Source organism: Rhipicephalus microplus, chromosome 8, assembly GCF_043290135.1.
Source record: "Rhipicephalus microplus isolate Deutch F79 chromosome 8, USDA_Rmic, whole genome shotgun sequence".
Taxonomy (NCBI): Eukaryota; Metazoa; Arthropoda; class Arachnida; order Ixodida; family Ixodidae; genus Rhipicephalus; species Rhipicephalus microplus.
Window position 1 is genome coordinate 126,333,220 of NC_134707.1, and position 67,026 is coordinate 126,400,245.

General features: G+C 53.0%; 10 non-coding genes across 10 annotated transcripts; all 10 read left to right on the forward strand.

The window, feature by feature from the left end:
- The first annotated feature begins 6,398 nt into the window (after window positions 1–6,398).
- Window positions 6,399–6,472, forward strand: TRNAN-GUU (transfer RNA asparagine (anticodon GUU)). Its single transcript has one exon. It is a non-coding gene; the product is annotated as a tRNA-Asn (tRNA).
- An 11,315-nt stretch (window positions 6,473–17,787) lies between these two features.
- Window positions 17,788–17,861, forward strand: TRNAN-GUU (transfer RNA asparagine (anticodon GUU)). Its single transcript has one exon. It is a non-coding gene; the product is annotated as a tRNA-Asn (tRNA).
- Window positions 17,862–28,220: 10,359 nt separating this feature from the next.
- On the forward strand, window positions 28,221–28,294 carry TRNAN-GUU (transfer RNA asparagine (anticodon GUU)). The gene has a single exon. It is a non-coding gene; the product is annotated as a tRNA-Asn (tRNA).
- Window positions 28,295–28,372: 78 nt separating this feature from the next.
- TRNAN-GUU (transfer RNA asparagine (anticodon GUU)) lies at window positions 28,373–28,446 on the forward strand. The gene has a single exon. It is a non-coding gene; the product is annotated as a tRNA-Asn (tRNA).
- A 7,301-nt stretch (window positions 28,447–35,747) lies between these two features.
- TRNAN-GUU (transfer RNA asparagine (anticodon GUU)) lies at window positions 35,748–35,821 on the forward strand. The gene has a single exon. It is a non-coding gene; the product is annotated as a tRNA-Asn (tRNA).
- Window positions 35,822–36,338: 517 nt separating this feature from the next.
- TRNAN-GUU (transfer RNA asparagine (anticodon GUU)) lies at window positions 36,339–36,412 on the forward strand. Its single transcript has one exon. It is a non-coding gene; the product is annotated as a tRNA-Asn (tRNA).
- Window positions 36,413–43,401: 6,989 nt separating this feature from the next.
- TRNAN-GUU (transfer RNA asparagine (anticodon GUU)) lies at window positions 43,402–43,478 on the forward strand. Its single transcript has one exon. It is a non-coding gene; the product is annotated as a tRNA-Asn (tRNA).
- Window positions 43,479–44,882: 1,404 nt separating this feature from the next.
- TRNAN-GUU (transfer RNA asparagine (anticodon GUU)) lies at window positions 44,883–44,956 on the forward strand. Its single transcript has one exon. It is a non-coding gene; the product is annotated as a tRNA-Asn (tRNA).
- An 11,046-nt stretch (window positions 44,957–56,002) lies between these two features.
- TRNAY-GUA (transfer RNA tyrosine (anticodon GUA)) lies at window positions 56,003–56,076 on the forward strand. The gene has a single exon. It is a non-coding gene; the product is annotated as a tRNA-Tyr (tRNA).
- Window positions 56,077–65,008: 8,932 nt separating this feature from the next.
- TRNAN-GUU (transfer RNA asparagine (anticodon GUU)) lies at window positions 65,009–65,082 on the forward strand. Its single transcript has one exon. It is a non-coding gene; the product is annotated as a tRNA-Asn (tRNA).
- The last annotated feature ends 1,944 nt before the right edge of the window (window positions 65,083–67,026 follow it).

Here is a 67,026-nt window from a genome sequence, read left to right on the forward strand (position 1 = left end):
TGTTCTGATGAAGGTGAGAGTGGAGCACGGCTGTCTCCGTGGCGCAATGGGCTAGTGCGTTCGGCTGTTAACCGCATATTTGGAGGTTTGAGCCCACCCAGGGGCGGTCTGTCGCTTTTTTTGCGCTGATAGCTTTGGAGAAATGTTCTGACGTTGGTGAGAGTGCTGCACTACTGTGTCCGTGGCGAAACTGACTAGCGCGTTCGGCTGTTAACCGAAAGGTTGGAGGTTTGAGGCCACGCGGGGGCGGTGTGTCGCTTTTTTTTTGCGCTGATAGCTATGGAGAAATGTTCTGACGGTGGTGATAGTGGAGCACGACTGTCGCCGTGGCGCAATGGGCTAGCCCGTTCGGCTGTTAACCGAGAGTTTGGAGGTTTGAGCCCACCCGGGGGCGGTGTGTCGCTTTTTTGCACTGATAGCTTTGGAGAAATGTTCTGACGGTGGTGAGAGTGGAGCACGACTGTCTCCGTGGCGCATTGGGCTAGTGCGGTTGGCTGTTAACCACACGTTTGGAGGTTTGAGCTCACCCGGGGGCAGTGTGTCGCTTTTTTTTTGCGCTGATAGCTTTGGAGAAATGTTCTGACGAAGGTGAGAGTGGAGCACGACTGTCGCCGTGGCGCAATGGGCTAGCGCGTTCGGCTGTTAACCACAAGTTTGGAGGTTTGAGCCCACCCGGGAATGGTGTGTCGCTTTTTTTTGCGCTGTAACTTTGGAGAAATGTTCTGACGGTGGTGAGAGTGCTGCACTACTGTCTCCGTGGGGCAACTGAGAAGCGCGTTCGGCTGTTAACCGAAATTTTGGAGGTTCGAGCCCTCGCGGGAGCAGTGTGTCGCATTTTGTTTCTTTGCACTGATAGCTTTGGGGAAATGTTCTGACGGAGGTGAGAGTGGAGCACGGCTGTCTCCGTGGCGCCATCGGCTTGCGCGTTCGGCCGTTAACCAAAAGGATGAGGGTTTTAACCCTCCTGGGAGCGGTATGTCGCCTTTTTTTTCTTTGCGCTGATAGCCTTGGAGAAATATCCTGACGGTGGTTAGAGTGCCTCACAACTTTCTCCGTGGCGCAATTGGCTAGCGCGATCGGCTGTTAACCGAAAGGTTGGAGGTTCGAGCCCTCCCGGGAGTGTTGTGTCGCTTTTTTTCTTTGCGCTGATAGCCTTGGAGAAATAATCAGACGGTGGTGAGAGTGCCTCACAACTTTCTCCGTGGCGCAATTGGCTAGCGCGATCGGCTGTTAACCGAAAGGTTGGAGGTACGAGCCCTCCCTGGAGTGGTGTGTCGCTTTTTTTCTTTGCGCTGATACCTTTTGAGAATTGATCTGACGGAGGTGAGAGTGGAGCACGGCTGTCTCCGTGGCGAAATTAGCTAGCGCGTTCGGCCGTTAACCAAAAAGATGGAGGTTCGAGCCCTCTCGGGAGCGGTGTGTCCCTTTTTTTTTCTTCGCGCCGATAGCTTTGGAGAAATGTTCTGACGGAGGTGAGAGTGCTGCACTACTGTCTGCATGGCGTAATCAGCTAGCGCATTCGGCTTTTAACCGAAAGGTTGGAGGCTCCAGCCCACCCAGGGGCGGTGTGTCGCTTTTTTTTTCTTTGTGCTGATAGCTTTGCAGAAATGTTCTGACGGTGGTGAGAGTGGAGCACGACTGTCGCCGTGGCGCAATGGGCTAGCGCGTTCGGCTGTTAACCGAAAGGTTGGAGGTTTGAGCCCACACGAAGGTGGTGTGTCGCTTTTTTTGCGCTGATAGCTTTGGAGAAATGTTTTGATGGTGGTGAGAGAGTGCTCTACTGTCTCCGTGGCGCAACTGACTTGCGCGTTCGCCCGTTAACCGGAAGGTTGGAGGTTGGAGCCCTACAGAAGCGGGGTGTCGCTTTTTTCTTCGTTGCGCTGATAGGTTTGCAGAAATGTTCTGACGGTGGTAGGAGTGGAGCACGACTGTCTCCGTGGCCCAACGGGCTAGTGCGTTCGGCTGTTAACCGCAAGTTTGGAGGTTTGAGCCCACCCGGGGGTGGTCTGCCGCTTTTTTAGCGCTGATTGCTTTGGAGAAAAGTTCTGACGTTGGTGAGAGTGCTGTACTACTGTCTCCGTGGCGCAACTGACTAGTGCGTTCGGCTGTTGGCCGAAAGGTTGGAGGTTTGAGCCCACCCAGGGGCGGTGTGTCGCTTTTTTTGCGCTGATAGCTTTGGAGAAATGTTCTGACGAAGGTGAGAGTGGTGCACTACTCTCTCCGTGGCGCAAATGACTAGCGCATTCAGCTGTTAACCGAAACGTTGGAGGTTTGAGGCCAAGTGGGGGCGCTGTGTCGCTTTTTTTCTTTGCGCTGATAGCTATGGAGAAATGTTCTGACGCTGGTGAGAGGGGAGCACGACTGTCGCCGTGGCGCAATGGACTAGCCCATTCGGCTCTTAACCGAGAGTTTGGAGGTTTGAGCCCACCCGGGGGCGGTGTGTCGCTTTTTTTGCGCTGATAGCTTTAGAGAAATGTTTGGACGGTGGTGAGAGTGGACAACGGCTGTGTCCGTGGCGCAATTGGCTAGCGCCATCGGCTTTTACCCGAAAGATTGGAGGTTCGAGCTCTCCCGGCAGCAGTTTGTCGCTTTTTTTCTTCTTTGCACTGATAGCTTTTGAGAATTGTTCTGACGAAGGTGAGAGTGGAGCACAGCTGTCTCCGTGGCGCAATTGGCTAGCGCGATCGGCTGTTAACCGAAAGGTGGGAGGTTCGAGCCCTTCCAGGAGTGGTGTGTCACTTTTTTTTTCGCGCCGATAGCTTTCGAGAAATGTTCTGACGGTGGTGAGAGTGCAGCACGACTGTCCAGTGGCGCAATAGCCTAGCGCGTTTGGCTGTTAACCGAAAAGTTGGAGGTTTGAGCCGTCCCGGGAGCGGTGTGTCGCTTTTTTTCTTTTCGCTGATAGCATTGGGAAAATGTTCTGATGGTGGTGAGATTGGAGCACGACTGTCTCCGTGGCGCAATTGGCTAGAGCATTTGGCGGTTAACCGCAAGTTTGGAGGTTTGAGCCCATCCGGGGATGGTGTTTCGCTTTTTTTTGCGCTGATAGCCTTGGAAAAATGTTCTGACGGTGGTGAGAGTGCTGCACTACAGTCTCCGTGGCGCAACTGACTAGCGCGTTCGGCTGTTACCCGAAAGGTTGGATGTTCGAGCCCTCCCGGGAGCAGTGTGTCGTTTTTTTCTTCCTTTTTGCCCTGATAGGTTTGGAGAAATGTTCTGACGGTGGTGAGAGTGCTGCACTACTGTCTCTGTGGCGCAACTGACTAGCGCGTTCGGCTGTTAACCGAAAGGTTGGAGGTTCGAGCCCTCCCGGGAGCGGTGTATTGCTTTTTTCTTTTTTGCGCTGATAGGTTTGGAGAAATGTTCTCACAGTGGTGAGAGTGCTGCACAACTGTCTCCGTGGCGCAATTGGCTAGCGCAATCAGCTGTTAAGCGCAAGTTTGAAGGTTTGAGCCCACCCGGGGGCGGTGTGTCGCTTTTTTTGCGCTGATAGCTTTGGAGAAATGTTCTGACGGTGGTGAGAGTGCTGCACTACTGTGTCCGTGGAGAAACTGACTAGCGCGTTCGGCTGTTAACCGAAAGGTTGGAGGTTCGAGCCCACCCGGGGGCGGTGTGTCGCTTTTTTTTCTTTGTGCTGATAGATTTGGAGAAATGTTCTGAAGGTGGTGAGAGTGGAGCAGTACTGTCTTCGTGGCAAAATTGACTAGCGCGTTCGGCTGTTACCCGAAAGGTTGGAGGTTGGAGCCCTCCCGGGAGCGGGGTGTCGCTTTTTTCTTCTTTGCGCTGATAGGTTTGGAGAAATGTTCTGACGGTGGTGAGAGTGGAGCACGACTGTCTCCGTGGCGCAATGGGCTAGTGCGTTCGGCTGTTAACCACAAGTTTGGAAGTTTGAGCCCACCCGGGGGTGGTGTGTCGCTTTTTTTGCGCTGATAGCTTTGGAGAAATGTTCTGACGGTGGTCAGAGTGCTGCACTGCTGTCTCTGTGGCGCAACTGACTAGCGCGTTTGGCTGTTAACCGAAAGGTTGGAGGTTTTAGCCCACGTGGGGGCGGTGTGTCGCTTTTTTTCTGTGCGCTGATAGCTATGGAGGAATGTTCTGGCGGTGATGAGAGTGGAGCACGACTGTCTCCGTGGCGCAATGGGCTAGCGCGTTCGGCTGTTAACCGCATGTTTGGAGGTTTGAGCCCACCCGGGGGTGGTGTGTGGCTTTTTTGCGCTCATAGCTTTGGAGAAATGTTCTGACGGTGGTGAGAGTGTTGCACTACTGTCTCCATGGCGCAACTCACCAGCGCGTTCGGCTGTTAACCGAAAGCTTTGAGGTTCGAGCGCCTTACGACTTTCTCCGTGGCGCAATTGGCTAGCGCGATCGGCTGTTAACGGAAAGGTTGGAGGTTCGAGCCCTCTCGGGAGCAGTGTGTCACTTTTTTTTTCTTCGCGCCGATAGCTTTGTAGAAATGTTCTGACGGTGGTGAGAGTGCAGCACGACTGTCTCCGTGGCGCAATTAGCTAGTTCAATCGGCTGTTAACCGAAAGGTTGGAAGTTGGAGCCCTCCCGGGGGCGGTGTGTCGCTTTTTTTTTCTTTGAGCTGATAGCTTTGGAGAAATGTTCTGAAGGTGGTGAGAGTGGAGCAGTACTGTCTTAGTTGCAAAATTGACTAGCGCGTTCGGCTGTTACCCGAAAGGTTGGAGGTTGGAGCCCTCTAGGGAGCGGGGTGTCGCTTTTTTCTTCTTTGCGCTGATAGGTTTGGAGAATTGTTCTGATGGTTGTGAGAGTGGAGCACGACTGTCTCCGTGGCGCAATGGGCTAGTGCGTTCGGCTGTTAACCGCAACTTTGGAAGTTTGAGCCCACCAGGGAAGGGTGTGTCGCTTTTTTGCGCTGATAGCTTTGGAGAATAGTTCTGACGGTGGTGAGAGTGCGGCACTACTGTGTCCGTGGCGCAACTGACTAGCGCGTTCGGCTGTTAACCGAAAGATTGGAGGTTTGAGCCCACCCGGAGGCGGCGTGTCGCTTTTTTTTGCGCTGATAGCTATGGAGGAATGTTCTGACGGTGATGAGAGTGGAGCACGACTGTCTCCGTGGCGCACAGGGCTAGCGCGTTCGGCTGTTAACCGCAAGTTTGGAGGTTTGAGCCCACCCGGGAACGGTGTGTGGCTTTTTTTGCGCTGATAGCTTTGGAGAAATGTTCTGACAGAGGGGAGAGTGCTGCACTACTGTCTCCGTGGCGCAATTGCCTAGCCCGTTCGGCTGTTAACCAATAGGCTGGAGGTTTGAGCCCAGCCGGGGGCGATCTGTTGCTTTTTTTTTTGCGCTGATAGCTTTGGAGAGATGTTCTTATGGTGGTGAGAGTGCTGCGCTACTGTCTCCGTGGTGCAACTGACTAGCGCGTTCGGCTGTTAACCGAAAGGTTTGAGGTTCGAGCCCTCCCGGGAGCGGTGTGTCGCTTTTTTCTTCTTTGCGCTGATAGCTTTGAAGAAATTTTCTGCAGGTGTTCAGAGTGCAGCACGACTGTCTCCGTGGCGCAATTGGCTAGCGTGATCGGCTGTTAACCGAAAGGCAGGAGGTTAGAGCCCTCCCTGGAGTGGTGTGTCGCTTTTTTTCTTTGCGCTGATAGCTTTTGAGAATTGTTCTGACGGTGGTGAGAGTGGAGCACGACTGTCTCCGTGGCGCAATTGGCTAGCGCGTTCGGCTGTTCACCGAAATTTTGGAGGTTCGCGCCCTCGCGGGAGCAGTGTGTCGCATTTTCTTGCTTTGGGCTGATAGCTTTGGAAAATTGTTCAGACGGAGGTGAGAGTGGAGCACGGCTGTCTCCGTGGCGCAATTGGCTAGCGCGTTCGGCCGCTAACCAAAAAGATGGAGGTTCGAGCCCTCCCGGGAGCGGTTTGCCGCTTTTTTGTTCTTTGAGCTGATAGCTTTGGAGAAACGTTCTGATGGTGGTGAGAGTGCAACACGACTGTCTCCGTTGCGCAGTTAGCTAGTGCGATCGGCTCTTAACCGAAAGGTTGTAGGTTCGAGCCCTCCCGGAAGTGGTGTGTCGCTTTTTTTCTTTGCGCTGATAGCTTTTGAGAATTGTTCTGACGGTGGTGAGAGTGAAGCACGACAATCTCCGTGGCACAAATGGCTAGCGCGTTCGGCCCTTAAACAAAAGGTTGGAGGTTCGAGCCCTCCCGGGAGCGTTGTGTCGTCTTTTTTTTCTTTGCGCTGATAGCCTTGGAGAAATAATCTGACGGTCGTGAGAGTGCCTCACGACTTTCTCCGTGGCGCAATTGGCTAGCGTGATCGGCTGTTAACCTAAAGGCTGGAGGTTCGAGCCCTCCCGGGAGCGGTGTGTCACTTTTTTTTTCTTCGTGCCGATAGTTTTGGAGAAATGTTCTGACGGAGGTGAGAGTGCTGCACTACTGTCTCCGTGGCGCAATTGGGTAGCGCGTTCGGCTGTTAACCGATAGGCTGGAGGTTCGAGCCCTCCCGGGAGCGGTTTGTCGCTTTTTTCTTTTTTGAGCTGATAGCTTTGGAGAAATGTTCTGACGGTGGTGAGAGTGCCGCACGATTGTCTCCGTGGTGCAATTAGCTAGTGCAATCGGCTGTTAACCAAAAAGTTGGAGGTTGGAGCCCTCCCGGGAGCGGGGTGTCGCTTTTTTCTTCTTTGCGCTGATATGTTTGGAGAAATGTTCTGACGGTGGTGAGGGTGGAGCACGACTGTCTCCGTGGCGCAATGGGCTAGTGCGTTTGGCTGTTAACCGAAAGGTTGGAGGTTTGAGCCCACCCGGGGCGGTGTGTCGGTTTTTTATTTTGCGCTGATAGCTATGGAGAAATGTTCTGACGGAGGTGAGAGTGGAGCACGTGCCACCTTGGAGCAATGGGCTAGCGCGTTCGGCTTTTAACTGCAAGTTTGGAGGTTTGAGCTGACCCGGGGTGGTTTGTCGCTTTTTTTCGCGCTGTTAGCTTTGGAGAAGTGTTCTGACAGTGGTGAGAGTGCTGCACTACTGTCTCCGTGGCGTAACTGACTAGCGCGTTCGGATGTTAACAGAAAGGTTTGAGGTTCGAGCCCTCCCGGGAGCGGTGTGTCGCTTTTTTCTTCTTTGCGCTGATAGCTTTGAAAAAATGTTCTGATGGTGGTGAGAGTGCAGCACGACTGTCTCCGTGGCGCAATTGGCTAGCGCGTTCGGCTGTTATTTGAAGTTTTGGAGGTTCGAGCCCTCGTGAGAGTGGTGTGTCGTATTTTGTTTCTTTGCGCTGATAACTTTGGAGAAATGTTCTGACGGAGGTGAGAGTGGAGTGAGACAATCTCCGTGGCGCAATTGGCTAGCGCGTTCAGCCCTTAACCAAAAGGATGGAGGTTCGAGCCCTCCCGGGAGTGGTGTGCCGCCTTTTTTTTTCTTTGCGCTGATAGCCTTTGAGAAATATTCTGACGGTGGTGAGAGTGGAGCAGTACTGTCTTAGTGGCAAAATTGACTAGCGCGTTCGGCTGTTAACCGCAACTTTGGAAGTTTGAGCCCACCAGGGAAGGGTGTGTCGCTTTTTCGCGCTGATAGCTTTGGAGAATAGTTCTGACGGTGGTGAGAGTGCGGCACTACTGTGTCCTTGGCGCAACTGACTAGCGCGTTCGGCTGTTAACCGAAAGATTGGAGGTTTGAGCCCACCCGGGGGCGGCGTGTCGCTTTTTTTGCGCTGATAGCTATGGAGGAATGTTCTGACGGTGATGAGAGTGGAGCACGACTGTCTCCGTGGCGCAATGGGCTAGCGTGATCGGCTGTTAACCGAAAGGCTGGAGGTTCGAGCCCTCCCTGGAGTGGTGTGTCGCTTTTTTTCTTTGCGCAGATAGCCTTGGAGAAATAATCTGACGTTGGTGAGAGTGCCTCACGACTTTCTCCGTGGCGCAATGGGCTAGTGCGTTCGGCTGTTAACCGAAAGGTTGGAGGTTTGAGCCCACCCGGGGCGGTGTGTCGCTTTTTTTTGCGCTGATAGCTATGGAGAAATGTTCTGACGGAGGTGAGAGTGCTGCACTACTGTCTCCGTGGCGCAATTGGCTAGCGTGTTCGGCTGTTTACCGATAGGCTGGAGGTTCGAGCACTCCCGAAGTGGTTTGTCGCTTTTTTCTTCGTTGAGCTGATAGCTTTGGAGAAATGTTCTGACGGTGGTGAGAGTGCAGCACGACTGTCTCCGTGGCGCAATTAGCTAGTTCAATCGGCTGTTAACCGAAAGGTTGGAGGTTGGAGCTCTCCCGGGAGCGGGGTGTCGCTTTTTTTCTTCTTTGCGCTGATAGGTTTGGAGAAATGTTCTGACGGTGGTGAGAGTGGAGCACGACTGTCTTCGTGGCGCAAAGGGCTAGTGCGTTCGGCTGTTAACCGAAAGGTTGAAGGTTTGAGCCCACCCGGGGCGGTGTGTCGCTTTTTTTCTTAGCGCTGATAGCTATGGAGAAATGTTCTGACGTAGGTGAGAGTGGAGCACGTGTCATCGTGGCGCAATGGGCTAGCGCGTTCGGCTGTTAATTGAAATTTTGGAGGTTCGAGCCCTCGCGGGAGTGGTGTGTCGTATTTTGTTTCTTTGCGCTGATAACTTTGGAGAAATGTTCTGACGGAGGTGAGCGTGCAGCACGACTGTCTCCGTGGCGCAATTAGCTAGTTCACTCGGCTGTTAACCGAAAGGTTCGAGGTTGGAGCCCTCCCGGGGGCGGTGTGTCGCTTTTTTTTTCTTTGTGCTGATAGCTTTGAAGAAATGTTCTGGAGGTGGTGAGAGTGGAGCAGTTCTGTCTTCGTGGCAAAATTGACTAGCGCGTTCGGCTGTTACCCGAAAGGTTGGAGGTTGAAGCCCTCCCGGTAGCGGGGTGTCGCTTTTTCCTTCTTTGTGCTGATAGGTTTGCAGAAATGTTCTGACGGTGGTGAGAGTGGAGCATGACTGTCTCCGTGGCGCAATGGGCTAGTGCGTTCGGCTGTTAACCGCAAGTTTGGAAGTTTGAGCTCACACGGGGGCGGTGTGTCGCTTTTTTTTCGCTGACAGCTTTGTAGAAACGTACTGATGGAGGTGAGAGTGCTGCACTACTGTCTCCGTGGCGCAATCGGCTAGCGCGTTTGGCTGTTAACCGATAGGCTGGAGGTTCGAGCCCTCCCAGGAGCGGTTTGTCGCTTTTTTTTCTTTGAGCTGATAGCTTTGGAGAAATGTTCTGACAGTGGTGAGAGTGCAGCACGACTGGCTCCGTGGCACAATTAGCTAGTGCAATCCGCTGTTAACCGAAATGTTGGAGGTTGGAGCCCTCCCGGGAGCGGGGTATCGCTTTTTTCCTTCTTTGCGCTGATGAGTTTGGAGAAATGTTCTGACGGTGGTGAGAGTGGAGCACGACTGTCCCCGTGGCGCAATGGGCTTGTGCGTTCGGCTGTTAACAGAAAGGTTGGAGGTTTGAGCCCACCCGGGGGCGGTGTGTCGCTTTTTTTCTTTGCGCTGATAGCTATGGAGAAATGTTCTGACGGAGGTGAGAGTGGAGCACGACTGTCACCGTGGCGCAATGGGCTAGCGCGTTCGGCTGTTAAGCGCAAGTTTGGAGGTTTGAGCCCACCCGGGGCGGTGTGTCGCTTTTTTTTGCGCTGATAGCTTTGGAGAAATGTTGTGACGGTGGTGAGAGTTCTGCACTACTGTCTCCGTGGCGCAACTGAATAGCGCGTTCAGCTGTTAACCGAAAGGTTTGAGGTTCGAGCCCTCCCGGGAGCGGTGTGTCGCTTTTTTCTTCTTTGCGCTGATAGCTTTGGAGAAATGTTCTGACGGTGGTGAGAGTGCAGCAAGACTGTCTCCGTGGCACAATTGGCTAGCGCGTTCGGCTGTTAATCGATATTTTGGAGGTTTGAGCCCTCGCGGGAGCAGTGTGTCGTATTTTGTTTCTTTGCGCTGATATCTTTGGAGAAATGTTCTGACGGAGATGAGAGTGGAGCACGGCTGTCTCCGTGGCGAAATTGGCTAGCGCGTTCGGCCGTTAACCAAAAGGATGGAGGTTCGAGCCCTCCCAGGAGCGGTATGTCGTCTTTTTTTTCTTTGCGCTGATAGCCTTGGAGAAATAATCTGACGGTGGTTAGAGTGCCTCACGACTTTCTCCGTGGCGCAATAGGCTAGCGTGATCGGCTGTTAACCGAAAGGTTGGAGGTTCGAGCACTCCCGGGAGTGGTGTGTCGCTTTTTTTCTTTGCGCTGATAGCTTTCGAGAATCGTTCTGACGGTGGTGAGAGAGCAGCACGACAATCTCCGTGGCGCAATTGGCTAGCGCGTTCGGCCCTTAACCAAAAGGATGGAGGTTCGAGCCCTCCCGGGAGCGGTGTCTCGTCTTTTTTTTGCGCTGATAGCCTTGGAGGAATAATCTGACGGTGGTGAGAGTGCCTCATGACTTTTTCCGTGGCGCTATTGGCTAGCGTGATCGGCTGTTAACCGAAAGGTTGGAGGTTCGAGCCCTCCCTGGAGTGGTGTATCGCTTTTTTTCTTTGTGCTGATAGCTTTTGAGAATTGTTCTGACGGAGGTGAGAGTGGAGCATGGCTGTCTCCTTGACGAAATTGGCTAGCACGTTCGACCGTTAACCAAAACGATGGAGGTACGAGCCCTACCGAGAGCAGTTTGTCGCTTTTATTTCTTTGCGCTGATCGCTTTGGAGAAATGTTCTGACGGTGGTGAGAGTGCAGCACTACTATCTCCGTGGCGCAACTGACTAGCGCGTTCGGCTGTTAACCGAAAGGTTAGAGGTTTCAGCCCACCCGGGGGCGGTGTGTCACTTTTTTTGCGCTGATAGCTTTGGAGAAATGTTCTGACGGTAGTGAGAGTGCTGCACTACTATCTCCGTGGAGAAACTGACTAGCGCTTTCGGCTGTTAACCGAAAGGTTGGAGGTTTAAGCCCACCCGGGGGCAGTGTGTCGCTTTTTTTCTTTGCGCTGATAGCTTTGAAGAAATGTTCTGATGGTGTTGAGAGTGCAGCACGACTGTCTCCGTGGCGCAATTGGCTAGCGCGTTCGGCTGTTAACCGAAATTTTGGAGGTTCGAGCCCTCGCGGGAGCGGTGTGTCGCATTTTGTTTCTTTGCGCTGATAGCTTTGGAGAAATGTTCTGACGGAGGTGAGAGTCGAGCACGGCGGTCTCCGTGGCGCATTTGGCTAGCGCATTCGGCCGTTAACCAAAAAGATGGAGGTTCGAGCCCTCCCGGGAGCGGTGTGTCGCCTTTTTTTATTTTTGCTGATAGCCTTGGAGAAATAATCTGACGTTGGTGAGAGTGCCTCACGACTTTTTCCGTGGCGCAATGAGCTAGTGCGTTCGGCTGTTAACCGAAAGGTTGGAGGTTTGAGCCCACCCTGGGCGGTGTGTCGCTTTTTTTCTTTGCGCTGATAGCTATGGAGAAATGTTCTGATGGAGGTGAGAGTGCTGCACTACTGTCTCCGTGGCGCAATTGGCTAGCGTGTTCGGCTGTTAACCGATAGGCTGGAGGTTCGGGCACTCCCGAAGTGGTTTGTCGCTTTTTTCTTCGTTCAGCTGATAGCTTTGGAGAAATGTTCTGACGGTGGTGAGAGTGCAGCACGTCTGTCTCCGTGGCGCAATTAGCTAGTTCAATCGGCTGTTAACCGAAAGGTTGGAGGTTGGAGCCCTCCCGGGAGCGGGGTGTCGCTTTTTTTCTTCTTTGCGCTGATAGGTTTGGAGAAATGTTCTGACGGTGGTGAGAGTGCAGCACGACTGTCCAGTGGCGCAATAGCCTAGCGCGTTTGGCTGTTAACCGAAAAGTTGGAGGTTTGAGCCGTCCCGGGAGCGGTGTGTCGCTTTTTTTCTTTTCGCTGATAGCATTGGGAAAATGTTCTGATGGTGGTGAGATTGGAGCACGACTGTCTCCGTGGCGCAATTGGCTAGAGCATTTGGCGGTTAACCGCAAGTTTGGAGGTTTGAGCCCATCCGGGGATGGTGTTTCGCTTTTTTTTGCGCTGATAGCCTTGGAAAAATGTTCTGACGGTGGTGAGAGTGCTGCACTACAGTCTCCGTGGCGCAACTGACTAGCGCGTTCGGATGTTACCCGAAAGGTTGGATGTTCGAGCCCTCCCGGGAGCAGTGTGTCGTTTTTTTCTTCCTTTTTGCCCTGATAGGTTTGGAGAAATGTTCTGACGGTGGTGAGAGTGCTGCACTACTGTCTCTGTGGCGCAACTGACTAGCGCGTTCGGCTGTTAACCGAAAGGTTGGAGGTTCGAGCCCTCCCGGGAGCGGTGTATTGCTTTTTTCTTTTTTGCGCTGATAGGTTTGGAGAAATGTTCTCACAGTGGTGAGAGTGCTGCACAACTGTCTCCGTGGCGCAATTGGCTAGCGCAATCAGCTGTTAAGCGCAAGTTTGAAGGTTTGAGCCCACCCGGGGGCGGTGTGTCGCTTTTTTTGCGCTGATAGCTTTGGAGAAATGTTCTGACGGTGGTGAGAGTGCTGCACTACTGTGTCCGTGGAGAAACTGACTAGCGCGTTCGGCTGTTAACCGAAAGGTTGGAGGTTCGAGCCCACCCGGGGGCGGTGTGTCGCTTTTTTTTCTTTGTGCTGATAGATTTGGAGAAATGTTCTGAAGGTGGTGAGAGTGGAGCAGTACTGTCTTCGTGGCAAAATTGACTAGCGCGTTCGGCTGTTACCCGAAAGGTTGGAGGTTGGAGCCCTCCCGGGAGCGGGGTGTCGCTTTTTTCTTCTTTGCGCTGATAGGTTTGGAGAAATGTTCTGACGGTGGTGAGAGTGGAGCACGACTGTCTCCGTGGCGCAATGGGCTAGTGCGTTCGGCTGTTAACCACAAGTTTGGAAGTTTGAGCCCACCCGGGGGTGGTGTGTCGCTTTTTTTGCGCTGATAGCTTTGGAGAAATGTTCTGACGGTGGTCAGAGTGCTGCACTGCTGTCTCTGTGGCGCAACTGACTAGCGCGTTTGGCTGTTAACCGAAAGGTTGGAGGTTTTAGCCCACGTGGGGGCGGTGTGTCGCTTTTTTTCTGTGCGCTGATAGCTATGGAGGAATGTTCTGGCGGTGATGAGAGTGGAGCACGACTGTCTCCGTGGCGCAATGGGCTAGCGCGTTCGGCTGTTAACCGCATGTTTGGAGGTTTGAGCCCACCCGGGGGTGGTGTGTGGCTTTTTTGCGCTCATAGCTTTGGAGAAATGTTCTGACGGTGGTGAGAGTGTTGCACTACTGTCTCCATGGCGCAACTCACCAGCGCGTTCGGCTGTTAACCGAAAGCTTTGAGGTTCGAGCGCCTTACGACTTTCTCCGTGGCGCAATTGGCTAGCGCGATCGGCTGTTAACGGAAAGGTTGGAGGTTCGAGCCCTCTCGGGAGCAGTGTGTCACTTTTTTTTTCTTCGCGCCGATAGCTTTGTAGAAATGTTCTGACGGTGGTGAGAGTGCAGCACGACTGTCTCCGTGGCGCAATTAGCTAGTTCAATCGGCTGTTAACCGAAAGGTTGGAAGTTGGAGCCCTCTAGGGAGCGGGGTGTCGCTTTTTTCTTCTTTGCGCTGATAGGTTTGGAGAATTGTTCTGATGGTTGTGAGAGTGGAGCACGACTGTCTCCGTGGCGCAATGGGCTAGTGCGTTCGGCTGTTAACCGCAACTTTGGAAGTTTGAGCCCACCAGGGAATGGTGTGTCGCTTTTTTTGCGCTGATAGCTTTGGAGAATAGTTCTGAAGGTGGTGAGAGTGCTGCGCTACTGTCTCCGTGGCGCAACTGACTAGCGCGTTCGGCTATTAACCGCGAGATTGGAGGTTTGAGCCCACCCGGGGGCGGCATGTCGCTTTTTTCTTTTCGCTGATAGCTATGGAGGAATGTTCTGACGGTGATGAGAGTGGAGCACGACTGTCTCCGTGGCGCACAGGGCTAGCGCGTTCGGCTGTTAACCGCAAGTTTGGAGGTTTGAGCCCACCCGGGAACGGTGTGTGGCTTTTTTTGCGCTGATAGCTTTGGAGAAATGTTCTGACAGAGGGGAGAGTGCTGCACTACTGTCTCCGTGGCGCAATTGCCTAGCCCGTTCGGCTGTTAACCGATAGGCTGGAGGTTTGAGCCCAGCCGGGGGCGGTCTGTTGCTTTTTTTTTTTGCGCTGATAGCTTTGGAGAAATGTTCTTATGGTGGTGAGAGTGCTGCGCCACTGTCTCCGTGGTGCAACTGACTAGCGCGTTCGGCTGTTAACCGAAAGGTTTGAGGTTCGAGCCCTCCCGGGAGCGGTGTGTCGCTTTTTTCTTCTTTGCGCTGATAGCTTTGAAGAAATTTTCTGCAGGTGTTCAGAGTGCAGCACGACTGTCTCCGTGGCGCAATTGGCTAGCGTGATCGGCTGTTAACCGAAAGGCAGGAGGTTAGAGCCCTCCCTGGAGTGGTGTGTCGCTTTTTTTCTTTGCGCTGATAGCTTTTGAGAATTGTTCTGACGGTGGTGAGAGTGGAGCACGACTGTCTCCGTGGCGCAATTGGCTAGCGCGTTCGGCTGTTCACCGAAATTTCGGAGGTTCGCGCCCTCGCGGGAGCAGTGTGTCGCATTTTCTTGCTTTGGGCTGATAGCTTTGGAAAATTGTTCTGACGGAGGTGAGAGTGGCGCACGGCTGTCTCCGTGGCGCAATTGGCTAGCGCGTTCGGCCGCTAACCAAAAAGATGGAGGTTCGAGCCCTCCCGGGAGCGGTTTGCCGCTTTTTTGTTCTTTGAGCTGATAGCTTTGGAGAAACGTTCTGATGGTGGTGAGAGTGGAACACGACTGTCTCCGTGGCGCAGTTAGCTAGCGCGATCGGCTCTTAACCGAAAGGTTGTAGGTTCGAGCCCTCCCGGAAGTGGTGTGTCGCTTTTTTTCTTTGCGCTGATAGCTTTTGAGAATTGTTCTGACGGTGGTGAGAGTGAAGCACGACAATCTCCGTGGCACAAATGGCTAGCGCGTTCGGCCCTTAAACAAAAGGTTGGAGGTTCGAGCCCTCCCGGGAGCGTTGTGTCGTCTTTTTTTTCTTTGCGCTGATAGCCTTGGAGAAATAATCTGACGGTCGTGAGAGTGCCTCACGACTTTCTCCGTGGCGCAATTGGCTAGCGTGATCGGCTGTTAACCTAAAGGCTGGAGGTTCGAGCCCTCCGGGAGCGGTGTGTCACTTTTTTTTTCTTCGTGCCGATAGTTTTGGAGAAATGTTCTGACGGAGGTGAGAGTGCTGCACTATTGTCTCCGTGGCGCAATTGGGTAGCGCGTTCGGCTGTTAACCGATAGGCTAGAGGTTCGAGCCCTCCCGGGAGCGGTTTGTCGCTTTTTTCTTTTTTGAGCTGATAGCTTTGGAGAAATGTTCTGACGGTGGTGAGAGTGCCGCACGACTGTCTCCGTGGTGCAATTAGCTAGTGCAATCGGCTGTTAACCGAAAAGTTGGAGGTTGGAGCCCTCCCGGGAGCGGGGTGTCGCTTTTTTCTTCTTTGCGCTGATATGTTTGGAGAAATGTTCTGACGGTGGTGAGGGTGGAGCACGACTGTCTCCGTGGCGCAATGGGCTAGTGCGTTTGGCTGTTAACCGAAAGGTTGGAGGTTTGAGCCCACCCGGGGCGGTGTGTCGCTTTTTTATTTTGCGCTGATAGCTATGGATAAATGTTCTGACGGAGGTGGGAGTGGAGCACGTGCCACCTTGGAGCAATGGGCTAGCGCGTTCGGCTTTTAACTGCAAGTTTGGAGGTTTGAGCTGACCCGGGGTGGTTTGTCGCTTTTTTTCGCGCTGATAGCTTTGGAGAAGTAATCTGACAGTGGTGAGAGTGCTGCACTACTGTCTCCGTGGCGCAACTGACTAGCGCGTTCGGATGTTAACAGAAAGGTTTGAGGTTCGAGCCCTCCAGGGAGCGGTGTGTCGCTTTTTTCTTCTTTGCGCTGATAGCTTTGAAAAAATGTTCTGATGGTGGTGAGAGTGCAGCACGACTGTCTCCGTGGCGCAATTGGCTAGCGCGTTCGGCTGTTATTTGAAATTTTGGAGGTTCGAGCCCTCGTGGGAGTGGTGTGTCGTATTTTGTTTCTTTGCGCTGATAACTTTGGAGAAATGTTCTGACGGAGGTGAGAGTGGAGTGAGACAATCTCCGTGGCGCAATTGGCTAGCGCGTTCAGCCCTTAACCAAAAGGATGGAGGTTCGAGCCCTCCCGGGAGTGGTGTGTCGCCTTTTTTTTTCTTTGCGCTGATAGCCTTTGAGATATATTCTGACGGTGGTGAGAGTGGAGCAGTACTGTCTTAGTGGCAAAATTGACTAGCGCGTTCGGCTGTTAACCGCAACTTTGGAAGTTATAGCCCACCAGGGAAGGGTGTGTCGCTTTTTTGCGCTGATAGCTTTGGAGAATAGTTCTGACGGTGGTGAGAGTGCGGCACTACTGTGTCCGTGGCGCAACTGACTAGCGCGTTCGGCTGTTAACCGAAAGATTGGAGGTTTGAGCCCACCCGGAGGCGGCGTGTCGCTTTTTTTTGCGCTGATAGCTATGGAGGAATGTTCTGACGGTGATGAGAGTGGAGCACGACTGTCTCCGTGGCGCACAGGGCTAGCGCGTTCGGCTGTTAACCGCAAGTTTGGAGGTTTGAGCCCACCCGGGAACGGTGTGTGGCTTTTTTTGCGCTGATAGCTTTGGAGAAATGTTCTGACAGAGGGGAGAGTGCTGCACTACTGTCTCCGTGGCGCAATTGCCTAGCCCGTTCGGCTGTTAACCGATAGGCTGGAGGTTTGAGCCCAGCCGGGGGCGGTCTGTTGCTTTTTTTTTGCGCTGATAGCTTTGGAGAGATGTTCTTATGGTGGTGAGAGTGCTGCGCTACTGTCTCCGTGGTGCAACTGACTAGCGCGTTCGGCTGTTAACCGAAAGGTTTGAGGTTCGAGCCCTCCCGGGAGCGGTGTGTCGCTTTTTTCTTCTTTGCGCTGATAGCTTTGAAGAAATTTTCTGCAGGTGTTCAGAGTGCAGCACGACTGTCTCCGTGGCGCAATTGGCTAGCGTGATCGGCTGTTAACCGAAAGGCAGGAGGTTAGAGCCCTCCCTGGAGTGGTGTGTCGCTTTTTTTCTTTGCGCTGATAGCTTTTGAGAATTGTTCTGACGGTGGTGAGAGTGGAGCACGACTGTCTCCGTGGCGCAATTGGCTAGCGCGTTCGGCTGTTCACCGAAATTTCGGAGGTTCGCGCCCTCGCGGGAGCAGTGTGTCGCATTTTCTTGCTTTGGGCTGATAGCTTTGGAAAATTGTTCAGACGGAGGTGAGAGTGGAGCACGGCTGTCTCCGTGGCGCAATTGGCTAGCGCGTTCGGCCGCTAACCAAAAAGATGGAGGTTCGAGCCCTCCCGGGAGCGGTTTGCCGCTTTTTTGTTCTTTGAGCTGATAGCTTTGGAGAAACGTTCTGATGGTGGTGAGAGTGCAACACGACTGTCTCCGTTGCGCAGTTAGCTAGTGCGATCGGCTCTTAACCGAAAGGTTGTAGGTTCGAGCCCTCCCGGAAGTGGTGTGTCGCTTTTTTTCTTTGCGCTGATAGCTTTTGAGAATTGTTCTGACGGTGGTGAGAGTGAAGCACGACAATCTCCGTGGCACAAATGGCTAGCGCGTTCGGCCCTTAAACAAAAGGTTGGAGGTTCGAGCCCTCCCGGGAGCGTTGTGTCGTCTTTTTTTTCTTTGCGCTGATAGCCTTGGAGAAATAATCTGACGGTCGTGAGAGTGCCTCACGACTTTCTCCGTGGCGCAATTGGCTAGCGTGATCGGCTGTTAACCTAAAGGCTGGAGGTTCGAGCCCTCCCGGGAGCGGTGTGTCACTTTTTTTTTCTTCGTGCCGATAGTTTTGGAGAAATGTTCTGACGGAGGTGAGAGTGCTGCACTACTGTCTCCGTGGCGCAATTGGGTAGCGCGTTCGGCTGTTAACCGATAGGCTGGAGGTTCGAGCCCTCCCGGGAGCGGTTTGTCGCTTTTTTCTTTTTTGAGCTGATAGCTTTGGAGAAATGTTCTGACGGTGGTGAGAGTGCCGCACGATTGTCTCCGTGGTGCAATTAGCTAGTGCAATCGGCTGTTAACCGAAAAGTTGGAGGTTGGAGCCCTCCCGGGAGCGGGGTGTCGCTTTTTTCTTCTTTGCGCTGATATGTTTGGAGAAATGTTCTGACGGTGGTGAGGGTGGAGCACGACTGTCTCCGTGGCGCAATGGGCTAGTGCGTTTGGCTGTTAACCGAAAGGTTGGAGGTTTGAGCCCACCCGGGGCGGTGTGTCGCTTTTTTATTTTGCGCTGATAGCTATGGAGAAATGTTCTGACGGAGGTGAGAGTGGAGCACGTGCCACCTTGGAGCAATGGGCTAGCGCGTTCGGCTTTTAACTGCAAGTTTGGAGGTTTGAGCTGACCCGGGGTGGTTTGTCGCTTTTTTTCGCGCTGTTAGCTTTGGAGAAGTGTTCTGACAGTGGTGAGAGTGCTGCACTACTGTCTCCGTGGCGTAACTGACTAGCGCGTTCGGATGTTAACAGAAAGGTTTGAGGTTCGAGCCCTCCCGGGAGCGGTGTGTCGCTTTTTTCTTCTTTGCGCTGATAGCTTTGAAAAAATGTTCTGATGGTGGTGAGAGTGCAGCACGACTGTCTCCGTGGCGCAATTGGCTAGCGCGTTCGGCTGTTATTTGAAGTTTTGGAGGTTCGAGCCCTCGTGAGAGTGGTGTGTCGTATTTTGTTTCTTTGCGCTGATAACTTTGGAGAAATGTTCTGACGGAGGTGAGAGTGGAGTGAGACAATCTCCGTGGCGCAATTGGCTAGCGCGTTCAGCCCTTAACCAAAAGGATGGAGGTTCGAGCCCTCCCGGGAGTGGTGTGCCGCCTTTTTTTTTCTTTGCGCTGATAGCCTTTGAGAAATATTCTGACGGTGGTGAGAGTGGAGCAGTACTGTCTTAGTGGCAAAATTGACTAGCGCGTTCGGCTGTTAACCGCAACTTTGGAAGTTTGAGCCCACCAGGGAAGGGTGTGTCGCTTTTTCGCGCTGATAGCTTTGGAGAATAGTTCTGACGGTGGTGAGAGTGCGGCACTACTGTGTCCGTGGCGCAACTGACTAGCGCGTTCGGCTGTTAACCGAAAGATTGGAGGTTTGAGCCCACCCGGGGGCGGCGTGTCGCTTTTTTTGCGCTGATAGCTATGGAGGAATGTTCTGACGGTGATGAGAGTGGAGCACGACTGTCTCCGTGGCGCACAGGGCTAGAGCGTTCGGCTGTTTACCGCAAGTTTGGAGGTTTGAGCCCACCCGGGAACGGTGTGTGGCTTTTTTTGCGCTGATAGCTTTGGAGAAATGTTCTGACGGTGGTGAGAGTGCCTTACGACTTTCTCCGTGGCGCAATTGGCTAGCGCGATCGGCTGTTAACGGAAAGTATGGAGGTTCAAGCCCTCCCGGGGGCGGTGTGTCGCTTTTTTTTCTTTGTGCTGATAGCTTTGGAGAAATGTTCTGAAGGTAGTGAGAGTGCTGCACTACTGTCTCCGTGGCGCAATTGCCTAGCCCGTTCGGCTGTTAACCGATAGGCTGGAGGTTTGAGCCCAGCTGGGGGCGGTCTGTCGCTTTTTTTTGCGCGGATAGCTTTGGAGAAATGTTCTGATTGTGGTGAGAGTGCTGCACTACTGTCTCCGTGGTGCAACTGACTAGCGCGTTCGGCTGTTAACCGAAAGGTGTGAGGTTCGAGCCCTCCCGGGAGCGGTGTGTCGCTTTTTTCTTCTTTGCGCTGATAGCTTTGAAGAAATTTTCTGCAGGTGTTGAGAGTGCAGCACGACTGTCTCCGTGGCGAAATTGGCTAGCGTGATCGGCTGGTAACCTAAAGGCTGGAGGCTCGAGCCCTCCCTGGAGTGGTGTGTCGCTTTTTTTCTTTGAGCTGATAGCTTTGGAGAAATGTTATGATGGTGGTGAGAGTGCAACACGACTGTCTCCGTGGCGCAGTTAGCTAGCGCGATCGGCTGTTAACCGAAAGGTTGTAGGTTCGAGCCCTCCCGGAAGTGGTGTGTCGCTTTTTTTCTTTGCGCTGATAGCTTTTGAGAATTGTTCTGACGGTGGTGAGAGTGGAGCACGACAATCTCCGTGGCACAAATGGCTAGCGCGTTCGGCCCTTAAACAAAAGGTTGGAGGTTCGAGCCCTCCCGGGAGCGTTGTGTCGTCTTTTTTTTCTTTGCGCTGATAGCCTTGGAGAAATAATCTTGCGGTGGTGAGAGTGCCTAACGACTTTCTCCGTGGCGCAATTGGCTAGCGTGATCGGCTGTTAACCGAAGGGCTGGAGGTTCGAGCCCTCCCTGGAGTGGTGTGTCGCTTTTTTTCTTTGCGCAGATAGCCTTGGAGAAATAATCTGACGTTGGTGAGAGTGCCTCACGACTTTCTCCGTGGCGCAATGGGCTAGTGCGTTCGGCTGTTAACCGAAAGGTTGGAGGTTTGAGCCCACCCGGGGCGGTGTGTCGCTTTTTTTTGCGCTGATAGCTATGGAGAAATGTTCTGACGGAGGTGAGAGTGCTGCACTACTGTCTCCGTGGCGCAATTGGCTAGCGTGTTCGGCTGTTTACCGATAGGCTGGAGGTTCGAGCACTCCCGAAGTGGTTTGTCGCTTTTTTCTTCGTTGAGCTGATAGCTTTGGAGAAATGTTCTGACGGTGGTGAGAGTGCAGCACGACTGTCTCCGTGGCGCAATTAGCTAGTTCAATCGGCTGTTAACCGAAAGGTTGGAGGTTGGAGCTCTCCCGGGAGCGGGGTGACGCTTTTTTTCTTCTTTGCGCTGATAGGTTTGGAGAAATGTTCTGACGGTGGTGAGAGTGGAGCACGACTGTGTCCGTGGCGCAACTGACTAGCGCGTTCGGCTGTTAACCGAAAGATTGGAGGTTTGAGCCCACCCGGGGGCGGCGTGTCGCTTTTTTTTTGCGCTGATAGCTATGGAGGAATGTTCTGACGGTGATGAGAGTGGAGCACGACTGTCTCCGTGGCGCACAGGGCTAGAGCGTTCGGCTGTTTACCGCAAGTTTGGAGGTTTGAGCCCACCCGGGAACGGTGTGTGGCTTTTTTTGCGCTGATAGCTTTGGAGAAATGTTCTGACGGTGGTGAGAGTGCCTTACGACTTTCTCCGTGGCGCAATTGGCTAGCGCGATCGGCTGTTAACGGAAAGTATGGAGGTTCAAGCCCTCCCGGGGGCGGTGTGTCGCTTTTTTTTCTTTGTGCTGATAGCTTTGGAGAAATGTTCTGAAGGTAGTGAGAGTGCTGCACTACTGTCTCCGTGGCGCAATTGCCTAGCCCGTTCGGCTGTTAACCGATAGGCTGGAGGTTTGAGCCCAGCTGGGGGCGGTCTGTCGCTTTTTTTTGCGCGGATAGCTTTGGAGAAATGTTCTGATTGTGGTGAGAGTGCTGCGCTACTGTCTCCGTGGTGCAACTGACTAGCGCGTTCGGCTGTTAACCGAAAGGTTTGAGGTTCGAGCCCTCCCGGGAGCGGTGTGTCGCTTTTTTCTTCTTTGCGTTGATAGCTTTGAAGAAATTTTCTGCAGGTGTTGAGAGTGCAGCACGACTGTCTCCGTGGCGAAATTGGCTAGCGTGATCGGCTGGTAACCTAAAGGCTGGAGGCTCGAGCCCTCCCTGGAGTGGTGTGTCGCTTTTTTTCTTTGAGCTGATAGCTTTGGAGAAATGTTATGATGGTGGTGAGAGTGCAACACGACTGTCTCCGTGGCGCAGTTAGCTAGCGCGATCGGCTGTTAACCGAAAGGTTGTAGGTTCGAGCCCTCCCGGAAGTGGTGTGTCGCTTTTTTTCTTTGCGCTGATAGCTTTTGAGAATTGTTCTGACGGTGGTGAGAGTGGAGCACGACAATCTCCGTGGCACAAATGGCTAGCGCGTTCGGCCCTTAAACAAAAGGTTGGAGGTTCGAGCCCTCCCGGGAGCGTTGTGTCGTCTTTTTTTTCTTTGCGCTGATAGCCTTGGAGAAATAATCTTGCGGTGGTGAGAGTGCCTAACGACTTTCTCCGTGGCGCAATTGGCTAGCGTGATCGGCTGTTAACCGAAGGGCTGGAGGTTCGAGCCCTCCCTGGAGTGGTGTGTCGCTTTTTTTCTTTGCGCAGATAGCCTTGGAGAAATAATCTGACGTTGGTGAGAGTGCCTCACGACTTTCTCCGTGGCGCAATGGGCTAGTGCGTTCGGCTGTTAACCGAAAGGTTGGAGGTTTGAGCCCACCCGGGGCGGTGTGTCGCTTTTTATTGCGCTGATAGCTATGGAGAAATGTTCTGACGGAGGTGAGAGTGCTGCACTACTGTCTCCGTGGCGCAATTGGCTAGCGTGTTCGGCTGTTTACCGATAGGCTGGAGGTTCGAGCACTCCCGAAGTGGTTTGTCGCTTTTTTCTTCGTTGAGCTGATAGCTTTGGAGAAATGTTCTGACGGTGGTGAGAGTGCAGCACGACTGTCTCCGTGGCGCAATTAGCTAGTTCAATCGGCTGTTAACCGAAAGGTTGGAGGTTGGAGCTCTCCCGGGAGCGGGGTGTCGCTTTTTTTCTTCTTTGCGCTGATAGGTTTGGAGAAATGTTCTGACGGTGGTGAGAGTGGAGCACGACTGTCTTCGTGGCGCAAAGGGCTAGTGCGTTCGGCTGTTAACCGAAAGGTTGAAGGTTTGAGCCCACCCGGGGCGGTGTGTCGCTTTTTTTCTTTGCGCTGATAGCTATGGAGAAATGTTCTGACGTAGGTGAGAGTGGAGCACGTGTCATCGTGGCGCAATGGGCTAGCGCGTTCGGCTGTTAATTGAAATTTTGGAGGTTCGAGCCCTCGCGGGAGTGGTGTGTCGTATTTTGTTTCTTTGCGCTGATAACTTTGGAGAAATGTTCTGACGGAGGTGAGCGTGCAGCACGACTGTCTCCGTGGCGCAATTAGCTAGTTCACTCGGCTGTTAACCGAAAGGTTCGAGGTTGGAGCCCTCCCGGGGGCGGTGTGTCGCTTTTTTTTTCTTTGTGCTGATAGCTTTGAAGAAATGTTCTGGAGGTGGTGAGAGTGGAGCAGTTCTGTCTTCGTGGCAAAATTGACTAGCGCGTTCGGCTGTTACCCGAAAGGTTGGAGGTTGAAGCCCTCCCGGTAGCGGGGTGTCGCTTTTTCCTTCTTTGTGCTGATAGGTTTGCAGAAATGTTCTGACGGTGGTGAGAGTGGAGCATGACTGTCTCCGTGGCGCAATGGGCTAGTGCGTTCGGCTGTTAACCGCAAGTTTGGAAGTTTGAGCTCACACGGGGGCGGTGTGTCGCTTTTTTTTCGCTGACAGCTTTGTAGAAACGTACTGATGGAGGTGAGAGTGCTGCACTACTGTCTCCGTGGCGCAATCGGCTAGCGCGTTTGGCTGTTAACCGATAGGCTGGAGGTTCGAGCCCTCCCAGGAGCGGTTTGTCGTTTTTTTTTCTTTGAGCTGATAGCTTTGGAGAAATGTTCTGACAGTGGTGAGAGTGCAGCACGACTGGCTCCGTGGCACAATTAGCTAGTGCAATCCGCTGTTAACCGAAATGTTGGAGGTTGGAGCCCTCCCGGGAGCGGGGTATCGCTTTTTTCCTTCTTTGCGCTGATGAGTTTGGAGAAATGTTCTGACGGTGGTGAGAGTGGAGCACGACTGTCCCCATGGCGCAATGGGCTTGTGCGTTCGGCTGTTAACAGAAAGGTTGGAGGTTTGAGCCCACCCGGGGGCGGTGTGTCGCTTTTTTTCTTTGCGCTGATAGCTATGGAGAAATGTTCTGACGGAGGTGAGAGTGGAGCACGACTGTCACCGTGGCGCAATGGGCTAGCGCGTTCGGCTGTTAAGCGCAAGTTTGGAGGTTTGAGCCCACCCGGGGCGGTGTGTCGCTTTTTTTTCGCGCTGATAGCTTTGGAGAAATGTTGTGACGGTGGTGAGAGTTCTGCACTACTGTCTCCGTGGCGCAACTGAATAGCGCGTTCGGCTGTTAACCGAAAGGTTTGAGGTTCGAGCCCTCCCGGGAGCGGTGTGTCGCTTTTTTCTTCTTTGCGCTGATAGCTTTGGAGAAATGTTCTGACGGTGGTGAGAGTGCAGCAAGACTGTCTCCGTGGCACAATTGGCTAGCGCGTTCGGCTGTTAATCGATATTTTGGAGGTTTGAGCCCTCGCGGGAGCAGTGTGTCGTATTTTGTTTCTTTGCGCTGATAGCTTTGGAGAAATGTTCTGACGGAGATGAGAGTGGAGCACGGCTGTCTCCGTGGCGAAATTGGCTAGCGCGTTCGGCCGTTAACCAAAAGGATGGAGGTTCGAGCCCTCCCAGGAGCGGTATGTCGTCTTTTTTTTCTTTGCGCTGATAGCCTTGGAGAAATAATCTGACGGTGGTTAGAGTGCCTCACGACTTTCTCCGTGGCGCAATAGGCTAGCGTGATCGGCTGTTAACCGAAAGGTTGGAGGTTCGAGCACTCCCGGGAGTGGTGTGTCGCTTTTTTTCTTTGCGCTGATAGCTTTCGAGAATCGTTCTGACGGTGGTGAGAGAGCAGCACGACAATCTCCGTGGCGCAATTGGCTAGCGCGTTCGGCCCTTAACCAAAAGGATGGAGGTTCGAGCCCTCCCGGGAGCGGTGTCTCGTCTTTTTTTTGCGCTGATAGCCTTGGAGGAATAATCTGACGGTGGTGAGAGTGCCTCATGACTTTTTCCGTGGCGCTATTGGCTAGCGTGATCGGCTGTTAACCGAAAGGTTGGAGGTTCGAGCCCTCCCTGGAGTGGTGTATCGCTTTTTTTCTTTGTGCTGATAGCTTTTGAGAATTGTTCTGACGGAGGTGAGAGTGGAGCATGGCTGTCTCCTTGACGAAATTGGCTAGCACGTTCGACCGTTAACCAAAACGATGGAGGTACGAGCCCTACCGAGAGCAGTTTGTCGCTTTTATTTCTTTGCGCTGATCGCTTTGGAGAAATGTTCTGACGGTGGTGAGAGTGCAGCACTACTATCTCCGTGGCGCAACTGACTAGCGCGTTCGGCTGTTAACCGAAAGGTTAGAGGTTTCAGCCCACCCGGGGGCGGTGTGTCACTTTTTTTGCGCTGATAGCTTTGGAGAAATGTTCTCACGGTAGTGAGAGTGCTGCACTACTATCTCCGTGGAGCAACTGACTAGCGCTTTCGGCTGTTAACCGAAAGGTTGGAGGTTTAAGCCCACCCGGGGGCAGTGTGTCGCTTTTTTTCTTTGCGCTGATAGCTTTGAAGAAATGTTCTGATGGTGTTGAGAGTGCAGCACGACTGTCTCCGTGGCGCAATTGGCTAGCGCGTTCGGCTGTTAACCGAAATTTTGGAGGTTCGAGTCTCGCGGGAGCGGTGTGTCGCATTTTGTTTCTTTGCGCTGATAGCTTTGGAGAAATGTTCTGACGGAGGTGAGAGTCGAGCACGGCGGTCTCCGTGGCGCATTTGGCTAGCGCATTCGGCCGTTAACCAAAAAGATGGAGGTTCGAGCCCTCCCGGGAGCGGTGTGTCGCCTTTTTTTATTTTTGCTGATAGCCTTGGAGAAATAATCTGACGTTGGTGAGAGTGCCTCACGACTTTCTCCGTGGCGCAATGAGCTAGTGCGTTCGGCTGTTAACCGAAAGGTTGGAGGTTTGAGCCCACCCGGGGCGGTGTGTCGCTTTTTTTCTTTGCGCTGATAGCTATGGAGAAATGTTCTGATGGAGGTGAGAGTGCTGCACTACTGTCTCCGTGGCGCAATTGGCTAGCGTGTTCGGCTGTTAACCGATAGGCTGGAGGTTCGAGCACTCCCGAAGTGGTTTGTCGCTTTTTTCTTCGTTCAGCTGATAGCTTTGGAGAAATGTTCTGACGGTGGTGAGAGTGCAGCACGTCTGTCTCCGTGGCGCAATTAGCTAGTTCAATCGGCTGTTAACCGAAAGGTTGGAGGTTGGAGCCCTCCCGGGAGCGGGGTGTCGCTTTTTTTCTTCTTTGCGCTGATAGGTTTGGAGAAATGTTCTGACGGTGGTGAGAGTGGAGCACGACTGTCTTCGTGGCGCAAAGGGCTAGTGCGTTCGGCTGTTAACCGAAAGGTTGGAGGTTTGAGCCCACCCGGGGCGGTGTGTCGCTTTTTTTTCTTTGCGCTGATAGCTATGGAGAAATGTTCTGACGGAGGTGAGAGTGGAGCACGTGTCACCGTGGCGCAATGGGCTGGCGCGTTCGGCTGTTAACTGCAAGTTTGGAGGTTTGAGCCGACCCGGGGTGGTTTGTCGCTTTTTTTCGCGCTGATAGCTTTGGAGAAGTGTTGTGACGGTGGTGAGAGTGCTGCACTACTGTCTCTGTGGCGCAACTGACTAGCGCGTTCGGATGTTAACCTAAAGGTTTGAGGTTCGAACCCTCCCGGGAGCGGTGTGTCGCTTTTTTCTTCTTTGCGCTGATAGCTTTGAAAAAATGTTCTGATATTGGTGAGAGTGCAGCACGACTGTCTCCGTGGCGCAATTGGCTAGCGCGTTCGGCTGTTAATTGAAATTTAGGAGGTTCGAGCCCTCGCGGGAGTGGTGTGTCGTATTTTGTTTCTTTGCGCTGATAACTTTGGAGAAATGTTCTGACGGAGGTAAGAGTGGAGTGATACAATCTCCGTGGCGCAATTGGCTAGCGCGTTCAGCCCTTAACCAAAAGGATGGAGGTTTGAGCCCTCCCGGGAGCGGTGTGTCGCCTTTTTTTTCTTTGCGCTGATAGCCTTGGAGAAATAATCTGACGGTGGTGAGAGTGCCTTACGACTTTCTCCGTGGCGCAATTGGCTAGCGCGATCGGCTGTTGACGGAAAGGTTGGAGGTTTGGGCCCTCCCAGGAGCGGGGTGTCGCTTTTTTCTTCTTTGCGCTGATAGGTTTGGAGAAATGTTCTGACGGTGGTGAGAGTGCAGCACGACTGTCTCCGTGGCGCAATTAGCTAGTTCAATCGGCTGTTAACCGAAAGGTTGGAGGTTGGAGCCCTCCCGGGGGCGGTGTGTCGCTTTTTTTTTCTTTGAGCTGATAGCTTTGGAGAAATGTTCTGAAGGTGGTGAGAGTGGAGCAGTACTGTCTTAGTGGCAAAATTGACTAGCGCGTCCAGCTGTTACCCGAAAGTTTGGAGGTTGGAGCCCTCTAGGGAGCGGGGTGTCGCTTTTTTCTTCTTTGCGCTGATAGGTTTGGAGAAATTTTCTGATGGTTGTGAGAGTGGAGCACGACTGTCTCCGTGGCGCAATAGGCTAGTGCGTTCGGCTGTTAACCGCAACTTTGGAAGTTTGAGCCCACCAGGGTATGGTGTGTCGCTTTTTTGCGCTGATAGCTTCGGAGAATAGTTCTGACGGTGGTGAGAGTGCTGCACTACTGTCTCCGTGGCGCAACTGACTAGCGCGTTCGGCTGTTAACCGAAAGATTGGAGGTTTGAGCCCACCCGGGGGCGGCGTGTCGCTTTTTTCTTTGCGCTGATAGCTCTGGAGGAATGTTCTGACGGTGATGAGAGTGGAGCAAGACTGTCTCCGTGGCGCACAGGGCTAGCGCGTTCGGCTGTTAACCGCAAATTTGGAGGTTTGAGCCCACCCGGGAACGATGTGTGGCTTTTTTTGCGCTGATAGCTTTGGAGAAATGTTCTGACAGAGGGGAGAGTGCTGCACTACTGTCTTCGTGGCGCAATTGCCTAGCCCGTTCGGCATTTAACCGATAGGCTGGAGGTTTGAGCCCAGCCGGGGGCGGTCTGTCGCTTTTTTTTTTGCGCTGATAGCTTTGGAGAAATGTTCTTATGGTGGTGAGAGTGCTGCACTACTGTCTCCGTGGTGCAACTGACTAGCGCGTTCGGCTGTTAACCGAAAGGTTTGAGGTTCGAGCCCTCCCGGGAGCGGTGTGTCGCTTTTTTCTTCTTTGCGCTGATAGCTTCGAAGAAATTTTCTGCAGGTATTGAGAGTCCAGCACGACTGTCTCCGTGGCGCAATTGGCTAGCGTGATCGGCTGTTAACCGAAAGGCTGGAGGTTCGAGCCCTCCCTGTAGTGGTGTGTCGCTTTTTTTCTTTGCGCTGATAGCTTTTGAGAATTGTTCTGACGGTGGTGAGAGTGGAGCACGACTGTCTCCGTGGCGCAATTGGTTAGCGCGTTCGGCTGTTCATCGAAATTTCGGAGGTTCGAGCCCTCGCGGGAGCAGTGTGTCGCACTTTCTTGCTTTGCGCTGATAGCTTTGGAAAATTGTTCTGACGGAGGTGAGAGTGGAGCACGGCTGTCTCCGTGGCGCAATTAGCTAGCGCGTTCGGCCGCTAACCAAAAAGGTGGAGGTTCGAGCCCTCCCGGGAGCGGTTTGCCGCTTTTTTGTTCTTTGAGCTGATAGCTATGGAGAAATGTTCTGATGGTGGTGAGAGTGCAACACGACTGTCTCCGTGGCGCAGTTAGCTAGCGCGTTCGGCTGTTAACCGAAAGGTTGTAGGTTCGAGCCCTCCCGGGAGCGGTGTGTCACTTCTTTTTTTTTCTTCGCGCCGATAGCTTTTGAGAAATGCTCTGACGAAGGTGAGAGTGCTGCACTATTGTCTCCGTGGCGCAATTGGCTAGCGCGTTCGGCTGTTAACCGATAGGCTGGAGGTTCGAGCCCTCCCGGGAGCGGTGTGTCGCCTTTTTTTTCTTTGCACTGAAAGCCTCGGAGAAATATTCTGACGGTGGTGAGAGTGCCTCATGACTTTCTCCGTGGCGCAATTGGCTAGCGTGATCGGCTGTTAACCGAAAGGCCGGAGGTTCGAGCCCTCCCTGGAGTGGTGTATCGCTTTTTTTCTTTGTGCTGATAGCTTTTGAGAATTGTTCTGACGGAGGTGAGAGTGGAGCACGGCTGTCTCCTTGACGAAATTGGCTAGCACGTTCGACCGTTAACCAAAACGATGGAGGTACGAGCCCTACCGAGAGCAGTTTGTCGCTTTTATTTCTTTGCGCTGCTAGCTTTGGAGAAATGTTCTGACGGTGGTGAGAGTGCTGCACTACTATCTCCGTGGAGCAACTGACTAGCGCTTTCGGCTGTTAACCGAAAGGTTGGAGGTTTGAGCCCACCCGGGGGCAGTGTGTCGCTTTTTTTCTTTGCGCTGATAGCTTTGAAGAAATGTTCTGATGGTGTTGAGAGTGCAGCACGACTGTCTCCGTGGCGCAATTGGCTAGCGCGTTCGGCTGTTAACCGAAATTTTGGAGGTTCGAGCCCTCGCGGGAGCGGTGTGTCGCATTTTGTTTCTTTGCGCTGATAGCTTTGGAGAAATGTTCTGACGGAGGTGAGAGTCGAGCACGGCGGTCTCCGTGGCGCATTTGGCTAGCGCATTCGGCCGTTAACCAAAAAGATGGAGGTTCGAGCCCTCCCGGGAGCGGTGTGTCGCCTTTTTTTATTTTTGCTGATAGCCTTGGAGAAATAATCTGACGGTGGTGAGAGTGCCTCACGACTTTCTCCGTAGCGCGATTGGCTAGCGCAATCGGCTGTTAACCGAAAGGTTGGAGGTTCGAGCCTTCCCGGGAGTGTTTTGTCGCTTTTTTTGCGCTGATAGCTTTGGAGAAATGTTCTGACGGAGGTGAGAGTGCAGCACGACTGTCTCCGTGGCGCAATTAGCTAGCGCGATCGGCTGTTAACCGAAAGGTTGGAGGTTCGAGCCCTCCCGGAAGTGGCGTGTCGATTTTTTTCTTTGCGCTGATAGCTTTTGAGAATCATTCTGACGGTAGTGAGAGTGCTGCACTACTGTCTCCGTGGTGCAATTGGCTAGCGCGTTCGGCTGTTCACCGAAATTTCGGAGGTTCGAGCTCTCGCGGGAGCGGTGTGTCGCATTTTCTTTCTTTGCGCTGATAGCCTTGGAGAAATAATCTGACGTTGGTGAGAGTGCCTCACGACTTTCTCCGTGGCGCAATGAGCTAGTGCGTTCGGCTGTTAACCGAAAGGTTGGAGGTTTGAGCCCACCCGGGGCGGTGTGTCGCTTTTTTTCTTTGCGCTGATAGATATGGAGAAATGTTCTGATGGAGGTGAGAGTGCTGCACTACTGTCTCCGTGGCGCAATTGGCTAGCGTGTTCGGCTGTTAACCGATAGGCTGGAGGTTCGAGCACTCCCGAAGTGGTTTGTCGCTTTTTTCTTCGTTGAGCTGATAGCTTTGGAGAAATGTTCTGACGGTGGTGAGAGTGCAGCACGTCTGTCTCCGTGGCGCAATTAGCTAGTTCAATCGGCTGTTAACCGAAAGGTTGGAGGTTGGAGCCCTCCCGGGAGCGGGGTGTCGCTTTTTTTCTTCTTTGCGCTGATAGGTTTGGAGAAATGTTCTGACGGTGGTGAGAGTGGAGCACGACTGTCTTCGTGGCGCAAAGGGCTAGTGCGTTCGGCTGTTAACCGAAAGTTTGGAGGTTTGAGCCCACCCGGGGCGGTGTGTCGCTTTTTTTCTTTGCGCTGATAGCTATGGAGAAATGTTCTGACGGAGGTGAGAGTGGAGCACGTGTCACCGTGGCGCAATGGGCTGGCGCGTTCGGCTGTTAACTGCAAGTTTGGAGGTTTGAGCCGACCCGGGGTGGTTTGTCGCTTTTTTTCGCGCTGATAGCTTTGGAGAAGTGTTGTGACGGTGGTGAGAGTGCTGCACTACTGTCTCTGTGGCGCAACTGACTAGCGCGTTCGGATGTTAACCGAAAGGTTTGAGGTTCGAGCCCTCCCGGAAGCGGTGTGTCGCTTTTTTCTTCTTTGCGCGGATAGCTTTGAAAAAATGTTCTGATATTGGTGAGAGTGCTGCACGACTGTCTCCGTGGCGCAATTGGCTAGCGTGTTCGGCTGTTAATTGAAATTTTGGAGGTTCGAGCCCTCGCGGGAGTGGTGTGTCGTATTTTGTTTCTTTGCGCTGATAACTTTGGAGAAATGTTCTGACGGAGGTAAGAGTGGAGTGATACAATCTCCGTGGCGCAATTGGCTAGCGCGTTCAGCCCTTAACCAAAAGGATGGAGGTTCGAGCCCTTCCGGGAGCGGTGTGTCGCCTTTTTTCTTCTTTGCGCTGATAGGTTTGGAGAAATTTTCTGATGGTTGTGAGAGTGGAGCACGACTGTCTCCGTGGCGCAATGGGCTAGTGCGTTCGGCTGTTAACCGCAACTTTGGAAGTTTGAGCCCACCAGGGTATGGTGTGTCGCTTTTTTTGCGCTGATAGCTTTGGAGAATAGTTCTGACGGTGGTGAGAGTGCTGCACTACTGTCTCCGTGGCGCAACTGACTAGCGCGTTCGGCTGTTACCCGAAAGATTGGAGGTTTGAGCCCACCCGGGGGCGGCGTGTCGCTTTTTTCTTTGCGCTGATAGCTCTGGAGGAATGTTCTGACGGTGATGAGAGTGGAGCACGACTGTCTCCGTGGCGCACAGGGCTAGCGCGTTCGGCTGTTAACCGCAAATTTGGAGGTTTGAGCCCACCCGGGAACGGTGTGTGGCTTTTTTTTGCGCTGATAGCTTTGGAGAAATGTTCTGACAGAGGGGAGAGTGCTGCACTACTGTCTCCGTGGCGCAATTGCCTAGCCCGTTCGGCTGTTAACCGATAGGCTGGAGGTTTGAGCCCAGCCGGGGGCGGTCTGTCGCTTTTTTTTTGCGCTGATAGCTTTGGAGAAATGTTCTTATGGTGGTGAGAGTGCTGCACTACTGTCTCCGTGGTGCAACTGACTAGCGCGTTCAGCTGTTAACCGAAAGGTTTGAGGTTCGAGCCCTCCCGGGAGCGGTGTGTCGCTTTTTTCTTCTTTGCGCTGATAGCTTTGAAGAAATTTTCTCCAGGTGTTGAGAGTGCAGCTCGACTGTCTCCGTGGCGCAATTGGCTAGCGTGATCGGCTGTTAACCGAAAGGCTGGAGGTTCGAGCCCTCCCTGTAGTGGTGTGTCGCTTTTTTTCTTTGCGCTGATAGCTTTTGAGAATTGTTCTGACGGTGGTGAGAGTGGAGCACGACTGTCTCCGTGGCGCAATTGGCTAGCGCGTTCGGCTGTTCACCGAAATTTCGGAGGTTCGAGCCCTCGCGGGAGCAGTGTGTCGCACTTTCTTGCTTTGCGCTGATAGCTTTGGAAAATTGTTCTGACGGAGGTGAGAGTGGAGCACGGCTGTCTCCGTGGCGCAAATAGCTAGCGCGTTCGGCCGCTAACCAAAAAGATGGAGGTTCGAGCCCTCCCGAGAGCGGTTTGCCGCTTTTTTGTTCTTTGAGCTGATAGCTTTGGAGAAATGTTCTGATGGTGGTGAGAGTGCAACACGACTGTCTCCGTGGCGCAGTTAGCTAGCGCCATCGGCTGTTAACCGAAAGGTTGTAGGTTCCAGCCCTCCCGGAAGTGGTGTGTCGCTTTTTTTCTTTGCGCTGATAGCTTTTGAGAATTGTTCTGACGGTGGTGAGAGTGAAGCACGACAATCTCCGTGGCGCAATTGGCTAGCGCGTTCGGCCCTTAAACAAAAGGATGGAGGTTCGAGCACTCCCGGGAGCGGTGTGTCGTCTTTTTTTTTCTTTGCGCTGATAGCCTTGGAGAAATAATCTGGCGGTGGTGAGAGTGCCTAACGACTTTCTCCGTGGCGCAATTGGCTAGCGGGTTTGGCTGTTAACCGATAGGCTTGAAGTTCTAGCCCTCCCGGCAGCGGTTTGTCGCTTTTTTCTTCTTTGAGCTGATAGCTTTGGAGAAATGTTCTGAAGGTGGTGAGACTGGAGCAGTACTGTCTCCGTGGTAAAATTGACTAGCGCTTTCGGCTGTTACCCGAAAGATTGGAGATTCGATCTCTCCCTGGAGCGGTGTGTCGCTTTTTTTTCTTTGCGCTGATAGCCTTTGAGAAATAATCTGACGGTGGTGAGAGTGCCTCACGACTTTCTCCGTAGCGCATTTGGCTAGCGCGATCGGCTGTTAACCGAAAAGTTGGAGGTTCGAGCCCTCCCGGGAGCGGTGTTTCACTGTTTTTTCTTCGCGCCGATAGCTTTGGAGAAATGTTCTGACGGAGGTGAGAGTGCTGCACTACTGTCTTCGTGGCGCAATCGGCTAGCGTGTTTGGTAGTTAACCGAAAAGTTGGAGGTTGGAGCCCTCCCGGGAGCGGGGTGTCGCTTTTTTCTTCTTTGCTTTGATAGGTTTGGAGAAATGTTCTGACGGTGGTGAGGATGGAGCACGACTATCTCCGTGGCGCAATGGGCTAGTGCGTTCGGCTGTTAACCGCAAACTTGGAGGTATGAGCCCACCCGGGGTGGTGTGTCGCTTTTTTTGCGCTGATAGCTTTGGAGAAATGTTCTGACGGTGGTGAGAGTGCTGCACTACCGTATCCGTGGAGCAACTGACTAGCGCGTTCGTATGTTAACCGAAAGGTTTCAGGTTCGAGCCCTCCCGGGAGCGCTGTGTCGCTTTTTTCTTCTTTGCGCTGATAGCTTTGAAGAAATGTTCTGATGGTGGTGAGAGTGCAGCACGACTGTCTCCGTGGCGCAATTGGCTAGCGCGTTCGGCTGTTAATCGAAATTTTGGAGGTTCGAGCCCTCGCGGGAGAGGTGTGTCGTATTTTGTTTTCTTGCTCTGATATTTTTGGAGAAATGTTCTGACGGAGGTGAGTGTGGGGCACGGCTGCCTTCATGGCGCAATTGGCTAGCGCGATCGGCTGTTATTCGAAAGGTTGGAGGTTCGAGCCCTCCCGGGAGTGGTGTGTCGCTTTTTTTCTTTGTGCTGATAGCTTTTGAGAATCGTTCTGACGGAGGTGAGAGTGGAGCACGGCTGTCTCGTTGGCGAAATTGGCTAGCGCGTTCGACCGTTAACCAAAACGATGAAGGTTCGAGCCCTCCCGGGAGCGGTGTGTCACTTTTTTTGTCTTCGCGCCAATAGCTTTGGAGAAATGTTCTGACGGATGTGAGAGTTCTGCACTACTGTCTCCGTGGCGCAATTGGCTAGCGCGTTCGGTGTTAACCGATCGGCTGGAGGTTCGAGCCCTCCCGGGAGCGGTTTGCCGCTTTTTTCTTCTTTGAGTTGATAGCTTTGGAGAAATGTTCTGACGGTGGTGAGAGTGCAGCACGACTGTCTCCGTGGCGCAATTAGCTAGTGCAATCGGCTGTTAACCGAAAGGTTGGAGGTTGGAGCCCTCCCGGGAGCGGGGTGTCGCTTTTTTTTCTTTGCGCTGATAGGTTTGGAGAAATGTTCTGACGGTGGTGAGAGTGGAGCACTACTGTCTCTGTGGCGCTATGGGCTAGTGCGTTCGGCTGTTAACCGAAAGGTTGGAGGTTTGAGCCCACCCGGGGGCGGTGTATCGCTTTTTTTCTTTGCACTGATAGCTATAAAGAAATGTTTTGACGGAGGTGAGAGTGGAGCACGACTGTCACCATGGCGCAATGGGCTAGCGCGTTCGGCTGTTAACCGCAAGTTTGGAAGTTTTAGCCCACCCGGGGCAGTGTGTCGCTTTTTTTGCGCTGATAGCTTTGGAGAAATGTTGTGACGGTGGTGAGAGTGCTGCTTTAATGTCTCCGTGGCGCAACTGACTAGCGCGTTCGGCTGTTAACCGAAAGGTTTGAGGTTCGAGCCCAACCAAGGGCGGTGTGTCATATTTTGTTTCTTTGCGCTGATAGCTTTGGATAAATCTTCTGACGGAAGTGAGAGTGGAGCACGACTGTCTCCGTGCCGCAATTGGCTAGCGCGTTTGGCCGTTAACCAAAAGGTTGGAGGTGCGAGCCCTCCCGGGAGTGGTGTGTCGGTTTTTTTCTTTGTGCTGATAGCTTTTGAGAATTCTTCTGATGGTGGTGAGAGTGGAGCACGACAATCTCCGTGCCGCATTTGGCTAGCGCGTTTGGCCCTTAACGAAAAGGATGGAGGTTCGAGCCATCCCGGGAGCGGTGTCTCGTCTTTTTTTGCGCTGATAGCCTTGGAGAAATAATCTGACGGTCATGAGAGTGCCTCACGACTTTCTCCTTGGCGCAGTTGGCTAGCGCGATCGGCTGTTAACCGAAAGGTTGGATGTTCGAGCCCTCCCGGGAGCAACGTCTCACTTTTTCTATTCTTCGCGCCGATAGCTTTGGAGAAATGCTCTGACGGAGGTGAGAGTGCTGCACTACTGTTTCCGTGGCGCAATTGGCTAGCGCGTTCGACTGTTAACCGATAGGCTGGAGGTTCGAGTCCTCTAGGGAGCAGTTTGTCGCTTTTTTCTTCTTTGCGCTGATAGCTTTGAAGAAATGTTCTGATGCTGGTGAGAGTGCAGCACGACTGACTCCGTGGCGCATTTGGCTAGGGAGTTCAGCTGTTAATCGAAATTTTGGAGGTTCGAGCCCTCGCGGGAGCGGTGTGTCGTATGTTGTTTCTTTGCGCTGATAGCTTTGGAGAAATGTTTTGACGGAGGTGAGAGTGGAGCACGGCTGTCTCCGTGGCGCAATTGGCTAGCGCGTTCGGCCGTTAGCCAAAAGGATGGAGGTTCGAGCCATCCCGGGAGCGATATGTCGTCTTTTTTTTTCTTTGCGCTGATAGCCTTGGAGAAATAATCTGACGGTGGTTAGAGTGCCTCACGACTTTCTCCGTGGCGCAATTGGCTAGCGCGATCGGCTGTCAACCGAAATCTTGGAGGTTCGAGTCCTCCAGGGAGCAGTTTGTCGCTTTTTTCTTCTTTGCACTGATAGCTTTGGAGAAATGTTCTGACGGTGGTGAGAGTGCAGCACGACTGTCTCCGTGGCGCAATTAGCTAGTGCGATCGGCTCTTAACCGAAAGGTTGGAGGTTCGAGCCCACCCGGGGGCAGTGTGTCGCTTTTTTTTTCTTTGTGCTGATAGCTTTGAAGAAATGTTCTGGAGGTGGTGAGAGTGGAGCAGTACTGTCTTCGTGGCAAAATTGACTAGCCTTTTCGGCTGTTAACCGAAAGGTTGGAGGTTCGAGCCCTCGCGGGAGCGGTGTGTCACTTTTTTTTTCTTCGCGCCGATAGCTTTTGAGAAATGCTCTGACGGAGGTGAGAGTGCTGCACTACTGTCTCCGTGGCGCAATTGGCTAGCGCGTTCGGCTGTTAACCGATAGGCTGGAGGTTCGAGCCCTCCCGGGAGCGGTGTGTCGCCTTTTTTTTCTTTGCACTGAAAGCCTCGAAGAAATAATCTGACGGTGGTGAGAGTGCATCATGACTTTCTCCGTGGCGCAATTGGCTAGCGTGATCGGCTGTTAACCGAAAGGTTGGAGGTTCGAGCCCTCCCTGGAGTGGTGTATCGCTTTTTTCCTTTGTGCTGATAGCTTTTGAGAATTGTTCTGACGGAGGTGAGAGTGGAGCACGGCTGCCTTTTTGACGAAATTGGCTAGCACGTTCGTCCGTTAACCAAAACGATGGAGGTACGAGCCCTCCCGAGAGCGTTGTGTCGCTTTTATTTCTTTGCGCTGATAGCTTTGGAGAAATGTTCTGACGGTGGTGAGAGTGCTGCACTACTGTCTCCGTGGCGCAACTGACTACCGCTTTCGGCTGTTAACCGAAAGGTTGGAGGTTTGAGCCCACCCGGGGGCAGTGTGTCGCTTTTTTTCTTTGCGCTGATAGCTTTGAAGAAATGTTCTGATGGTGTTGAGAGTGCAGCACGACTGTCTCCGTGGCGCAATTGGCTAGCGCGTTCGGCTGTTAACCGAAATTTTGGAGGTTCGAGCCCTCCCGGGAGCGGTGTGTCGCCTTTTTTTTATTTTCGCTGATAGCCTTGGAGAAATAATCTTACGGTGGTGAGAGTGCCTCACGACTTTCTCCGTATCGCGATTGGCTAGCGCAATCGGCTGTTAACCGAAAGATTGGAGGTTCGAGCCTTCCCGGGAGTGGTTTGTCGCTTTCTTTGCGCTGATAGCTTTTGAGAATTATTCTGACGGTAGTGAGAGTGCTGCACTACTGTCTCCGTGGCGCAATTGGCTAGCGCGTTCGGCTGCTAACTGCAAGTTTGGAGGTTTGAGCTGACCCGGGGTGGTTTGTCGCTTTTTTTCGCGCTGATAGCTTTGGAGAAGTGTTCTGACGGTGGTGAGAGTGCTGCACTACTGTCTCTGTGGCGCAACTGACTAGCGCGTTCGGCTGTTAACCGAAATTCTGGAGGTTCGAGCCCTCCCGGGAGCGGTGTGTCGCCTTTTTTTTATTTTCGCTGATAGCCTTGGAGAAATAATCTGACTGTGGTGAGAGTGCCTCACGACTTTCTCCGTAGCGCGATTGGCTAGCGCAATCGGCTGTTAACCGAAAGATTGGAGGTTCGAGCCTTCCCGGGAGTGGTTTGTCGCTTTCTTTGCGCAGATAGCCTTGGAGAAATAATCTGACGTTGGTGAGAGTGCCTCACGACTTTCTCCGTGGCGCAATGGGCTAGTGCGTTCGGCTGTTAACCGAAAGGTTGGAGGTTTGAGCCCACCCGGGGCGGTGTGTCGCTTTTTTTTGCGCTGATAGCTATGGAGAAATGTTCTGACGGAGGTGAGAGTGCTGCACTACTGTCTCCGTGGCGCAATTGGCTAGCGTGTTCGGCTGTTTACCGATAGGCTGGAGGTTCGAGCACTCCCGAAGTGGTTTGTCGCTTTTTTCTTCGTTGAGCTGATAGCTTTGGAGAAATGTTCTGACGGTGGTGAGAGTGCAGCACGACTGTCTCCGTGGCGCAATTAGCTAGTTCAATCGGCTGTTAACCGAAAGGTTGGAGGTTGGAGCTCTCCCGGGAGCGGGGTGTCGCTTTTTTTCTTCTTTGCGCTGATAGGTTTGGAGAAATGTTCTGACGGTGGTGAGAGTGGAGCACGACTGTCTTCGTGGCGCAAAGGGCTAGTGCGTTCGGCTGTTAACCGAAAGGTTGAAGGTTTGAGCCCACCCGGGGCGGTGTGTCGCTTTTTTTCTTTGCGCTGATAGCTATGGAGAAATGTTCTGACGGAGGTGAGAGTGGAGCACGTGTCATCGTGGCGCAATGGGCTAGCGCGTTCGGCTGTTAATTGAAATTTTGGAGGTTCGAGCCCTCGCGGGAGTGGTGTGTCGTATTTTGTTTCTTTGCGCTGATAACTTTGGAGAAATGTTCTGACGGAGGTGAGCGTGCAGCACGACTGTCTCCGTGGCGCAATTAGCTAGTTCACTCGGCTGTTAACCGAAAGGTTCGAGGTTGGAGCCCTCCCGGGGGCGGTGTGTCGCTTTTTTTTTCTTTGTGCTGATAGCTTTGAAGAAATGTTCTGGAGGTGGTAAGAGTGGAGCAGTTCTGTCTTCGTGGCAAAATTGACTAGCGCGTTCGGCTGTTACCCGAAAGGTTGGAGGTTGAAGCCCTCCCGGTAGCGGGGTGTCGCTTTTTCCTTCTTTGTGCAGATAGGTTTGCAGAAATGTTCTGACGGTGGTGAGAGTGGAGCATGACTGTCTCCGTGGCGCAATGGGCTAGTGCGTTCGGCTGTTAACCGCAAGTTTGGAAGTTTGAGCTCACCCGGGGGCGGTGTGTAGCTTTTTTTTCGCTGATAGCTTTGTAGAAACGTTCTGATGGAGGTGAGAGTGCTGCACTACTGTCTCCGTGACGCAATCGGCTAGCGCGTTTGGCTGTTAACCGATAGGCTGGAGGTTCGAGCCCTCCCAGGAGCGGTTTGTTGCTTTTTTTTTCTTTGAGCTGATAGCTTTGTAGAAATGTTCTGACAGTGGTGAGAGTGCAGCACGACTGGCTCCGTGGCACAATTAGCTAGTGCAATCCGCTGTTAACCGAAATGTTGGAGGTTGGAGCCCTCCCGGGAGCGGGGTGTCGCTTTTTTCCTTCTTTGCGCTGATGAGTTTGGAGAAATGTTCTGACGGTGGTGAGAGTGGAGCACGACTGTCACCGTGGCGCAATGGGCTAGCGCGTTCGGCTGTTAAGCGCAAGTTTGGAGGTTTGAGCCCACCCGGGGCGGTGTGTCGCTTTTTTTTGCGCTGATAGCTTTGGAGAAATGTTGTGACGGTGGTGAGAGTTCTGCACTACTGTCTCCGTGGCGCAACTGAATAGCGCGTTCGGCTGTTAACCGAAAGGTTTGAGGTTCGAGCCCTCCTGGGAGCGGTGTGTCGCTTTTTTCTTCTTTGCTCTGATTGCTTTGGAGAAATGTTCTGACGGTGGTGAGAGTGCAGCAAGACTGTCTCCGTGGCACAATTGGCTAGCGCGTTCGGCTGTTAATCGATATTTTGGAGGTTTGAGCCCTCGCGGGAGCAGTGTGTCGTATTTTGTTTCTTTGCGCTGATAGCTCTGGAGAAATGTTCTGACGGAGATGAGAGTGGAGCACGGCTGTCTCCGTGGCGAAATTGGCTAGCGCGTTCGGCCGTTAACCAAAAGGATGGAGGTTCGAGCCCTCCCAGGAGCGGTATGTCGTCTTTTTTTTCTTTGCGCTGATAGCCTTGGAGAAATAATCTGACGGTGGTTAGAGTGCCTCACGACTTTCTCCGTGGCGCAATGGGCTAGCGTGATCGGCTGTTAACCGAAAGGTTGGAGGTTCGAGCAATCCCGGGAGTGGTGTGTCGCTTTTTTTCTTTGCGCTGATAGCTTTCGAGAATCGTTCTGACGGTGGTGAGAGTGGAGCACGGCTGTCTCCTTGACGAAATTGGCTAGCACGTTCGACCGTTAACCAAAACGATGGAGGTACGAGTCCTCCCGAGAGCGGTGTGTCGCTTTTATTTCTTTGCGCTGATAGCTTTGGAGAAATAATCTGACGTTGGTGAGAGTGCCTCACGACTTTCTCCGTGGCGCAATGAGCTAGTGCGTTCGGCTGTTAACCGAAAGGTTGGAGGTTTGAGCCCACCCGGGGCGGTGTGTCGCTTTTTTTCTTTGCGCTGATAGCTATGGAGAAATGTTCTGATGGAGGTGAGAGTGCTGCACTACTGTCTCCGTGGCGCAATTGGCTAGCCTGTTCGGCTGTTAACCGATAGGCTGGAGGTTCGAGCACTCCCGAAGTGGTTTGTCGCTTTTTTCTTCGTTGAGCTGATAGCTTTGGAGAAATGTTCCGACGGTGGTGAGAGTGCAGCACGTCTGTCTCCGTGGCGCAATTAGCTAGTTCAATCGGCTGTTAACCGAAAGGTTGGAGGTTGGAGCCCTCCCGGGAGCGGGGTGTCGCTTTTTTTCTTCTTTGCGCTGATAGGTTTGGAGAAATGTTCTGACGGTGGTGAGAGTGGAGCACGACTGTCTTCGTGGCGCAAAGGGCTAGTGCGTTCGGCTGTTAACCGAAAGGTTGGAGGTTTGAGCACACCCGGGGCGGTGTGTCGCTTTTTTTTCTTTGCGCTGATAGCTATGGAGAAATGTTCTGACGGAGGTGAGAGTGGAGCACGTGTCACCGTGGCGCAATGGGCTGGCGCGTTCGGCTGTTAACTGCAAGTTTGGAGGTTTGAGCCGACCCGGGGTGGTTTGTCGCTTTTTTTCGCGCTGATAGCTTTGGAGAAGTGTTGTGACGGTGGTGAGAGTGCTGCACTACTGTCTCTGTGGCGCAACTGACTAGCGCGTTCGGATGTTAACCGAAAGGTTTGAGGTTCGAGCCCTCCCGGGAGCGGTGTGTCGCTTTTTTCTTCTTTGCGCTGATAGCTTTGAAAAAATGTTCTGATATTGGTGAGAGTGCAGCACGACTGTCTCCGTGGCGCAATTGGCTAGCGCGTTCGGCTGTTAATTGAAATTTAGGAGGTTCGAGCCCTCGCGGGAGTGGTGTGTCGTATTTTGTTTCTTTGCGCTGATAACTTTGGAGAAATGTTCTGACGGAGGTAAGAGTGGAGTGATACAATCTCCGTGGCGCAATTGGCTAGCGCGTTCAGCCCTTAACCAAAAGGATGGAGGTTTGAGCCCTCCCGGGAGCGGTGTGTCGCCTTTTTTTTCTTTGCGCTGATAGCCTTGGAGAAATAATCTGACGGTGGTGAGAGTGCCTTACGACTTTCTCCGTGGCGCAATTGGCTAGCGCGATCGGCTGTTGACGGAAAGGTTGAAGGTTTGGGCCCTCCCAGGAGCGGGGTGTCGCTTTTTTCTTCTTTGCGCTGATAGGTTTGGAGAAATGTTCTGACGGTGGTGAGAGTGCAGCACGACTGTCTCCGTGGCGCAATTAGCTAGTTCAATCGGCTGTTAACCGAAAGGTTGGAGGTTGGAGCCCTCCCGGGGGCGGTGTGTCGCTTTTTTTTTCTTTGAGCTGATAGCTTTGGAGAAATGTTCTGAAGGTGGTGAGAGTGGAGCAGTACTGTCTTAGTGGCAAAATTGACTAGCGCGTCCGGCTGTTACCCGAAAGTTTGGAGGTTGGAGCCCTCTAGGGAGCGGGGTGTCGCTTTTTTCTTCTTTGCGCTGATAGGTTTGGAGAAATTTTCTGATGGTTGTGAGAGTGGAGCACGACTGTCTCCGTGGCGCAATGGGCTAGTGCGTTCGGCTGTTAACCGCAACTTTGGAAGTTTGAGCCCACCAGGGTATGGTGTGTCGCTTTTTTTGCGCTGATAGCTTTGGAGAATAGTTCTGACGGTGGTGAGAGTGCTGCACTACTGTCTCCGATGCGCAACTGACTAGTGCGTTCGGCTGTTAACCGAAAGATTGGAGGTTTGAGCCCACCCGGGGGCGGCGTGTCGCTTTTTTCTTTGCGCTGATAGCTCTGGAGGAATGTTCTGACGGTGATGAGAGTGGAGCACGACTGTCTCCGTGGCGCACAGGGCTAGCGCGTTCGGCTGTTAACCGCAAATTTGGAGGTTTGAGCCCACCCGGGAACGGTGTGTGGCTTTTTTTGCGCTGATAGCTTTGGAGAAATGTTCTGACAGAGGGGAGAGTGCTGCACTACTGTCTCCGTGGCGCAATTGCCTAGCCCGTTCGGCTGTTAACCGATAGGCTGGAGGTTTGAGCCCAGCCGGGGGCGGTCTGTCGCTTTTTTTTTGCGCTGATAGCTTTGGAGAAATGTTCTTATGGTGGTGAGAGTGCTGCACTACTGTCTCCGTGGTGCAACTGACTAGCGCGTTCGGCTGTTAACCGAAAGGTTTGAGGTTCGAGCCCTCCCGGAAGCGGTGTGTCGCTTTTTTCTTCTTTGCGCTGATAGCTTTGAAGAAATTTTCTCCAGGTGTTGAGAGTGCAGCACGACTGTCTCCGTGGCGCAATTGGCTAGCGTGATCGGCTGTTAACCGAAAGGCTGGAGGTTCGAGCCCTCCCTGTAGTGGTGTGTCGCTTTTTTTCTTTGCGCTGATAGCTTTTGAGAATTGTTCTGACGGTGGTGAGAGTGGAGCACGACTGTCTCCGTGGCGCAATTGGCTAGCGCGTTCGGCTGTTCACCGAAATTTCGGAGGTTCGAGCCCTCGCGGGAGCAGTGTGTCGCACTTTCTTGCTTTGCGCTGATAGCTTTGGAAAATTGTTCTGACGGAGGTGAGAGTGGAGCACGGCTGTCTCCGTGGCGCAAATAGCTAGCGCGTTCGGCCGCTAACCAAAAAGATGGAGGTTCGAGCCCTCCCGGGAGCGGTTTGCCGCTTTTTTGTTCTTTGAGCTGATAGCTTTGGAGAAATGTTCTGATGGTGGTGAGAGTGCAACACGACTGTCTACGTGGCGCAGTTAGCTAGCGCCATCGGCTGTTAACCGAAAGGTTGTAGGTTCCAGCCCTCCCGGAAGTGGTGTGTCGCTTTTTTTCTTTGCGCTGATAGCTTTTGAGAATTGTTCTGACGGTGGTGAGAGTGAAGCACGACAATCTCCTTGGCGCAATTGGCTAGCGCGTTCGGCCCTTAAACAAAAGGATGGAGGTTCGAGCACTCCCGGGAGCGGTGTGTCGTCTTTTTTTTCTTTGCGCTGATAGCCTTGGAGAAATAATCTGGCGGTGGTGAGAGTGCCTAACGACTTTCTCCGTGGCGCAATTGGCTAGCGGGTTTGGCTGTTAACCGATAGGCTGGAAGTTATAGCCCTCCCGGCAGCGGTTTGTCGCTTTTTTCTTCTTTGAGCTGATAGCATTGGAGAAATGTTCTGAAGGTGGTGAGACTGGAGCAGTACTGTCTCCGTGGTAAAATTGACTAGCGCTTTCGGCTGTTACCCGAAAGATTGGAGATTCGATCTCTCCCTGGAGCGGTGTGTCGCTTTTTTTTCTTTGCGCTGATAGCCTTTGAGAAATAATCTGACGGTGGTGAGAGTGCCTCACGACTTTCTCCGTAGCGCATTTGGCTAGCGCGATCGGCTGTTAACCGAAAAGTTGGAGGTTCGAGCCCTCCCGGGAGCGGTGTTTCACTGTTTTTTCTTCGCGCCGATAGCTTTGGAGAAATGTTCTGACGGAGGTGAGAGTGCTGCACTACTGTCTCCGTGGCGCAATCGGCTAGCGTGTTTGGCTGTTAACCGATAGGCTGGAGGTTTGAGCCCACCCGGGGGTGGTCTATCGCTTCTTTTTGCGCTGATAGTTTTGGAGAAATGGTCTGACGGACGTGAGAGTGGAGCACGGCGGTCTGCGTGGCGCAATTGGTGTGCGCGTTTGGCCGTTAGGCAAAAGGATGGAGCTTCGAGCCCTCCAGGGAGCGGTAGGTCGCTTTTTTTTTGTTTGCGCTGATAGCCTTGGAGAAATAATTCGACGGTGGTTAGAGTGCCTCACGACTTTCTCCGTGGTGCAATTGGCTATCGCGATCGGCTGTTAACCGAAAGGTTGGAGGTTCGAGCCCTCGCGGGAGCGGTGTGTCGCATTTTCTTTCTTTGCGCTGATAGCTTTGGAGAAATGTTCTGACGGAGGTGAGAGGGGAGCACGGCTGTCTGCGTGGCGCAATTGGTTAGCGCGTTCGGCCGTTAACCAAAAGGATGGAGGTTCGAGCCCTCCCGGCAGCGGTTTGTTGCTTTTTTCTTCTTTGAGCTGATAGCTTTCGAGAAATGTTCTGACGGTAGTGAGAGTGCAGCACGACTTTCTCCGTGGCGCAATTAGCTAGCGCGATCGGCTGTTAACCGAAAGGTTGATTTCGAGCCCTCCCGGAAGTGGTGTGTCGCTTTTTTTCTTTGCGCTGAGAGCTTTTGAGAATTGTTTTGACGGTGGTGAGAGTGGAGCACGACAGTCTCCTTGGCGCAATTGGCTAGCGCGTTCGGCCCTTAAACAAAAGGATGGAGGTTCGAGCGCTCCCGGGAGCGGTGTGTCGTCTTTTTTTTCTTTGCGCTGATAGCCTTGGAGAAATAATCTGACGGAGGTTAGAGTGCCGCACGACTGTCTCCGTGGCGCAATCAGCTAGTGCAATCGGCTGTTAACCGAAAAGTTGGAGGTTGGAGCCCTCCCGGGAGCGGGGTGTCGCTTTTTTCTTCTTTGCTTTGATAGGTTTGGAGAAATGTTCTGACGGTGGTGAGGATGGAGCACGACTGTCTCCGTGGCGCAATGGGCTAGTGCGCTCGGCTGTTAACCGCAAACTTGGAGGTATGAGCCCACCCGGGGTGGTGTGTCGCTTTTTTTTGCGCTGATAGCTTTGGAGAAATGTTCTGACGGTGGTGAGAGTGCTGCACTACCGTATCCGTGGAGCAACTGACTAGCGCGTTCGGATGTTAACCGAAAGGTTTCATGTTCGAGCCCTCCCGGGAGCGCTGTGTCGCTTTTTTCTTCTATGCGCTGATAGCTTTGAAGAAATGTTCTGATGGTGGTGAGAGTGCAGCACGACTGTCTCCGTGGCGCAATTGGCTAGCGCGTTCGGCTGTTAATCGAAATTTTGGAGGTTCGAGCCCTCGCGGGAGAGGTGTGTCGTATTTTGTTTTTTTTGCTCTGATATTTTTGGAGAAATGTTCTGACGGAGGTGAGTGTGGGGCACGGCTGCCTTCATGGCGCAATTGGCTAGCGCGATCGGCTGTTATTCGAAAGGTTGGAGGTTCGAGCCCTCCCGGGAGTGGTGTGTCGCTTTTTTGCTTTGTGCTGATAGCTTTTGAGAATCGTTCTGACGGAGGTGAGAGTGGAGCACGGCTGTCTCGTTGGCGAAATTGGCTAGCGCGTTCGACCGTTAACCAAAACGATGAAGGTTCGAGCCCTCCCGGGAGCGGTTTGTCGCCTTTTTTTTCTTTGCGCTGATAGCCTTGGAGAAATATTCTGACGGTGGTGAGAGTGCCTCACGACTTTCTCCGTGGCGCAATTGGCTAGCGCGATCGGCTGTTAACTGAAAGGTTGGAGGTTCGAGCCCTCCCGGGAGCGGTGTGTCACTTTTTTTTCTTCGCGCCGATAGCTTTGGAGAAATGCTCTGACGGAGGTGAGAGCGCTGCACTACTGTCTTCGTGGCGCAGTTGGCTAGCGCGTTCGGCTGTTAACCGATAGGCTGGAGGTTCGAGCCCTCCCGGGAGCGGTTCGTCGCTTTTTTCTTCTTTGTGCTGATAGCTTTGGAGAAAAGTTCTGACGGTGGTGAGATTGCTGCACTACTGTCTCCGTGGCGCAAATGACTAGCGCGTTCGGCTGTTAACCGAAAGGTTAGAGGTTTGAGCCCACCCGGGGGCGGTGTGTCACTTTTTATGCGCTGATAGCTTTGGAGAAATGTTCTGACGTCAGTGAGAGTGCTGCACTACTATCTCCGTGGCGCAACTGACTAGCGCTTTCGGCTGTTAACCGAAAGGTTGGAGGTTTGAGCCCACCCGGGGGCAGTGTGTCGCTTTTTTTCTTTGCGCTGATAGCTTTGAAGAAATGTTCTCATGGTGTTGAGAGTGCAGCACGACTGTCTCCGTGGCGCAATTGGCTAGCGCGTTCGGCTGTTAACCGAAATTTTTGAGGTTCGAGCCCTTGCGGGAGCGGTGTGTCGCACTTTGTTTCTTTGCGCTGATAGCTTTGGAGAAATGTTCTGACGGAGGTGAGAGTGGAGTGAGACAATCTCCGTGGCGCAATTGGCTAGCGCGTTCAGCCCTTAACCAAAAGGATGGAGGTTCGAGCCCTCCCGGGAGCAGTGTGTCGCCTTTTTTTTCTTTGCGTTGATAGCCTTTGAGAAATAATCTGACGGTGGTGAGAGTGCCTTACGACTTTCTCCGTGGCGCAATTGGCTAGCGCGATCGGCTGTTAACGGAAAGGTTGGAGGTTCGAGCCCTCTCGGGAGCAGTGTGTCACTTTTTTTTTCTTCGCGCCGATAGCTTTGGAGAAATGTTCTGACGGTGGTGAGAGTGCAGCACGACTGTCTCCGTGGCGCAATTAGCTAGTTCAATCGGCTGTTAACCGAAAGGTTGGAGGTGGGAGCCCTCCCGGGGGCGGTGAGTCGCTTTTTTTTCTTTGTGCTGATAGCTTTGGAGAAATGTTCTGAAGGTGGTGAGAGTGGAGCAGTACTGTCTTAGTGGCAAAATTGACTAGCGCGTTCGGCTGTTACCCGAAAGGTTGGAGGTTGGAGCCCTCTAGGGAGCGGGGTGTCGCTTTTTTTCTTCTTTGCGCTGATAGGTTTAAAGAAATGTTCTGATGGTTGTGAGAGTGGAGCACGACTGTCTCCGTGGCGCAATGGGCTAGTGCGTTCGGCTGTTAACCGATAGGCTGGAGGTTCGAGCCCTCCCGGGAGCGGTTTGTCGCTTTTTTCTTCTTTGTGCTGATAGCTTTGGAGAAATGTTCTGACGGTGGTGAGAGTGCAGCACGACTGTCTCCGTGGCGCAATTGGCTAGCGCGTTCAGCTGTTAACCGAAATTTTGGAGGTGCGAGCCCTAGCGGGAGCGGTGTGTCGCTTTTTTCTTCTTTGCGCTGATAGCTTTGGAGAAATATTCTGACGGAGGTGAGAGCGGAGCACGGCTGTCTCCTTGGCGCAATTGGCTAGCGCGTTTGGCCCTTAACCAAAAGAATGGAGGTTTGAGCCCTCCCGGGAGTGGTGTGTCGTCTTTTTTTTTCTTTGCGCTGATAGCCTTGGCGAAATATTCTGACGGTGGTGAGAGTTCCTCACGACTTTTTCCGTGGCGCCATTGGCTAGCATGATCGGCTGTTATTCGAAAGGCTGGAGGTTTGAGCCCTCCCTGGAGTAGTGTGTCGGTTTTTTTCTTTGCGCTGATAGCTTTTGAGAATTGTTCTGACAGAGGTGAGAGTGGAGCACGGCTGTCTCCGTGGCGAAATTGGCTAGCGCGTCCGGCCGTTAACCAAAACGATGGAGGTTCGAGCCTTCCAGGGAGCAGTGTGTCACTTTTCTTTCTTCCCGCCGATAGCTTTGGAGAAATGTTCTGACGGAGGTGAGAGTGCTGCACTACTGTCTCCGTGGCGCAATTGGCTAGCAGGTTTGGCTGTTAACCGATAGGCTGGAGGTTCTAGCCCTCCCGGCAGCGGTTTGTCGCTTTTTTCTTCTTTGAGCTGATAGCTTTGGAGAAATGTTCTGAAGGTGGTGAGAGTAGAGCAGTACTGTCTCTGTGGCAAAATTGACTAGCACGTTCGGCTGTTACCCGAAAGATTGGAGGTTCGAGTTCTCCCGGCAGCGGTGTGTCACTTTCTTTCTTTGCGCTGATAGCTTTGAAGAAATGGAGGCTCGACCCTCCCGGGAGTGGTGTGTCGCTTTTTTTCTTTGTGCTGATAGCTTTGGAGAAATGTTCTGAAGGTGGTGAGACTGGAGCAGTACTGTCTCCGTGGTAAAATTGACTAGCGCTTTCGGCTGTTACCCGAAGGATTGGAGATTTAATCTCTCCCTGGAGCGGTGTATCGCTTTTTTTTCTTTGCGCTCATAGCTTTGAAGAAATGTTCTGATGGTGGTGAGAGGGCTGCACTACTGTCTCCGTAGCGCAACTGACTAGCGCGTTCGGCTGTTAACCGAAAGGTTGGAGCCCTCCCGGGAGCGGGGTGATGCTTTTTACTTCTTTGCGCTGATAGGTTTGGAGAAATGTTCTGACGGTGGTGAGAGTGGAGCATGACTGTCTCCGTGGCGCAATGGGCTAGTGCGTTTGGCTGTTAACCGCAAGTTTGGAGGTTTGAGCCCACCCAGGGGCGGTGTGTCGCTTTTTTTTAAGCTGATAGCTTTGGAGAAATGTTCTGACGGTGGTGAGAGTGCTGCAATACTGTCTCCGTGGCGCAAATGACTAGCGCCTTCGGCTGTTAACCGAAAGGTTAGAGGTTTGAGCCCACCCGGGGGCGGTGTGTCACTTTTTATGCGCTGATAGCTTTGGAGAAATGTTCTGACGGTAGTGAGAGTGCTGCACTACTATCTCCGTGGCGCAACTGACTAGCGCTTTCGGCTGTTAACCGAAAGGTTGGAGGTTTGAGCCCACCCGGGGGCAGTGTGTCGCTTTTTTTCTTTGCGCTGATAGCTTTGAAGAAATGTTCTCATTGTTTTGAGAGTGCAGCACGACTGTCTCCGTGGCGCAATTGGCTAGCGCGTTCGGCTGTTAACCGAAATTTTTGAGGTTCGAGCCCTTGCGGGAGCGGTGTGTCGCATTTTGTTTCTTTGCGCTGATAGCTTTGGAGAAATGTTTTGACGGAGGTGAGAGTCGAGCACGGTGGTCTCCGTGGCGTAATTGGCTAGCGCGTTCGGCCTTTACCAAAAAGATGGAGGTTCGAGCCCTCCCGGGAGCGGTGTGTCGCCTTTTTTTATTTTCGCCGATAGCCTTGGAGAAATTATCTCACGGTGGTGAGAGTGCCTCACGACTTTCTCCGTAGCGCGATTGGCTAGCGCAATCGGCTGTTAACTGAAAGGTTGGAGGTTCGAGCCTTCCCGGGAGTGGTTTGTCGCTTTTTTTGCGCTTATAGCTTTGGAGAAATGTTCTGACGGAGGTGAGAGTGGAGCACGGCTGTTTCCGTGGCGCAAATGGCTAGCGCGTTCGGCCATTACCCAAAAGAATGGAGGTTCGAGCCCTCCCGGGAGCGGATTGTCGCTTTTTTCTTCTTTGAGCTGATAGCTTTGCAGAAATGTTCTGAATGTGGTGAAAGTGCAGCACGACTGTCTCCGTGGCGCAATTAGCTAGCGCGATCGGCTGTTAACCGAAAGGTTGGAGGTTCGAGCCCTCCGGGAAGTGGCGTGTCGCTTTTTTTCTTTGCGCTGATAGCTTTTGAGAATTATTCTGACGGTAGTGAGAGTGCTGCACTACTGTCTCTGTGGCGCAATTAGCTAGTGCGTTCGGCTGTTCACCGAAATTTCGGAGGTTCGAGTCCTCGCGAGAGCGCTGTGTCGCATTTTCTTTCTTTGCGCTGATAGCCTTGGAGAAATAATCTGACGTTGGTGAGAGTGCCTCACGACTTTCTTCGTGGCGCAATGGGCTAGTGCGTTCGGCTGTTAACCGAATAGTTGGAGGTTTGAGCCCACCCGGGGCGGTGTGTCGCTTTTTTTCTTTGCGCTGATAGCTATGGAGAAATGTTCTGACGGAGGTGAGAGTGCTGCACTATTGTCTCCGTGGCGCAATTGGCTAGCGTGTTCGGCTGTTAACCGATAGGGAGGAGGTTCGAGCACTCCCGAAGTGGGTTGTCGCTTTTTTCTTCGTTGAGCTTATAGCTTTGGAGAAATGTTCTGACGGTGGTGAGAGTGCAGCACGACTGTCTCCGTGGCGCAATAAGCTAGTTCAATCGGCTGTTAACCGAAAGGTTGGAGGTTGGAGCCCTCCCGGGAGAGGGGTGTCGCTTTTTTTCTTCTGTGCGCTGATAGGTTTGGAGAAATGTTCTGACGGTGGTGAAGGTGGAGCACGACTGTCTTCGTGGCGCAAAGGGCTAGTGCGTTCGGCTGTTGACCGAAAGGTTGGAGGTTTGAGCCCACCCGGGGCGGTGTGTCGCTTTTTTATTTTGCGCTGATAGCTATGGAGAAATGTTCTGACGGAGGTGAGAGTGGAGCACGTGCCACCGTGGCGCAATGGGCTAGCGCGTTCGGCTGTTAACTGCAAGTTTGGAGGTTTGAGCTGACCCGGGGTGGTTTGTCGCTTTTTTTCGCACTGATAGCTTTGGAGAAGTGTTCTGACGGTAGTGAGAGTGCTGCACTACTGTCTCCGTGGCGCAACTGACTAGCGCGTTCGGATGTTAACCGAAAGGTTTGAGGTTCGAGCCCTCCCGGGAGCGGTGTGTCGCTTTTTTCTTCTTTGCGCTGATAGCTTTGAAAAAATGTTCTGATGGTGGTGAGAGTGCAGCACGACTGTCTCCGTGGCGCAATTGGCTAGCGCGTTCGGCTGTTAATTGAAATTTTGGAGGTTCGAGCCCTCGTGGGAGTGGAGTGTCGTATTTTGTTTCTTTGCGCTGATAACTTTGGAGAAATGTTCTGACGGAGGTGAGAGTGGAGTGAGACAATCTCCGTGGCGCAATTGGCTAGCGCGTTCAGCCCTTAACCAAAAGGATGGAGGTTCGAGCCCTCTCGGGAGCGGTGTGTCGCCTTTTTTTTATTTGCGCTGATAGCCTTTGAGAAATAATCTGACGGTGGTGAGAGTGCCTTACGACTTTCTCCGTGGCGCAATTGGCTAGCGCGACCGGCTGTTAACGGAAAGGTTGGAGGTTCGAGCCCTCTCGGGAGCGGTGTGTCACTTTTTTTTCTTCGCGCCGATAGCTTTGGAGAAATGTTCTGACGGTGGTGAGAGTGCAGCACGACTGTCTCCGTGGCGCAATTAGCTAGTTCAATCGGCTGTTAACCGAAAGGTTGGAGGTTGGAGCCCTCTCGGAGGCGGTGAGTCGCTTTTTTTTTCTTTGTGCTGATAGCTTTGGAGAAATGTTCTGAAGGTGGTGAGAGTGGAGCAGTACTGTCTTAGTGGCAAAATTGACTAGCGCGTTCGGCTGTTACCCGAAAGGTTGGAGGTTGGAGCCCTCTAGGGAGCGGGGTGTCGCTTTTTTCTTCTTTGCGCTGATAGGTTTGGAGAAATGTTCTGATGGTTGTGAGAGTGGAGCACGACTGTCTCCGTGGCGCAATGGGCTAGTGCGTTCGGCTGTTAACCGCAAGTTTGGAGGTTTGAGCCCACCCGGGAACGGTGTGTGGCTTTTTTTGCGCTGATAGCTTTGGAGAAATGTTCTGACGGAAAGGAGAGTGCTGCACTACTGTCTCCGTGGCGCAATTGCCTAGCCCGTTCGGCTGTTAACCGATAGGGTGGAGGTTTGAGCCCAGCTGGGGGCGGTCTGTCGCTTTTTTTTTGCGCTGATAGCTTTGGAGAAATGTTCTGATGGTGGTGAGAGTGCTGCACTACTGTCTCCGTGGTGCAACTGACTAGCGCGTTCGGCTGTTAACCGAAAGGTTTGAGGTTCGAGCCCTCCCGGGAGCGGTGTGTCGCTTTTTTCTTCTTTGCGCTGATAGCTTTGAAGAAATTTTCTGCAGGTGTTGAGAGTGCAGCACGACTGTCTCCGTGGCGCAATTGGCTAGCGTGATCGGCTGTTAACCGAAAGGCTGGAGGCTCGAGCCCTCCCTGGAGTGGTGTGTCGCTTTTTTCTTTGAGCTGATAGCTTTGGAGAAATGTTCTGATGGTGGTGAGAGTGCAACACGACTGTCTCCGTGGCGCAATTGGCTAGCGTGATCGGCTGTTAACCGAAAGGCTGGAGGTTCGAGCCCTCCCTGGAGTGGTGTGTCGCTTTTTTTCTTTGCGCTGATGGCTTCTGAGAATTGTTCTGACGGAGGTGAGAGTGGAGCACTGCTGCCTCCGTGGCGAAATTGGCTAGCGCGTTTGACCGTTAACCAAAAGGATGGAGGTTCGAGCCCTCACGGAAGCGGTGTGTCGCTATTTTTTTCTTTGCGCTGACAGCCTTGGAGAAATAATCTGACTGTGGTGAGAGTGCCTCACGACTTTCTTTGTGGCGCAGTTGGCTCGCGCGATCGGCTGTTAACCGCAAGGTTGGAGGTTCGAGCCCTCCCGGGAGCGGTGTTCACTTTTTTTTTCTTCGCGCCGATAGCTTTGGAGAAATGTTCTGACGGAGGTGAGAGTGCTGCACTACTGTCTCCGTGGCGCAATTAGCTAGGGCGTCCGGCTGTTAACCGATAGGCTGGGGGTTCGAGCCCTCCCGGGAGCGGATTGTCGCTTTTTTCTTCTTTGAGCTGATAGCTTTGGAGAAATGTTCTGACGGTGGTGAGAGTGCAGAACGACTGTCTCGGTGGCGCAATTAGCTTGTGCAATCGGCAGTTAACCGAAAGGTTGGAGGTTGGAGCCCTCGCGGGAGCGGGGTGTCGCTTTTTTTCTTCTTTACGATGATAGGTTTGGAGAAATGTTCTGATGGTGGTGAGAGTGGAGCACGACTGTCTCCGTGGCACAATGGGCTAGTGCGTTCGGCTGTTAACCGAAAGGTTGGAGGTTTGAGCCCACCCGGGGGCGGTGTGTCGCTTTTTTTCTTTGCGCCGATAGCTATGGAGAAATGTTCTGACGGAGGTGAGAGTGGAGCACGACTGTCTCCGTCGCGCAATGGGCGAGCGCGTTCGGCCGTTAACCAAAAAGATGGAGGTTCGAGTCCTCCCGGGAGCGGTGTGTCGCCTTTTTTTATTTTCGCTGATAGCCTTGGAGAAATAATCTGACGGTGGTGAGAGTGCCTTACGACTTTCTCCGTAGCGCGATTGGCTAGCGCAATCGGCTGTTAACCGAAAGGTTGGAGGTTCGAGCCTTCCCGGGAGTGGTTTGTCGCTTTTTTTGCGCTGATAGCTTTGGAGAAATGTTCTGACGGAGGTGAGAGTGGAGCACGGCTGTCTCCGTGGCGCAATTGGCTAGCGCGTTCGGCCATTAACCAAAAGGAAGGAGGTTCGAGCCCTCCCGGGAGCGGTTTGTCGCTTTTTTCTTCTTTGAGCTGATAGCTTTGGAGAAATGTTCTGATGGTGGTGAGAGTGCCTCACGACTTTCTCCGTGGCGCAATGGGCTAGTGCGTTCGGCTGTTAACGGAAAGGTTGGAGGTTTGAGCCCACCCGAGGCGGTGTGTCGCTTTTTTTTCTTTGCGCTGATAGCTATGGAGAAATGTTCTGACGGAGGTGAGAGTGCTGCACTACTGTCTCCGTGGCGCAAGTGGCTAGCGTGTTCGGCTGTTAACCGATAGGGTGGAGGTTCGAGCACTCCCGAAGTGGGTTGTCGCTTTTTTCTTCCTTGAGCTGATAGCTTTGGAGAAATGTTCTGACGGTGGTGAGAGTGCAGCACGACTGTCTCCGAGGCGCAATTAGCTAGTTCAATCGGCTGTTGACCGAAAGGTTGATGGTTGGAGCCCTCCCGGGAAAGGGGTGTCACTTTTTTTCTTCTTTGCGCTGATAGGTTTGGAGAAATGTTTTGACGGTGGTGAGAGTGGAGCACGACTGTCTTCGTGGCGCAAAGGGCTAGTCCGTTCGGCTGTTAACCGAAAGGTTGGAGGTTTGAGCCCACCCGGGGCGGTGGGTCGCTTTTTTTCTTTGCGCTGATAGCTATGGAGAAATGTTCTGACGGAGGTGAGAGTGGAGCACGTGCCACCGTGGCGCAATGGGCTAGCGCGTTCGGCTGTTAACTGCAAGTTTGGAGGTTTGAGCCGACCCGGGGTGGTTTGTCGCTTTTTTTCGCGCTGATAGCTTTGAAGAAGTGTTCTGACGGTGGTGAGAGTGCTGTACTACTGTCTCCGTGGCGCAACTGACTAGCGCGTTCGGATGTTAACCGAAAGGTTTGAGGTTCGAGCCCTCCCGGGAGCGGTGTGTCGCTTTTTTCTTCTTTGCGCTGATAGCTTTGAAAAAACGTTCTGATGGTGGTGAGAGTGCAGCACGACTGTCTCCGTTGCGCAATTGGCTAGCGCGTTCGGCTGTTAATTGAAATTTTGGAGGTTCGAGCCCTCGTGGGAGTGGTGTGTCGTATTTTGTTTCTTTGCGTTGATAACTTTGGAGATATGTTCTGACGGAGGTGAGAGTGGAGCACGGCTGTCTCCCTGGCGCAATTGGATAGCGCGTTCGGCCGTTAGCCAAAAGGATGGAGGTTCGAGCCATCCCGGGAGCGGTATGTCGTCTTTTTTTTCTTTGCGCTGATAGCCTTGGAGAAATAATCTGACGGTGGTTAGAGTGCCTCACGACTTTCTCCGTGGCGCAATTGGCTAGCGAGATCGGCTGTTAACCGAAATGTTGGAGGTTTGAGCCCTCCCGGGAGTGGAGTGTCGCTTTTTTTCTTTACGCTGATAGCTTTTTAGAATTGTTCTGACGGTGGTGAGAGTGCAACACGACAATCTCTGTGGCGCGATTTGCTAGCGCGTTCGGCCCTTAACCTAAAGGATGGAGGTTCGAGCCCTCCCGGGAGCAGTGTCTCGTCTTTTTTTGCGCTGATAGCCTTGGATAAATAATCTGACGGTGGTGAGAGTGCCTCACGACTTTCTCCGTGACGCAATTGGCTAGCGCGATCGGCTGTTAACCGCAAGTTGGAGGTTCGAGCCCTCCCGGGAGCGGTGTGTCACTTTTTTTGTCTTCGCGCCAATAGCTTTGGAGAAATGTTCTGACGGTGGTGAGAGTGCAGCACGACTGTCTCCGTGGCGCAATTAGCTAGTGCAATCGGCTGTTAACCGAAAGGTTGGAGGTTGGAGCCCTCCCGGGAGCGGGGTGTCGCTTTTTTTTCTTTGCGCTGATAGGTTTGGAGAAATGTTCTGACGGTGGTGAGAGTGGAGCACGACTGTCACCATGGCGCAATGGGCTAGCGCGTTCGGCCGTTAACCAAATAGATGGAGGTTCGAGCCTTCCCGAGAGCGGTATGCCGCCTTTTTTTCTTTGCGCTGATAGCCTTGGAGAAATATTCTGACGGTGGTTAGAGTGCCTCACGACTTTTTCCGTGGCGCCTTTGGCTAGCGTATCGGCTGTTAACCGAAAGGTTGGAGGTTCGAGCCCTTCCGGGAGTGGTGTCTCGCTTTTTTTCTTTGCGCTGATAGCATCTGAAAATTGTTCTGACGGTGGTGAGAGTGGAGCACGACAATCTCCGTGGCGCAATTGGCTAGCGCGTTCGGCCCTTAACCAAAAGGATGGAGGTTCGAGCCCTCCCGGGAGCAGTGTGTCGTCTTTTTTTTTTCTTTGCGCTGATAGCCTTGGAGAAATGTTCTGACGGTGGTGAGAGTGCCTCACGACTTTCTCTGTGGCGCAACTGGGTAGCGCAATCGGCTGTTAACCGCAAGGTTGGAGGTTCGAGCCTCCCCGGGAGCGGTGTGTCACTTTCTTTCTTCGCGCCGATAGCTTTGTAGAAACGTTCTGATGGAGGTGAGAGTGCTGCACTACTGTCTCCGTGGAGCAATTGGCTAGCGCGTTCGGCTGTTAACCGATAGGCTGGAGGTTCGAGCCCTCCCAGGAGCGGAGTGTCGCTTTTTATCTTCTTTGCGCTGATAGGTTTCGAGAAATGTTCTGACGGTGGTGAGAGTGGAGCACGACTGTCCCAGTGGCGCATTGGGCTTGTGCGTTCGGCTGTTAACAGAAAGGTTGGAGGTTTGAGCCCACCCGGGGGCGGTGTGTCGCTTTTTCTCTTTGGCTGATAGCTTTGGAGAAATGTTCTGACGGTGGTGAGAGTGCTGCACTACTGTCTCCGTGGCGCAACTGACTAGCGCGTTCGGCTGTTAACCGAAAGGTTCGAGGTGCGAGCCCTCCCGGGAGCGGTGTGTCGCTTTTTTCTTCTTTGCGCTGATAGCTTTGAAGAAATGTTCTGATGGTGGTGAGAGTGCAGCAAGACTGTCTCCGTGGCACAATTGGCTAGCGCGTTCGGCTGTTAATCGATATTTTGGAGGTTCGAGCCCTCGCGGGAGCAGTTTGTCGTATTTTGTTTCTTTGCGCTGATAGCTTTGGAGAATTGTTCTGACGGAGGTGAGAGTGGAGCACGGCTGTCTCCGTGGCGATATTGGCTAGCGCGTTCGGCCGTTAACCAAAAGGATGGAGGTTCGAGCCCTCTCAGGAGCGGTATGTCGTCTTTTTTTCTTTGCGCTGATAGCTTTTGAGAATTGTTCTGACGGAGGTGAGAGAGCAGCACGACAATCTCCGTGGCGCATTTGGCTAGCGCGTTCGGCCCTTAACCAAAAGGATGGAGGTTCGAGCCCTCCCGGGAGCGGGGTCTCGTCTTTTATTGCGCTGATAGCCTTGGAGAAATAATCTGACGGTGGAGAGAGTGCCTCATGACTTTCTCCGTGGCGCAATTGGCTAGCGTGATCGGCTGTTAACCGAAAGGTTGGAGGTTCGAGCCCTCCCTGGAGTGGTGTATCGCTTTTTTTCTTTGTGCTGATAGCTTTTGAGAATTGCTCTGACGGAGGTGAGAGTGGAGCACGGCTGTCTCCTTGACGAAATTGGCTAGCACGTTCGACCGTTAACCCAAGCGATGGAGGTACGAGCCCTCCCGAGAGCGGTGTGTCGCTTTTATTTCTTTGCTATGATAGCTTTGGAGAAATGTTCTGACAGTGATGAGAGTGGAGCACGACTGTCTCCGTGGCGCAATCCTAGCGCCTTCGGCCGTTAACCGAAAGGTTGGAGGTTCGAGCCCTCCCGGGAGCGGTGTGTCACTTTTTTTTTCTTCGCGCCGATAGCTTTTGAGAAATGCTCTGACGGAGGTGAGAGTGCTGCACTACTGTCTCCGTGGCGCAATTGGCTAGCGCGTTCGGCTGTAAACCGATAGGCTGGAGGTTCGAGCCCTCCCGGGAGCGGTGTGTCGCCTTTTTTTTCTTTGCACTGAAAGCCTCGGAGAAATAATCTGACGGTGGTGAGAGTGCATCATGACTTTCTCCGTGGCGCCATTGGCCTGCGTGATCGGCTGTTAACCGAAAGGTTGGAGGTTCGAGCCCTCCCTGGAGTGGTGTATCGCTTTTTTCCTTTGTGCTGATAGCTTTTGAGAATTGTTTTGACGGAGGTGAGAGTGTAGCACGGCTGTCTCTTTGACGAAATTGGCTAGCACGTTCGACCGTTAACCAAAACGATGGAGGTACGAGCCCTCCCGAGAGCGTTGTGTCGCTTTTATTTCTTTGCGCTCGTAGCTTTGGAGAAATGTTCTGACAGTGGTGAGAGTGCTGCACTACTGTCTCCGTGGCGCAACTGACTAGCGCGTTCGGCTGTTAACCGAAAGGTTAGAGGTTTGAGCCCACCCGGGGGCGGTGTGTCACTTTTTTTGCGCTGATAGCTTTGCAGAAATGTTCTGACGGTAGTGAGAGTGCTGCACTACTATCTCCGTGGCGCAACTGACTAGCGCTTTCGGCTGTTAACCGAAATGTTGGAGGTTTGAGCCCACCCGGGGGCAGTGTGTCGCTTTTTTTCTTTGCGCTGATAGCTTTGAAGAAATGTTCTGATGATGTTGAGAGTGCAGCACGACTGTCTCCGTGGCGCAATTGGCTTGCGCGTTCGGCTGTTAACCGAAATTTTGGAGGTTCGAGCCCTCCCGGGAGCGGTGTGTCGCCTTTTTTTTATTTTCGCTGATAGCCTTGGAGAAATAATCTGACGGTGGTGAGAGTGCCTCACGACTTTCTCCGTAGCGCGATTGGCTAGCGCAATCGGCTGTTAACCGAAAGATTGGAGGTTCGAGCCTTCCCGGGAGTGGTTTGTCGCTTTCTTTGCGCTGATAGCTTTTGAGAATTATTCTGACGGTAGTGAGAGTGCTGCACTACTGTCTCCGTGGCGCAATTGACTAGCGCGTTCGGCTGTTCACCGAAATTTCGGAGGTTCGAGCCCTCGCGGGAGCGGTGTGTCGCATTTTCTTTCTTTGCGCTGATAGCCTTGGAGAAATAATCTGACATTGGTGAGAGTGCCTCACGACTTTCTCCGTGGCGCAATGGGCTAGTGCGTTCGGCTGTTAACCGAAAGGTTGGAGGTCTGAGCCCACCCGGGGCGGTGTGTCGCTTTTTTTGCGCTGATAGCTATGGAGAAATGTTCTGACGGAGGTGAGAGTGCTGCACTACTGTCTCCGTGGCGCAATTGGCCAGCGTGTTCGGCTGTTAACCGATAGGCTGGAGGTTCGAGCACTCCCGAAGTGGTTTGTCGCTTTTTTCTTCGTTGAGCTGATAGCTTTGGAGAAATGTTCTGACGGTGGTGAGAGTGCAGCACGACTGTCTCCGTGGCGCAATTAGCTAGTTCAATCGGCTGTTAACCGAAAGGTTGGAGGTTGGAGCTCTCCCGGGAGCGGGGTGTCGCTTTTTTTCTTCTTTGCGCTGATAGGTTTGTTGAAATGTTCTGACGGTGGTGAGAGTGGAGCACGACTTTCTTCGTGGCGCAAAGGGCTAGTGCGTTCGGCTGTTAACCGAAAGTTTGAAGGTTCGAGCCCTCGCGGGAGTGGTGTGTCGTATTTTGTTTCTTTGCGCTGATAACTTTGGAGAAATGTTCTGACGGAGCTGAGAGTGCAGTGAGACAATCTCCGTGGCGCAATTGGCTAGCGCGTTCAGCCCTTAACCAAAAGGATGGAGGTTAGAGCCCTCCCGGGAGCGGTGTGTCGCCTTTTTTTTTCTTTGCGCTGATAGCCTTGGAGAAATAATCTGAAGGTGGTGAGAGTGCCTTACGACTTTCTCCGTGGCGCAATTGGCTAGCGCGATCGGCTGTAAACGGAAAGGTTGGAGGTTCGAGCCCTCTCGGGAGCAGTGTGTCACTTTTTTTCTTCGCGCCGATAGCTTTGGAGAAATGTTCTGACGGTGGTGAGATTGCAGCACGACTGTCTCCGTGGCGCAATTACCTAGTTCAATCGGCTGTTAACCGAAAGGTTGGAGGTTGGAGCCCTCCCGGGGGCGGTGTGTCGCTTTTTTTTCTTTGTGCTGATAGCTTTGAAGAAATGTTCTGGAGGTGGTGAGAGTGGAGCAGTTCTGTCTTCGTGGCAAAATTGACTAGCGCGTTCGGCTGTTACCCGAAAGGTTGGAGGTTGAAGCCCTCCCGGTAGCGGGGTGTCGCTTTTTCCTTCTTTGTGCTGATGGGTTTGGAGAAATGTTCTGACGGTGGTGAGAGTGGAGCCCGACTGTCTCCGTGGCGCAATGGGCTAGTGCGTTCGGCTGTTAACCGCAAGTTTGGAAGTTTGAGCTCACCCGGGGGCGGTGTGTCCCTTTTTTTTTCACTGATAGCTTTGTAGAAACGTTCTGATGGAGGTGAGAGTGCTGCACTACTGTCTCCGTGGCGCAATCGGCTAGCGCGTTCGACTGTTAACCGATAGGCTGGAGGTTCGAGCCCTCCCAGGAGCGGTTTGTCGCATTTTTTTCTTTGAGCTGATAGCTTTGGAGAAACGTTCTGACAGTGGTGAGAGTGCAGCCCGACTGGCTCCGTGGCACAATTAGCTAGTGCAATCCGCTGTTAACCGAAATGTTGGAGGTTGGAGCCCTCCCGGGAGCGGGGTGTCGCTTTTTTTCTTCTTTGCGCTGATAGGTTTGGAGAAATGTTCTGACGGTGGTGAGAGTGGAGCACGACTGTCCCCGTGGCGCAATGGGCTTGTGCGTTCGGCTGTTAACAGAAAGGTTGGAGGTTTGAGCCCACCCGGGGGCGGTGTGTCACTTTTTTTCTTTGCGCTGATAGCTTTGAAGAAATGTTCTGATGGTGTTGAGAGTGCAGCACGACTGTCTCCGTGGCGCAATTGGCTAGCGCGTTCGGCTGTTAACCGAAATTTTGGAGGTTCGAGCCCTCGTGGGAGCGGTGTGTCGCATTTTTTTTTCTTTGCGCTGATAGCTATGGAGAAATGTTCTGACGGAGGTGAGAGTCTAGCACGGTGGTCTCCGTGGCGCAATTGGCTAGCGCGTTCGGCCGTTAACCAAAAAGATGGAGGTTCGAGCCCTCCCGGGAGCGGTGTGTCGCCTTTTTTTTATTTTTGCTGATAGCCTTGGAGAGATAATCTGACGGTGGTGAGAGTGCCTCACGACTTTCTCCGTAGCGCGATTGGCTAGCGCAATCGGCTGTTAACCGAAAGGTTGGAGGTTCGAGCCTTCCCGGGAGTGGTTTGTCGCTTTTTTTGCGCTGATAGCTTTGGAGAAATGTTCTGACGGAGGTGAGAGTGGAGCACGGCTGTCTCCGTGGCGCAATTGGCTAGCGCGTTCGGCCATTAACCAAAAGGATAGAGGTTCGAGCCCTCCCGGGAGCGGGGTGTCGCTTTTTTCTTCTTTGCGCTGATAGGTTTGGAGAAATGTCCTGACGGTGGTCACAGTGCTGCACTACTGTCTCCGTGGCGCACTTGCCTAGCCCGTTCGGCTGTTAACAGAAAGGTTGGAGGTTTGAGCCCACCCGGGGGCGGTGTGTCACTTTTCTTCTTTGAGCTGATAGCTTTGGAGAAATTTTCTGATGGTGGTGAGAGTGCAGCACGACTGTCTCCGTGGCGCAATTAGCTAGCGCGATCGGCTGTTAACCGGAAGGTTGGAGGTTCGAGCCCTGCCGGAAGTGGCGTGTCGCTTTTTTTCTTTGCACTGAAAGCCTCGGAGAAATGTTCTGATGGAGGTGAGTGTGCTGCACTACTGTCTCCGTGGCGCAATGGGCTTCCGCGTCCGGCTGTTAACCGGAAGGCTAGAGGTTCGAGCTCTCCCGGGAGCGGTGTGTCGTATTTTGTTTCTTTGCGCTGATAGCTTTGAAGAAATGTTCTGACGGAGGTGAGAGTAGAGCACGGCTGTCCCCGTGCGCAATTGGCTAGCGCGTTCGGCCGTTAACCAAAAGGATGGAGGTTCGAGCCCTCCCGAGAGCGGTATGTCGTCTTTTCTTCTTTGCGCTGATAGCTTTTGAGAATTGTTCTGATAATGGTGAGAGTGGAGCACGACAATCTCCGTGGCGCAATTGGCTAGCGCGTTCCGCCCTTAACCAAAAGGATGGAGGTTCGAGCCCTCCCGGGAGCGGTTTCTCGTCTTTTTTTGCGCTGATAGCCTTGGAGAAATAATCTGACGTTGTTCAGAGTGCCTCACGACTTTCTCCGTGGCGCAGTTGGCTAGCGTGATCGGCTGGTAACGGAAAGGTTGGAGGTTCGAGCCCTCCCTGGAGTGGTGTGTCACTTTTTTTTCTTTGTGCTGATAGCTTTCTAGAATTGTTCTGAAGGAGGTGAGAGTGGAGCACAGCTGTCTCCTTGGCGAAATTGGCTAGCGCGTTCGACCGTTAAACAAAACGATGGAGGTTCGAGCCCTCCCGGGAGTTTTATGTCGCCTTTTTATTTCTTTGCGCTGATAGCCTTGGAGAAATAATCTGACGGTGGTGAGAGTGCCTCACAACTTTCTCCGTGGCGCAATTGGCTAGCACGTTCGGCTGTACACCGATAGGCTGGAGGTTCGAGCCCTCCCGGGAGTGGTTTGTCGCTTTTTTCTTCTTTGCGCTGATAGCTTTCTAGAATTGTTCTGACGGAGGTGAGAGTGGAGCACAGCTGTCTCCTTGGCGAAATTGGCTAGCGCGTTCGACCGTTAACCAAAACGATGGAGGTTCGAGCCCTCCTGGGAGTTGTGTGTCGCCTTTTTTTTTTTCTTTGCGCTGATAGCCTTGGAGAAATGCTCTGACGGAGGTGAGAGTGCTGCACTACTGTCTCCGTGGCGCAATTGGCTAGCGCGTTCGGCTGTTAACCGATAGGCTGGAGGTTCGAGCCCTCCCGGGAGTGTTTTGTCGCTTTTTTCTTCTTTGCGCTGATAGCTTTGGAGAAAAGTTCTGACGGTGGTGAGAGTGCAGCACGACTGTCTCCGTGGCGCAATTAGCTAGTGCAATCGGCTCCTAACCGAAAGGTTGGAGGTTCGAGCCCACCTGGGGGCGGTGTGTCGCTTTTTTTTTCTTTGTGCTGATAGCTTTGGAGAAATGTTCTGAAGGTGGTGAGAGTGGAGCAGTACTGTCTTTGTGGGAAAATTGAGTAGCGCGTTCGGCTGTTACCCGAAAGGTTGGAGGTTGGAGCCCTCCGGGGAGCGGAATGTCGCTTTTTTCTTCTTTGCGCTGATAAGTTTGGAGAAATGTTCTGACGGTGGTGAGAGTGGAGCACGACTGTCTCCGTGGCGCAATGGGCTAGTGTGTTCGGCTGTTAACCACAAGTCTGGAAGTTTGAGCGTACCCGGGGGTGGTGTGTCGCTTTTTTCTGCGCTGATAGCTTTGGAGAAATGTCCTGACGGTGATCAGAGTGCTGCACTACTGTCTCTGTGGCGCAACTGACTAGCGCGTTCGGCTGTTAACCGAAAGGTTGGAGGTTTGAGCCCACCCGGGGGCAGTGTGTCGCTTTTTTTTGCGCTGATAGCTATGGAGGAATGTTCTGACGGTGATGAGAGTGGAGCACGACTGTCTCCGTGGCGCAATGGGCTAGCGCGTTCTGCTGTTAACCGCAAGTTTGGAGGTTTGAGCCCACCCGGGGGTGGTGTGTGGCTTTTTTTTGCGCTGATAGCTTTGGAGAAATGTTCTGACGGTGTTGAGGGTGCTGCACTACTGTCTCCATGGCGCATTTGGCTAGCGCGTTCGGCTGTTAACCGATAGGCTTGAGGTTCGAGCCCTCCCAAGAGCAGTTTGTCGCTTTTTTTCTTCTTTGCGCTGGTAGGTTTGGAGAAATGTTCTGACGGTGGTGAGAGTAGAGCACGACTGTCTCCGTGGCGCAATGGGCTAGTGCGTTCGGCTGTTAACCGATAGGCTGGAGGTTCGAGCCCTCCCGGGAGTGGTTTGTCGTTTTTTTCTTCTGTGCGCTGATAGCTTTCTAGAATCGTTCTGACGGAGTTGAGAGTGGAGCACAGCTGTCTCCTTGGCGAAATTGGCTAGCGCGTTCGACCGTTAATCAAAACGATGGAGGTTCGAGCCCTCCCGGGAGTGGTGTGTCCCATTTTTTTTGTTTGCGCTGATAGCCTTGGAGAAATAATCTGACGGTGGTGAGAGTGCCTCACAACTTTCTCCGTGGCGCAATTGGCTAGCGCGATCGGCTGTTAACCGAAAGGTTGGAGGTTCGAGCCCTCCCGGGAGCGGTGTGTCACTTTTTTTCCCTTCGCGCCAATAGCTTTGGAGAAAAGCTCTGACGGAGGTGAGAGTGCTGCACTACTGTCTCCGTGGCGCAATTGGCAAGCGCGATCGGCTATTAACCGAATGGTTGGAGGTTTGAGCCCTCCCGGGAGCGGTGTGTCACTTTTTTTCTCTTCTCGCCGATAGCTTTGGAGAAATGCTCGGACGGAGGTGAGAGTGCTGCACTACTGTCTCCGTGGCGCGATTGGCTAGCGCGTTCGGCTGTTAACCGATAGGCTGGAGGTTCGAGCCCTCCCGGGAGTGGTTTGTCGCTTTTTTCTTCTTTGCGCTGATAGCTTTGGAGAAAAGATCTCACGGTGGTGAGAGTGCAGCACGACTGTCTCCGTAGCGCAATTAGCTAGTGCAATCGGCTGTTAAGCGCAAGTTTGGAAGTTTGAGGCAACCCGGGGGTGGTGTGTCACTTTTTTCTGCGCTGATAGCTTTGGAGAAATGTCGTGACGGTGGTCAGAGTGCTGCACTACTGTCTCTGTGGCGCAACTGACTAGCGCGTTCCGCTGTTAACCGAAAGGTTGGAGGTTTGAGCCCACCCGGGGGCGGTGTGTCGCTTTTTTTCTTTGCACTGATAGCTATGGAGGAATGTTCTGACGGTGATGAGAGTGGAGCACGACTGTCTCCGTGGCGCAATGGGCTAGCGCGTTCGGCTGTTAACTGCAAGTTTGGAGGTTTGAACCCACCCGGGGGTGGTGTATGGCTTTTCGTCGCTGATAGCTTTGGAGAAATGCTCTGACGGTTTTGAGGGTGCTGCACTACTGTCTCCATGGCGCATTTGGCTAGCGCTTTCGGCTGTTAACCGATAGGCTTGAGGTTCGAGCCCTCCCGGGAGCAGTTTGTCGCTTTTTTTCTTCTTTGCGCTGATAGGTTTGGAGAAATGTTCTGACGGTGGTGAGAGTAGAGCACGACTGTCTCCGTGGCGCAATGGGCTAGTGCGTTCGGCTGTTAACCGATAGGCTGGAGGTTCGAGCCCTCCCGGGAGTGGTTTCTCGTTTTTTTCTTCTGTGCGCTGATAGCTTTCTAGAATTGTTCTGACGGAGTTGAGAGTGGAGCACAGCTGTCTCCTTGGCGAAATTGGCTAGCGCGTTCGACCGTTAATCAAAACGATGGAGGTTCGAGCCCTCCCGAGAGTGGTGTGTCGCCTTTTTCTTCTTTGCGCTGATAGCCTTGGAGAAATAATCTGACGGTGGTGAGAGTGCCTCGCAACTTTCTCCGTGGCACAATTGGCTAGCGCGATCGGCTGTTAACCGAAAGGTTGGAGGTTCGAGCCCTCCCGGGAGCGGTGTGTCACTTTTTTTCTCTTCGCGCCGATAGTTTTGGAGAAATGCTCTGACGGAGGTGAGAGTGCTGCACTACTGTCTCCGTGGCGCAATTGTCTAGCGCGTTCGGCTGTTATCCAATAGGCTGCAGGTTCGAGCCCTCCCGGGAGTGATTTGTCGCTTTTTTTTTCTTTGCGCTGATAGCTTTGGAGAAAAGTCCTGACGGTGGTCAGAGTGCAGCACGACTGTCTCCGTGGCGCAATTAGCTAGTGCAATCGGCTGTAAACCGCAAGTTTGGAAGTTTGAGCCAACCCGGAGTGGTGTGTCGCTTTTTTCTGCGCTGATAGCTTTGGAGAAATGTCCTGACGGTGGTGAGAGTGCTGCACTACTGTCTCTGTGGCGGAACTGACTAGCGCGTTCGGCTGTTAACCGAAAGTTTGGAGGTTTGAGCCCACCCGAGGGCGGTGTGTCGCTTTTTTTTTCTTTGCGCTGATAGCTATGGAGGAATGTTCTGATGGTGATGAGAGTGGAGCACGACTGTCTCCGTGGCGCAATGGGCTAGCGCGTTCGGCTGTAAACCGCAACTTTGGAGGTTTGAGCCCACCCAGGGGCTGTGTGTGGCTTTTTTTGCGCTGATAGCTTTGGAGAAATGTTCTGACGGTTTTGAGAGTGCTGCACTACTGTCTCCATGGCGCAATTGGCTAGCGCGTTCGGCTGTTAACCGATAGGCTGGAGGTTCGAGCCCTTCCGGGAGCGGTTTGTCGCTTTTTTTCTTCTTTGCGCTGATAGGTTTGGAGAAATAATCTGACGGTGGTGAGAGTGCCTCACAACTTTCTCCGTGGCGCAATTGGCTAGCGCGATCGGCTGTTAACCGAAAGGTTGGAGGTTCGAGCCCTCCCGGGAGCGGTGTGTCACTTTTTTTCTCTTCGCACCGATAGCTTTGGAGAAATGCTCTGACGGAGGTGAGAGTGCTGCACTACTGTCTCCGTGGTGCAGTTGGCTAGCGCGTTCGGCTGTTAACCGATAGGCTGGAGGTTCGAGCCCTCCCGGGAGTGGTTTGTCGAATTTTTCTTCTTTGTGCTGATAGCTTTCTAAAATTGTTCTGACGGAGGTGAGAGTGGAGCACAGCTGTCTCCTTGGCGAAATTGGCTAGCGCGTTCGACCGTTAACCAAAACGATGGAGGTTCGAGCCCTCCCGGGTGTGGTGTGTCGCCTTTTTTTTTCTTTGCGCTGATAGCCTTGCAGAAAAAATCTGACGGTGGTGAGAGTGCCTCACAAGTTTCTCCGTGGTGCAATTGGCTAGCGCGATCGGCTGTTAACCGAAAGGTTGGAGGTTCGAGCCCTCCCGGGAGTGGTGTGTCACTTTTTTTCTCTTCGCGCCGATAGCTTTGGAGAAATGCTCTGACGGAGGTGAGAGTGCTGCACTACTGTCTCCGTGGCGCAATTGGCTAGCGCGATCGGCTGTTAACCGAAAGGTTGGAGGTTCGAGCCCTCCCGGGAGCGGTGTGTCACTTTTTTTCTCTTCGCGCCGATAGCTTTGGAGAAATGCTCTGACGGAGGTGAGAGTGCTGCACTACTGTCTCCGTGGCGCAATTGTCTAGCGCGTTCGGCTGTTAACCGATAGGCTGCAGGTTCGAGCCCTCCCGGGAGTGATTTGTCGCTTTTTTCTTCTTTGCGCTGATAGCTTTGGAGAAAAGTCCTGACAGTGGTGAGAGTGCAGCACGACTGTCTCCGTGGCGCAATTAGGTAGTGCAATCGGCTGTTAACCGCAAGTTTGGAAGTTTGAGCCAACCCGGGGGTGGTGTGTCGCTTTTTTCTGCGCTGATAGCTTTGGAGAAATGTCCTGACGGTGGTCAGAGTGCTGCACTACTGTCTCTGTGGCGCAACTGACTAGCGCGTTCGGCTGTTAACCGAAAGTTTGGAGGTTTGAGCCTACCCGGGGGCGGTGTGTCGCTTTTTTTCTTTGCGCTGATAGCTATGGAGGAATGTTCTGACGGTGATGAGAGTGGAGCACGACTGTCTCCGTGGCGCAATGGGCTAGCGTGTTCGGCTGTAAACCGCAAGTTTGGAGGTTTGAGCCCACCCGGGGGTGGTGTGTGGCTTTTTTTTGTGCTGATAGCTTTGGAGAAATGTTCTGATGGTTTTGAGAGTGCTGCACTACTGTCTCCGTGGCGCAATTGTCTAGCGCGTTCGGCTGTTAACCGATAGGCTGCAGGTTCGAGCCCTCCCGGGAGTGATTTGTCGCTTTTTTCTTCTTCGCGCCGATAGCTTTGGAGAAATGCTCTGACGGAGGTGAGAGTACTGCACTACTGTCTCCGTGGCGCAATTGTCTAGCGCGTTCGGCTGTTAACCGATAGGCTGCAGGTTCGAGCCCTCCCGGGAGTGGTTTGTCGCTTTTTTCTTCTTTGCGCTGATAGCTTTGGAGAAAAGATCTCACGGTGGTGAGAGTGCAGCACGACTGTCTCCGTGGCGCAATTAGCTAGTGCAATCGGCTGTTAAGCGCAAGTTTGGAAGTTTGAGGCAACCCGGGGGTGGTGTGTCACTTTTTTCTGCGCTGATAGCTTTGGAGAAATGTCGTGACGGTGGTCAGAGTGCTGCACTACTGTCTCTGTGGCGCAACTGACTAGCGCGTTCCGCTGTTAACCGAAAGGTTGGAGGTTTGAGCCCACCCGGGGGCGGTGTGTCGCTTTTTTTCTTTGCACTGATAGCTATGGAGGAATGTTCTGACGGTGATGAGAGTGGAGCACGACTGTCTCCGTGGCGCAATGGGCTAGCGCGTTCGGCTGTTAACTGCAAGTTTGGAGGTTTGAACCCACCCGGGGGTGGTGTATGGCTTTTCGTCGCTGATAGCTTTGGAGAAATGCTCTGACGGTTTTGAGGGTGCTGCACTACTGTCTCCATGGCGCATTTGGCTAGCGCTTTCGGCTGTTAACCGATAGGCTTGAGGTTCGAGCCCTCCCGGGAGCAGTTTGTCGCTTTTTTTCTTCTTTGCGCTGATAGGTTTGGAGAAATGTTCTGACGGTGGTGAGAGTAGAGCACGACTGTCTCCGTGGCGCAATGGGCTAGTGCGTTCGGCTGTTAACCGATAGGCTGGAGGTTCGAGCCCTCCCGGGAGTGGTTTCTCGTTTTTTTCTTCTGTGCGCTGATAGCTTTCTAGAATTGTTCTGACGGAGTTGAGAGTTAGCACAGCTGTCTCCTTGGCGAAATTGGCTAGCGCGTTCGACCGTTAATCAAAACGATGGAGGTTCGAGCCCTCCCGAGAGTGGTGTGTCGCCTTTTTCTTCTTTGCGCTGATAGCCTTGGAGAAATAATCTGACGGTGGTGAGAGTGCCTCGCAACTTTCTCCGTGGCACAATTGGCTAGCGCGATCGGCTGTTAACCGAAAGGTTGGAGGTTCGAGCCCTCCCGGGAGCGGTGTGTCACTTTTTTTCTCTTCGCGCCGATAGT